The 69541-nt window shown below is 50.2% G+C and overlaps 3 protein-coding genes across 3 annotated transcripts; all 3 read left to right on the top strand.

Annotated features, from left to right (window-relative positions):
* Positions 1 to 11265: 11265 nt before the first annotated feature.
* Positions 11266 to 25402, top strand: LOC142595803 (E3 ubiquitin-protein ligase RBBP6-like). The gene is made up of 16 exons (XM_075724654.1): positions 11266 to 11431; positions 13754 to 13848; positions 14447 to 14460; positions 15517 to 15580; positions 16763 to 16807; positions 19192 to 19280; positions 19401 to 19497; positions 20342 to 20481; positions 21395 to 21567; positions 22320 to 22423; positions 22858 to 22923; positions 22969 to 23049; positions 23129 to 23207; positions 23305 to 23362; positions 24640 to 25162; positions 25298 to 25402. Exons 1-16 carry the CDS (start codon positions 11266 to 11268, stop codon positions 25400 to 25402), a joined length of 1899 nt encoding a protein of 632 aa, XP_075580769.1.
* A 5827-nt stretch (positions 25403 to 31229) lies between these two features.
* LOC142595885 (olfactory receptor 14C36-like) lies at positions 31230 to 32189 on the top strand. Its single transcript, XM_075724735.1, has one exon. The coding sequence runs from the start codon at positions 31230 to 31232 to the stop codon at positions 32187 to 32189; it is 960 nt and encodes a 319-aa protein (XP_075580850.1).
* Positions 32190 to 46043: 13854 nt separating this feature from the next.
* LOC142595802 (ubiquitin carboxyl-terminal hydrolase 42-like) lies at positions 46044 to 51178 on the top strand. Its single transcript, XM_075724653.1, has 10 exons — positions 46044 to 46185; positions 46626 to 46724; positions 46821 to 46914; positions 47061 to 47128; positions 47308 to 47378; positions 47839 to 47921; positions 48674 to 48785; positions 49174 to 49314; positions 49433 to 49533; positions 51091 to 51178. Exons 1-10 carry the CDS (start codon positions 46044 to 46046, stop codon positions 51176 to 51178), a joined length of 999 nt encoding a protein of 332 aa, XP_075580768.1.
* Positions 51179 to 69541: the final 18363 nt, after the last annotated feature.

Here is a 69541-nt window from a genome sequence, read left to right as displayed (position 1 = left end):
CTGTCACAAACTGCCCTCCCTCCATTTACTGCTTAGTAGCTACTTGGGGCAGTTGTTGCTTCTGCAGCTCTTCATCGGGGTGCAGCAGTCAACATCTAAACTCCTTTGATACTTTTAGGCCAGGGTTATTCATCAGACAAAAGACAAGACACCAAATCTTGGAGCCAAAGGACAAAAGAGGGAAAAAAGCCAGATACAGGAAAGCTATGTGGTTTCTTGGTCATGTTACTTTATGTCACCTCACATAACTGTTGCCATAGGAACATTAGGCAGGGGACACTTACCCTTTGGCCTTAGGGTGTTCTCCAGGTACCAAAATATTCCTTGCACTATTTAGTAAAACATTAACCTTGCTCCTTTTTGTCATGGTGTCACACACGGGAAAAAGCTACTGCTGAGCTTCCAACCTGCTGCTGGTTTTGGAAGCTTTTAACTTCAAAGGAGAAAGCCATCTGCGTTCTTGCCTAGGCAGCTGAAGTCCCCAGTTACTTATCTTCCCTGGGTCACACCGACAGCATCTTCTCACCCACCACTGAACGGAAGAGCTGATTTCAGGAGTATCAAACCCACTCTATACTATATAAATTTTACATGCTATATATATTTACAGTGGGGCAAGTGCTTTTTATCCTTAAAAACAAAACCCAAAACTTTAGACATCTCTGAACAACACAGCTTGTATCAACCAGGCAGATTATTCAGATGAACTGTATTTAATACAGGTTCCCCACTCACCTCCTGATGCAGGACCAGTGAAGAAGTCGTCCATCACTGTTTGATAGCATTTAATAATAAAAATAGAAATCACAGCATGAACTTGTCTGTAACTAGACACTTTAGAGAGGCAAAACAGACAACCCAGACTTAAGACAAATGGCGGTATATTAAGACAATGTAATAAAAACATATGGAAGAGTAGACAAATAAACTTGAGAGAGACATTCAGAACTGCATATCCCGTGTTTCACAAGTATTCCCTGACCTGATCCTCTTCCACCAAGGGTACCTCTTCCTTGCTCCCGCCTTTCCACCTGCTCTCTGGGACCTGGCACTCCTGAAGGCTGCTCTTGCTAGTAAAGGCTGAGCCAGACAAGGCATTCAGTACCTCCGCTTTTTGCACGTCTGTGGAACCAGGTCCCCTGTCTCGTTGAGCAAGGGGCCCACAGTTTCCCTCGGCTGCTTTTTGTCTCCTGCGTACTTAAGAAGCTCTCCTGGCTATCTTTGACATCCCTGCCCAGATTCAATTCCGTCTGGGCTTTGGCTTTCCTGACTTGGTCCCTGGACGCTCGGACAATGTTTCCATCTTTCTCCCAGGACTCCTGGCCTTGCTTCCACCCTCTGTAAGCTTCGTCTTGCATACAATCATGGAATCGGAATCATTTAGGTTGGCAAAGACCCTTAAGATCATTGAGTGCAACTGTTAACCTAGCACTGCCAAGGCACCACTAAAGCAGGTCCCTAAGCGCCACCTCTACATGGCTTTTAGATACCTCCAGCGATGGGAGGAGATGGATGAGGAGAAACTGGAGGAAAACATGAAGGAGGAGGAGGAGGAGAAGGAGGAACACAAGAAGGAAGATGAGGATAAGGAGGATGAAAAGATAGGACAAGGATGAAAAGGAACAATGAGGAGGAGAAAGATGAGAAATGAGCAAGAGGAGGAAGAAGAGGAGGTGGAGGAGGAACAGGAGGAGAAGAAATAGGAAAAGGAAGAGGCGTAAGAAGAGGAAGAGCAGGATGAGAAAAAGGAGAAGAAAGAAAGGAGGATGGCGACAGGAGGATAAGGGGGAAGAGGAAGAAGGAAAGGAAGAGGAGGAATAAGAGGAATAAAATTAAGAAGAGTAGGAGGAGAAGGAAGAAGAGGAAGAACAGGATGATGAAGAGGAGGAAGAAAAAGAGGAATATGAGGTAGGAGAAGAAGAGGAGGAGGAAGGAGGAAGGAGAAGGAAGAGGAGGAAGTAGAAGAAGAGGAGAAGCTGGAAAAAGAACAGAAGGAACAGCAGGAGGAGGGTAAGACCAGGAGAGTAAACAGAACAACAGAGAAAGAGGAAGCAGAGGAAGAAAAACAGAAGGGAATAGGAGGAGGATGAGTTGGAGGAGGAGGAGGAGAAGGAGGGGTATCAGGAGAAGGACTATGAAGAACAAGAAGACGAGGAAGACAATGAACATGCAGAGGATAAACATGCAGAGGCATATGAGGAGACAGAGGGGAAAGAGGAGAATGAGGAAGAGGAAGAAGAGGTGGAGGATGACAAGGAGGCTGAAGAACAGGAGTCAGAGGAAGAACAAGAGGAGAAGGAAGAACAGCAAGAAGAGGAAGAGGAGGAGGAGAAGGAAGAGAAGGAGGAGGAGGGAGGAGGAGGAAGAACGGGAGGAGGAACAGCAGTAGGAGGAACAACAGGAGGAGGAAGAAGAACAGCAGGAGGAGGACGACGACTATGACAAAAAACCAGACGAGGAGGAGCAGGAGGAGAAGGAAAAGGAGGAGGAAGAACAGGGAAGAGGAAGAGGAGGAGGAAACACCTCCAAATTCACTCTAGAGCGTCAGCACATCAAAGTTCTTGGATGGAGCACCTGCTGCATCCATTTGTCCATGGGGATCCACTAAATCCAAGCTTACTGGTGAAGCCACTACTCACAGGAGTTGCTCCACATCATGGCCATCACTCCTCTCGGGAACAGATGGGAAAGCTCTGCATGACAAAGGCTGTCAGGACGTGCTCCAGAAGCAGAAGACCACTGCAAGAAGATCCCCGTCACCTAATCGCACAGAAATAATTCCAGCTCAGTGAAACAATTATTGAAAATGAAACACACAGAACAGCATCCACCATCAAAACTCCTTCAGTGATAGTTTTAACTGCCGCAGAGCTGCAGGCTGGCGACCTTACCATCACCGTCACAGGACCCCAAAAGAAATGCTAACTGGCAAACAGTAACTCTGCCCACAGCCCGTATCTCTCCAGCCTTCAGAGGCAGAATAGCTCAGCCCACAGCTCTGCAGGTACAGACCAGCCCAGGCTTACAGCCTGTGTCTGCCTACTCCATCATCTGCCCAGAAAGTCAAATCAGCGGCTCCCGTCACGCAGCTCCCCCTGCCCAGGGCTGGGGCTGGCAGCACAGACAGGCCTGCATTTTGGGAAAGCCTTGGGGCCCAGAGCAATTCCCGGGCAGCTCCCTCCCCGGGCAGGCCCAGCCCCCAGCAGAGCCCTGAGGGAGGGCAGGGCTGTGCACAGCCCTTGCGCTGCTGAGAGAACAGCCCCAGGGCCATGGCCCTTCTCGCAGGCCGTCTCTCCGCAGGCCCAGTGTCCCGGCGGGCTGAGGAGCCGCTGCGGGCTGGGGGGCAGCGGGCGCAGGGCAGCCCTGGGAGGAGAGGCGCGGGCTGCCTGTGCCCGCCTGGCAACAGCCACGCCATTGGCCACAGCTGAGCCAATGAGCGGAGCCGGAGGCGGCCTGTCAGTCCCAGGCAGCCTGGGGCGGGGCCGGAGGGGGCAGAGGCCGAGCAGCCTGAGGAGAAATGGGGGGGGGGGAGTGGGAGGAGGAGGAGAAAGAGGAGGAGGAGAAGGAGGAGAAGGAGGAGAAGGAGAAGGAGAAGGAGAAGGAGAAGGAGAAGGAGAAGGAGAAGGAGAAGGAGAAGGAGAAGGAGAAGGAGAAGGAGAAGGAGGAGCAGGAGCAGGAATCTCCGCGTGCGGGTGGGCCTGGGGACAGGGATCTGGAGACCTCAGTGCCCTGGGCCCCAGCATGGCCCAGCTCCCCAGCCCAGCCCCGAGTGCTCAGCCCCAGGGCCAAGGCCACGGGCAGGGTCCGAGCGGCTCCTGCTGCTGCCCCGAGGGTCGCCAGCCCGCGCCCTGAGAGCTGGAGGTGGGTGTCTGATGTGCGCAGGGCAGGGGAAGGCGGAGTGGCCTCCTCTCCAAGAGAGGGCTGCAGGCTGTGGAGCGGGCGTGCTGTGGTGGGGACAGAGCAGGTGCCTTTGCTGTCCCCAGGCCTGCACGTGGGTCTCGTGCTCATGGTCGGCCCCACCTCTGCTGACAGCCTTTGATAAAGAAATGTGCTGCCTGCAAAAGGCCTGCCCTTGGGCCTAATCCTGCACCCTAATATTGGCATCACCTTGCAGGGTGGCCAGGAGTGGGGAGAAAAGCCCAGCTGGGAGGAAAACAACTGCCCAACTTAATTTTTTTTTCTTGGTTTGCTTGTTGGTTTTGCTTTCAAAATAATACTATTTAGGCTCTAAAGACAACCTGCAAGGAAGAAGGTAGCAGGCGTACCAGGCTGGCCACATTTCAAGCCTGAATGCATTCAACAGCCGCACAAACCACCGCTCGCTCCCGCTGTGCACACTCCACCGCCTGCCTGCAGGTACAGGCAGCTGCCCTGTTTCTTGAGCACTCTCCAGGAGCAGCAGCACCAGGCATCTCAAAAAACCCTCCTGCCTGCAAAACCTTGAGCAGGGGTTAATGGGGGACAATTTCTCCTCTCTTCAGGCCTGCTGGTTAAAGACTCGTCCATGGAGAGATGGCTCAGGACCACGGCAGGGCCAGCGGCGCTGCTTTCTGGATGCCATGGTGGCGATGGGCAGAGGGACCGGTTGTCAAATCCCAGGTCTGGGTACCCGTGTGGGGTGTGAGGGTCCCCCCTGCCTGGCTTTTCCCAGCAAAGTCGCAGCCGGTGCTGTCCCCGTGCTGCAGCCCCGGGGCCAAGGCTGAAGGAGCCGGGCAATTCTGTGGGCGCTGCACCCTGCCGGGCCCCAGCGCCGTCCGCCCTGGGCTTCCCCCGCTGTTCTCTCCAGCTCTGCTTTCTGCCAGGGCCGGGGCACCGCAGAATGTCTTGCCTGCTCCCCACAGCCATCCTGACCCATGCCTGCAGCTTGTATGCTGTGTCCACAGCACCCAGCGTGTGATTTGGGGGTGGCAGGTCTCTCTTATGGCACCCTGGGAATGGGGACAAAGCAAACGCCATCGCTCTCTTTTGCTCTTTGTCCCCAGGGTGAGCAAGCGGAGACGTCCCGTGTGCTGGAGAGCGTCCTGCAGGGAGGTGACAGCGGATTGCAGAGCAGCGCTGAGACCCGCCTGACAGCCAAGGCGCGCGGTGGCCGCAGAGCAGCCCAGGTGAGCTGGTTCTCTTGGAGGCCCCCAGAGCAGCCACGGCTGCCCCAAGGGGTCTTGCGGGGAGGACGGGGTCATCTGCCTGGTGGCTGTGGCACAGAAACGATGAGCTGAAGCCCCGTGGTCATGGCTGGCCAGGTCAAAGTCTCCGAGTGCCTCAGCCTTTCTCCCCAGGGGCGTTTAAGCTGGGCACTTTTCCAGGGTGTGAAGATGGATGGTGGTGATGTCCTGGTGGCTCTGTCTCACTCCCACTTCAAAGCTGTGATGTCCGAGATCCAGGGCCACGTGAAGGCCCTGGTGGAGATCTCCAGGGAGTTTGTGTTCCGTTTTCTGGTATTGTAGGGCTACAATGTGCTAGGGTTATGGGGTGACAGGGTTATGGTATGCCAGAGTTTAAGTGAGTTACAGATAAAGCATCTTACTGTTATGGAGAGAATCTGGGTTTGTTGGCCCTGGGCTCTTGGGGTTAGGTTGTTTTTGCCTTATCCTGTGTTCTGTGTGGTCTTTTTTTGTGGCGAGTCCTTTTTTTCAGCTTGTTTGCTTTTTTAGGGTTTGGAAAGGGGCGTTTGGTTTGTGTGCGATGTTTCTTCTGGTTGTTTTTTGCTGTTCTGGTGGATTGTGCTGTGTTTTCTGTCTTGAAAGCGTCATTTCTGGTGTAATATGTCTACTTCATGTCAGGCAGTGTCCCTTCTGGTGCGGTCTGCCTCATTTCTGGTGAGTCGGTAGCTGTGTTGGTAGGTAGGTGGGCAGGGAGGTCCATGTGGTCCATGGAGCATGACTGCCAGCGACTAACGGGCAGTTCTGGGGAGGGGTGAGAGGGCTTCTGGCCCATGGGTAATGACTGGCAGAGGACTAAGTGTGCTTCTGAGCTTGTGTGGACTTCCAAATGCATGGTCATTTCTCGTGCCTTGAGGAAGAGCCCTGGGAAGACACCAGCCGCACAGAAGGACAAGGGTTTCCCCAAGGGTACGTGGCTTTCTGGTTTTTGCTTTTGAGTGAGCAACCTGCAAAGAGGCTGCTGTCATTAATTTTAGTGACATTTTGTAAAGTCCTAGGCTGAGTTTCGTGTGACTTGAAGCATTGCTGACAAAATGGTGGAGGTTTGTGTGGGTGTTGTGGATGCTTCAGGTTTGAACGCCTGCTCGTGGTGGTGACTGCATGCAGTCCTTAGCTCCTGTCTCAAGGCACAGCGTGTGCTTAGGGCGAGGTTCATCATCCATGCTAGTGGATGTGAATCTGTATTTCAGATAGATTTCTTGATCGTTTTGGATAGTGGGGGGTGAATTTCTTGTCAGATCTGATTCTGATCTTCCTTGGTTTTGCATCTTCACGTGGCTGGCGAAGAGCTGGTAGGAGGAGTGGGAGAAGGGTCAGTGCTGCCATTTCCCATTTCCACATTGACCGCTTGTACGGGAGTTATCAGGGTTCTCTTCCATTGGCGGTTTCTTTGCAGGCATCTCTTGAAGCCACTTGTCTGTTTTGTGAGGGGTAGTGGACTTAACGGGAGACCTGCTTTAACTTTTTTTGGTTGTTCTTGCATTCTTTGGCAATATCTACTTAAAAGTCTACTTCAGGAAAAGAAGAAGAACTCACTTTGGGTTTCTGTGTCTGCCTGAAAGGACTAAGCTGATGACAGAGAGAACTGATGTGAAGAGCCATTTTTTGGCGATATTGGGTGCCCCATCTGACTTGTCTGTCTTTCCCTGTGGGTAGGGTGGTGGTTTGCGCATGGCACTGCTCTGTGCTGCTGGGTCCACGTCCCTGTTGGTTGCCAGATGCAAGGCAAAGGGCTTATTCTCGTTAAAAATGACTTGTCTAATTTCAGAAATTGTCTGCATAGAGTTAAAGATGAAAGTCTTCCTCATCTCTTTGTGCACTAGTAGAGAAGCGGTGGGGGGTTTCAGGGCAGTGCCTGTGAGTGAGCCTTTAGGAGATGCTGTCCCTTGACCCTCAGATGGGGCGATGAAGAGTTTGAGAAAGTCATGCGTGTTTTGGTGTTCACCAAAGCAGGTTATTTTTTCTTTTGTAGCTTCTGTAGCTTATATTTCTTATGTAGGAGAGCTGTGAGGCTGGGAGGACAGGCTGTGGGTAGGAGGGAATGTGCTTAGTTACCTATCAAAGGAAGATAAAAGAAATATCTGAGTCAGTGTAGCCATTCAGAGTTCTGGCTGTTTACATGTGGACCTGAACTTTTACCAGAATGGATTTGCTTGCACTTCTCTTTCAGTTCATGTGTGGGTACAGGAAAGAAGGCAGCAGACGTATAGACTACCTGAAATCCCTTTTTATTGCTGGCCATAAAGGTGCCTCTCGGCTGGGAGCCCAGGAAGGACGCCATGTTACAGTTCTTGATTCCTTATATGCAGTCTTAAGGCTACTCACGTATTTGTTTTTACAGTCTAAAAAAGCTCTTGGCTTTGGCCATGAGGTGGCCTGTTAGCATTCACTTTTGAGTATTTGTTCACATGAAGCCCTGTGCAAGAACACTTAATGCATATTTCTTAGCTGAGTTGGCACTCTTTTGGTGCAACTTTGCTGCTTTCAGCTGGTTTCCGTCTGGTTTCTTCTAACAGTAGAGCCACTTGTATAGGCGAGGTCACGGTCGGTCAAGTTCTCTTGCGCATGTCTTTGAAGCCATCTTTACATAGGAGCTTTTCTTATGTACCGCAATGTGCTGGTCAGCTTTTTCACCCAGGCTAGTTCAAAGCCTGCGCAGCACAACATAACCACTGCCTGATGAGCTTTCTTTATATCCCACGGGAGCTCGATGGTGCTAACACCATTTCTAGCTTTCCCTGGGAGACAGGGAGGAGCAGAGCTCCTGTATCACAGCTTGGCTTGGTCTGGGAAGGCAAACTGAAAAGCACGTGGCGGTCACAGACACTTCTGTCCTGGGCCGTGAGCTGTGCAGATGCCAGCAGAAAGCTCTGGGAACACTTTGCACACAGGCCAAGGCGTTCCTGCTGCTACCCCAAGTGTCGCCAGCCCGAGCCCTGACATCTGGAGACCGATGTTTGATGGCAGCAGGGCAGGGGAAGGCAGAGTTGCCTCCTCTGCGACAGGAGGCTGCCAGCTTTGGAGCAGGCATGCTGTGGTGGGGTCAGACCAGGTGCCTTTGCTGTCTTCTGTCCTTCCTGTGGGTCTCGTGCTCATGGACAGCCCCATCTCTGTTGACAGCCTTTGATAAATGGGGATTTGGAGGAGCGGAAGTTGTTTCTCCCTCCTGGGAGTGGGGAGCGTTCCTGCTTGGATGCAGCTCCCTTGGCAGATGCTTGTGCTCATCTCTCGTCCCCGAGGTCTGATTTGTGCCTTTCCCCCCACCCAGGCTGTGTTGCTGGCTCTTGTGAAATGGGGGTGCCGAGGGCGGATGGTTTTACCACAGCTGGGAAGTTCCAGTCAAGCTGTCAGGGAGGGTTTCTTCCTGGTTCTTGCGGTTACAGGTTTTCAAAGAACCCAGCAAAGAGGTTTTCCAAGGAAACGTGGCCAAGGCAAGTGCAGGGTTGAGCTCTGCTTGCTGTCAGTGTGGATTGTGTCTGTGCTCGGCCAGGCACGCAGGAGCTTTCAGATGAGGAATGGGACTATTCCAGGGTGAAGTGAGCAGTCAGGATCCAAAGTGTGTTCTGTGTAAGGCAATCGGGTGGCAATGTGCAGTTGGAGCCTTCTTGTTTGCTTACCCTTTGATTTCAGTGCTGTCCTCTAGTCCGAATCTTGCAGTGTTTTTGCTGAGGCGTAAAAATTAAAGGGATAAAGCAGATCATCCTCGCCCACGCACGCACCTTCCCCCCAGCTCCAGGTGAACAGCCAAAATCTCTGTGGGTACGTTGTTTTATGAAACGTGTATCAGATATCCAGCATCAGGGGAGTTGTGTACAGCGAATGGCTGCAGGTGCCTGGGGCTTGCTGGTGTCACCTGGAAGGGAAAAAGGGAGCAAAGGTGACCATGGGGACTTGTTACCAAGTACGTTTATTTGTAATCTCTCATTGTACGTTGCTGTATGTGTGCCTTGCAACATTCAGCTCGCAGTACTTCCTCCTCTCCTCCCCCTCTTCCTCCTCCCGATCGTCTTCCTCCACCTCCTGTTCCTACTCCTCTTCATTGTCATCCTTTTACCCTTCTTCTCCTCCTCCTCTCTGTCCTCCTGTTTGTCATTGCTGTAGTTGTCCTCATCCTCCTCCTCTTCCTCCCCCTTCCTCCCACTCCTCCTCCACAACTTCATCCTAATCCTCCTTCTCCTGTTAAATGTCCTTATTCTCTTTTTCATCCTCTTGCTCACCTTCTTCTTCTTGTTTCTCCTCCTTCTTCTTCTCTTTCTCCCCCACCTCCTCCACTGCCTCCTCTTTGTTCTGTTCGTCTGTTCATCCTGTATGTCATCCTCCTCTTCCTTCTCTTCATCTTCCTCCTCATCATCGTCCCATTCCTCTTCATTCTCCTTCTCCTTTTCCTTCCTCCTCCTCCTCTTCCTGCCCCTCTACCTCCTCCTTCTTGTCCTTCTCCTCTTCCTCCTCTTTTTTCCTCTTCTTTCTCATGTTTGTCCTCCTCCTCCTCCTGTTTTGTGTCTAGTTCCCCTATCTTCTGCTCCTCCTCCTGCTCCTCCTTCTTCTCTTCCTATTCTTCCTCCTGCTCCTGGTGCCACCTGTTCCTTTTCTGACTGTTCCTCGTGTTCCTCCTCCACCTCTTCTTTCTCCTCCTCTCGCTCCTCATGTTTGTCCTCCTCCTCCTGTTCAGTGTCTTGTTCCTCCTTGTTCTCATTCTCTTTCTGTGTTCCTCGTCCCCTTCATCCCCTTCCTCCTCCTCCTGCTGTCCATCAGTTCATCCTGTTTGTCTTCCTTCTTCTTCTCCTCCTCCTGTTTGTCCTCCTGTTAATTCTCTGTGATGGGGTCATCACAACGTGGTTGGTTGGGTGCCTGGGAGTCGGTGATAGATGAAGGGATTCCCCGTTTAGAAGCGGCTTTCCATATGCCCTTTTCTCCTGTCAACGTGAGAAAAACGACAGGCTGACAGTGGGGGTTTTAAAGGGTTTGTGGGTTGGAGAGAGCAGGGAAATGAGCTTATTCCACTGAGCACTCTGTCCTGTGCTGCTAAAAGGTGGTCTCGGGCTAATCGATTCTGTGTTACCATTTGTGGTGATAAGTTGATTTCTTCCTGTAGGGCTGTAATACTCTCTGCGGTTTCATTAATGGCTTTTTCTAATTCTCTTGACACATTTGCAATAGCTCGCTCTAGTTTTGCAACCCCTAAGCGTGGGATAAAAGCTGTTACAGACAGGGGGAACGTAGTGCCACGTGCCATCAGAGGGCTGTAACACTTTTTCCCATAGCTATCAGTAGCTGGGAGCTCCAGAGGCAGAAGAGATGCTGGTTCTAACCTGTGTGGGCGGTATTATTGCACTTAGAATCCACTTTTCAGCTCAGGTGGAGGGTAAATCCTGGAATGCCCTTTCTTCACCTATCCAATATTGCCCTGGTAGTTGTGCAAATAGGGCAGTCTGATCTTCAAAGGAGTCTGAATGATGCAAATGATTTCCTGTGCAAGGGTTAGCATGTGCCGGATTGGGCTGTTCAGGTAAACCAGTGAGGTTGGGACCCAGAGGAGATGGCTCAGAGCATCAGGATCCTCTAGGCCCGTAGTGGCAGCCAAGTACCATTACCTTTAGTTTGATTGTGGCTTCCTGCAGAACAGCAAGTGAATCTCTCTGCGAACATCCACGTTGTCTGGCAGCGTGCAGGGCCGGATGAACTCCCTCCAGGAAGAAATGGCCAGCGTGATGGCTTATTCGAATGGGTTTCACGTAAGGGCTTCTGGAGAATCTCCCTTGCCCGCTCAGTGGATGTGGTAGATGGGAAGGTTTGGAGGAATGTGTGGAGGAATGGCGATTGCCTTTAGGGAGAGCTCGGGGTTAGGAGGAAGAGGGCGGGGCCGCCGTGCCCCCATGACGCGCGCCTTTTGTCATAATGCGCTGGGTGAGGTGAGGCGCTGGCGGCAGCCCGTGCACTTGTCGTCCAGGAAAGCCCTGGGCGGAACGCTGAGGCCGGGTGCCCGAGTGGCCGTAGCGAGCGGTCGGGCCTGGGAGCGCTGCGTGCGAGAGAGGGAGCGGAGGAGGAGCCGGGGCCGCGGGGGCCTCTCCCCATCGTGTGGCCGCCCGGCCGGGCTGCGAGGAGGAGCATGTCGTGCGTCCACTACAAGTTCTCCTCCAAGCTGAGCTATGATACGGTCACCTTCAGCGGCCTCCACATCCCCCTCTGCGACCTCAAGCGCCAGATCATGGGCCGTGAGAAGCTGAAGGCGGCCAACTGCGACCTGCAGATCAGCAACGCCCAGACCAACGAAGGTGCGTGGGGGCGGCGGGCGCGGGGCCTTGGGCACCTAAAGCTGCCTGTTTATCTGCAGATGTGTCCTGGTTTTGTCTGGGCCAGAGTTGGTTTTGTCCCTAGTAGCTGGTGTGGTGCTGTGGTTTGGATTTAGCATGAGAATAATGTTGATAGCACACTGATGTTGTAGTTGTTGCTCAGGAGTGTTTGTGGCAGTCAAGGACTTTTCTGCTTCCCATGCTCTGCCGGGTGCAGAAGAAGCTGTGAGGGGGCAGAGCCGGGAGAGCTGACCCAAACTGGCCGGAGGGCTGTTCCATACCATAGGGCGTCATGCTCAGTATAGAAAGTGGGGGGAGTTGGCTGGGGGGCAGCGATCGCTGCTCGGGGACGGGCTGGGCATCGGTCATCGGGTGGTGAGCAACTGCGTTGTGCATCACTTTGTGCTTTGTATGTTCTTTTATCATTAGTAGAAGCGGTATTACTATTTCTCTTCCTCTGCTGTCCTATTAAACTGCCGTTATCTCAACCCATGGTTTTTACCTTTTTTCCCCCCCAATTCTCTCCCCCATCCCCACGGGGTGTGGGGGGAGGGTGAGCAAGTGGCTGTGTGGTGCTTAGTTGCCGACTGGGGTTAAACCACGACAAGATATTTAAACTGTGTTCAGGAGAATGTCTGTGAAGAGACTTAAGAGCACACTGTTAGGGGTCCTAGGAATGCCATTGGATTGCATGGCACGCGTAGGTAGAGATCCATTTCAGGAGTCTTGTATTTTTCTACTACTGTTGAATGAAATTGTCAAGAGCTTTTGAAAAATGGTTACTTTGCCTGAAGGGCTTTGCTGCAGAAGGGTCTGTGAATGTTGTCTTGGGTTGCTAAGGTACTGTCAGCTTCACACATGCCAGCAGGCTGAGTGGCCAACTGGCTGGCGTCACTACTGGAATGGTTGGGTCTGTGTCAAACAGAGCCTTAAAACCAGACTGATGGATGGTCCTAAATGTGATGGAGCCCAATTCTTATCCCCAGGAGAAAAAATGTTTTGAGATAGGCCGAACATGTGGCTTTTCTTATAGCAGGTAAGGAACAGAAAGCAAAGTTTTAGAAGAAAAAGTGATGCTCATAAAGATGTTCCCCCGTAAAGTGTTACTCTAATGTACATCATACCAGTTTTACAAAGTGTGTTGCTTTGTTTCCATACGTAATCAGAATCTGGTGAAGAAAAAGTGTCTGCTTCACTAGGTTCTGTTAAGCGTGGTGTTCCCTAAAGGTGAGGTTAAAGAAGGAGTATCTGTTATGCTTTAAAGAGCATCCCTCTTGTTCACCAGTGAGCAGATCCTCCTCTAGGTCGGTTGTGTTGCCCTTTGACAAGGAGTAAAAGGAGTCTAAAATTTTAAACTTGGTCTATTAGTGACACAGGTGCTTCCTGAAGCTTTCCTAAGGGTGTTTCCCATGTGAAAATGCAAAAATCCCCCCGTGGTTTTCAGAGCAAAGCTAGAGAATACATTTCAGTGTAATGTATACGAATGCCAAATTTTTGCTTGAAATGCATAACCATGAATTTCAGTTTTTATTCATCAGATGTAGATGCTTAAACTCACTAGAAGTAAAGAGGATTTTAAATATGACTGGAAAAAAATGATATGATGGACTGTTTTGAAGATCTGGGAAGGCAAACTGGATGGTTGAGACCTATTTTGAATGTCGGGGGGGCAGGGGTGTCCTCTTCCATGCTTCCTCTAGAGGCGTGTTCTATAAAGGCAGAATTCCCTTCAAAAAGCCTGCACTCAGGAACGATGCATTTCAGCTTGCCTCCCCCTCTTAATTTGATCTGAACTTCTTGACCTGTCTTTTAGAATGGATGTTCTCACAATGTTGTGGAAGAACTGTGAACTGCAGAGCTCAGGATTCCTGAGTGCTCTTTCCTGCCCTGTAACATTCTGACTCCAACCCCTTGGAGCATGTGCTATTCTGCTTCTCAGGCAAGAGACAACAAACCAACAACCAAACAACAAACCCCAGCTGGGACCTGACCTGGTCTTAGTGCAGATGGCAGGCTGTCTTCTGTGTTCTGTCAGTCCTGAGTGACCTTGGAGACCAGTGTGCTGCTGGCATTCAAACTGTTTTAAATGAATGGAAAAGATTTTGCTGCTTGTGTGTGATTATCAAACCTGAAGACTTCTAGGAATGTCCCATTAGTGTGTTGAGACGATAAAAGCGCAGTGTTACATAGAAAGCTTTGCTTTCATCCCTGTGAAGGGATTGCCTGAAGGGCTATGTCATTGCGTAGTAATAGACATTCTTACAAACTGAATACTGTTTTGTTCTGTATTTGTGTTGTTTTCAGAATACACAGATGCTAATGCGCTGATTCCAAAGAACTCATCAGTGATCGTTCGAAGAATCCCTGCTGGAGGAGTCAAAGGCACCAGCAAAACCTATGTTGTGTAAGTATCCATACAGCATTGTACCCTTTGTTAGGGCTTTCAGTGTGTTAGCTGGTTTTGTGGATATTAGTTTACAGAGGCATTCCGATTGCATCTTTGTTGTTAAAGGTGCTGTTAATTTTGGTTGTCATGGGGTAGATTGTAATGTATCTGTCCCAAAGTCGACTGGGACATGGGGTTTGAACTGGAGCAATGGTAACTTTTAAGATGATTCTCTTGGGCTTCTTCTTGGGCTTGATTTTGCTGAGACCCAAGTTGTAGGTGCTGTTTCCTCTACCTGAGTGGTCATTATTAAATCTTCTTGCTTCTATTGCTTTTATAGTGAAGAGAGATAGGCATTGTAGTGTCAACTCGGAATTTGTTCCCATGTCAGAAGAGTCTGATTGTTGGGGTTTGAGTCTTTCTTGCCTTTGGGGGAGGGAGGGTGGGATATGGCAGGTATTCTTATGCCCCAGGTCTGGGGTTTTGCATCCTAGCTGTAGAGGAAAGAGCAAGGGTTGCCAGCTGGCGAACCATGCAAACAAGAAGTTCCATTCATAAGGGATTTGTATCAGTTTCCTAAAGACAGCGTCCGTTTCAGGCAAGAGAAAAAGAACACTGTCCCAAAGTGTATTGCCTTTAGTGCGAGTAGAGTGAAAGAATAGTTAATCCTTTCCAAACCTGAAACGCAGGAAGCAGTTTAGCACATTGCCAACTGTTGCTAGTTCTCTTTCTACATCTGTTTTTACCCTAAGCTGACATCTGTGCTCCAGGTTTTAGTTCTGTATTCCCAAGATTTAAGGAGGGCAGATAACTGGGTGTATTGATTAAAATGACAGCCACTCAAATGCCATCCTGCCTACAGCATCATTGCTGTCATTTCTGTATTCACACAGTCCAGTTGTGTATCAGCTGCATTAGCACTGTTTGAATGGTCACGTTTTCCAGCCTTCTTAAAGATAGACCTCTCCACCACAGTTAGTAGGTGTTATTAGCTTGTGGTTTTGCCATGTCCTTCTGATGTGGGTTCCCCATAAATAAAGTATACTGATGAGTTACAGTGTGTCTCGAACAGACAGTACAGCAGCATCCTGGTGCCCGTGAAGCACTTGCAAGCAAAAAAACCCTGAATTTGTGTGGCTCTGCATGTAAACTTTGGGCACATTACTGCAGCAGTTGTTGCAGTGCTTTCAGGCACTACTGAGTAATTCTGGACGCCACAGCGTTGTGCTTATAAACGTGGCCTTGTTTTGGGGGTTAATTGAAGGATGGATGCTCAGTGCTGCCTTGTGAATGCATCCTCCGTTTCTGGTTGGGTGGCACCCTCTCCTGGTATTGTAATGCTGCCCTAAAGTGAGAGGACAGATGCTGCTGGCATCAAAGCTCAACTAAATCCCTGTGTGTGGGGACAAGGAAAGAATGGCACTGCTGTTGTAACGTTGAAAATTAGCCGTGCAGATTAGCTTTTGATTCCTCCAGCTGGAAACATTGCAGAAACTGCTGGTAGAGTGGTTAATGTTTGGGAATGATGAATGCATGCTGTAATGGTGGAGAGGCCTTGAAAATGCATTACTCGCCTTGCAGTTTGTTCTTGAAGGAGAATGTGCGAAGAAACCCCTGTGTGGTGATCTCAAGCATTTCCTTGTACTTCCTCATCTTCAGGAGGTACGGGCTCTATTTTAAGTTCTGATCACCTCCATTTCTCTTCCAGAAGTCGAACGGAGCCAGTGAGTGGACCATCAAAACCAGTACGTAAAAACACAATCTCACACTTTATTCTACACACTGCACTTAATTCTAAACAATGTAGCTTTGTATTAATTTTCCAGTAAGTCACTGAATACTTTACAAAGTACACTGAAAATAAGTTTCCTGTAGTGATGGTTCCTTCTCAAACAAAATTAAGTATTTTTTTAAATTTTGGCACAAGGCTAGAGCCTGGTGCATTTGTGGGTGAAATCCCTGTCATTTGTCCTAACCTCTGCCTGCAGTATGCTTTTGGAGCTGGGTGACTTCAGGGTTGGATGCTGCTTCAATTTCGCAGAGGTTAAGCCTGTCTTTAGTGTACCACCATATGATGCTAAACATATGGAGAAGGAATGATGAACTGGAGTGAGGAATCTTTTTCTGCATGTAGAGATCTTTTTTCCCAGAGTCTGCTAAAAACTGCTGCCTTGAATTCTTCCACTGCGTTAGGCACTAAAGGACAAGAGCGTTTTCCACGGAAGGCTTTTAATCTCTCTTCTGATCCAGTTAGTGACCCCTTGAGGAGAGCCGTTCAGTTTACATTGTGAAAGGTTACTCTATGCTTTTGAACAACTTCAGGCATAATAAGCAGTGATTCGAGTGTCTTTCTGCTAAGGTTTTACTGGTGTGAGCTTCACTGCTGCTTGTGGCGTAATAGAATTGAGTATACTGGAAAAGGAGCAAGCGAAGAGTTCCCCTTTTTCCTTGTGGAAAAAGTGCCCTCCAGTCTTAGTTCTCAACAAACACAGCAGTCCATTACGAACCAGTGGCCTGAGGACTTCATTCCTGAAAGTTGTTCCGTAGGGAGCTGGGAGGGAGGAGTGTGGCTGCAATTTATTCTCAGAAATCCCTTTTTAGCTGCAAATTGGCAGCTTCCTTACCCCTGTGACTCTTAAGCAGTTGTGAGCATTTGACAAGGGTCCCTCTCTGAGATAGTCTGGAGCAGTAAGTTGATCTCAGGCGGGTTTGGTGAGTTTGGTTTCTTCTCATTAACCACAGAGGCACTCTGGAGCTGTCACAGGTTTGGACGCTTTTTTGAACAAATGCCGATTACACTGGGTTGGAAATGCCTCTTTCAGTGACACTCAGAGGATATGGTGCAGCCTTTCAGACTGCAGTAGAGGTGAACTATTGCTGTGTTTTGATTGTAGAACTTGAATATGTGTTTAATGTTTTGTGCACAGATCAATGACTCTTCTGGATCTATTTCTCTGGCCCAGCTCATTAAGGTATATCTAGATATATTCTTGTCAAATGCTTAAAACCAAAAGTGTTTGCTTTGTATTTTTAAATCTTATACGGTGATCTATAGCTGGATAACTCTTGTAATGTGAACAGAACTTTAATTTAGATTTTACTAATTTAAAAGTATTTATTTTAACTGTAAAATATGTGCGTATTTTGATACTGTCCTGTAAAGAGTAGTTGCCAGTCTGGGAAGATAGAAGGGGAGTACCTTATCAGCCTCAACGTAATGTTGCCATATTACTCACCTTCAAGACACAAAGAAGCAGCACTGCAGAAGCTGTTTACCGTTTTTCATACGTTTCATTCATGTTGTGTTGGAAACTAACACAACTTTCAGAGAAGAATTATATGGTCTGTAAGTTATGGACATTTCAGGGCGGGTTGCAACAGCCAAACGAGAAGCGTTTCTGGAACATGGACGATTGCGTGGCTATTTTTGAGTTTCTAGTCACGATAGTTACAGTTCCGTTCTGTGAATGCTGCAGAGTTTCATACATCGTAGTACATCTACAGTGGACAGCACAATCTAATTTGTTTGAGTGCAGGCTGCGTCAATTGTGTAAATGTACCTGACTGTTTATAGGAATATGCCAATGTGTACGTGTGGCATATTAGCAGATGTGACCTTCTGAAACTGTTGCAGTGCCGTGTTTTGCTGTGGAACTGCTTGCGTTCTGTGCTCAACAATGTGTAGCTTTGCCTGGTGGTTGCACTAGTGATTGCACGTTGTGCAAAGGCGTAGTGCTAGCCAATGGAATGAGTGGTCTTTCGAGTGACAAAGATGAGAGAAGGCCGGGCCTAGTGCAGAGGATCTGCTTCTTTCTTCTGAAAATAAAGGCTGGAGTTCATTTCCAAGAAAGAGAAATCTCTTCCCACTCGTAACTTCTTCCCTCACTCACTGCAGAAATTACACTGTGTACCTTTGGCCAAAAAAAAAAAAAAAAAAAAATTAGTTTGGAAGGTATCCACCAGAAGAAATTGGACTCCATTAGTGCTGTGCCTAAATGTGTCCTTGATTCTGTAAACTCATGTGAAGTTTTCCCCTGAAATGTGAAAAATTGTCCAAGTGGTGTAGACATTTCAGCTTTTGAGAACATTTAAAGAAAAATACAGGAAAATAACATAAAGCAGCTCAGAACTGTTACTTGCGCTGACCTCCTGAGTGCAGACTGGCTTAGCATGGAGGCAATGTGTTGTAAAAAGTTTTCCGGTTTGTTATTCCTATGTATTAAATGCCATATTTGAGTTTTGGTCTATTCCTAGGATGCGTTATTTTGTGTTTTGGAAGTGTTCTGTAAACCGTTTGGGTTCAAACAAACTAGTCAAGTATCTGTAAAGTTGTCTGTAAATGTTAATGGCAGTGACTTCATAGGTGTTGATCTGGATGATGTTACAGTTGAGAAAAAACTGTCTATATGAATGACTTGACAGATGTTGATGTGAATGATGTTACAGTTGAGAAAAAAACTGTCTATATGAAACAACCATTTAATAAAATACTGAAACTAGATGGTTGCTTTTGTGAATGAATGCATCTAAAAGCAAAAACATGCGCTGTTGATCTGAAAGATAGGTGCTTGAAGGTCCAAGTCATTTACAGTCCCTCCCTTTGTCCCTGCTTATGTCTGGACTAGCGTGCAATAAAAAAATCTGACCAAATACTGGTTAAACAAAAGCAGCTGGCTTCAAGAATTTGAAGACGTAGTTGTGCGTAAGGTTTATGAAGAAGTTAGTAGGGGGGAACATGCAGTTTGGACTGCCTACAGCACATGATGGTGACATTTCTACTGAAAAGAATCCTTTGTCTTGCTGAGGGATTCTAAAAAGCTTGATTCCTTTTCATGCTTCTGTGTCCGAAGCTCAGTTTCAGCAAGCAGAAACCAACTTCCCTGACTCCTAAGTTGAGTGTCCTTTTAATGCTGCAAAACGTAAATCATGATAGTGGCATACATCTTTCTCAATTAAATGTACAGCGGAGATCTTCTCCTTCACATAGTCTGGAGCTTAATATCAGTTCAAAAATACTGGACAGTGTAATTGTTTCTACGCGGAGCTTGAGTCCACGTGGAAGAAAATGGGGCTGGTTCCACAAGCCTTTATGTAAGGTGCAGACAGAGCCCAAGGTTTTGGGTGCCCAGGAATGCTCTTGTCAAGCAGGTTACCAGGCACCCAACCCCCACGTAAGGGCGTAAGGAGTCCCCAGAACATCTTCAGCACAACTCTGTTTTATATGAGTAGCTGTTTTGGTGCAGCCTCAGCTGGCACTGTGCTGCTCTTGACGGGACTGGGTGAGTGCTGTGGTCTTTGGCCGTGGGGGCTTCACTGTGTTTCTCATGCGTGTGTCAAATCCTGACCTGTTAAACAGACTGCCAATCTGGCTGAAGCCGATGCTTCCGAGGAAGATAAAATAACAGCGATGATGATACAGTCTTGCCAGGAATATGATCCATCCAAGTGAGTGTTGCTGATGTCGGATCTGTTCTTTGAAGATGATGGAAAAGCTGAAAGGATGCTTGTTGGAACAAGAGAGACACCTTTGCATACCTTTTTCTTTCTTTCCCCAAAATCTTTCAGTTACCTGAAGAAAGCCTTGGGTCCACCTCCACCATCTTACACTTGCTTCCGTTGTGGAAAACCTGGCCACTATAGGAAGAACTGCCCAACACATGGGGTAAGATTGTGGGGGACTGCTGGTGTTTGGTAGTTTGTCATTGTTTTTACCTTGGCAGTCACGTAACAATACAGAAACGCTCCTATTAAGAATTGTTTGTCTTGGGGTGAAACGCAGAGGTTACCTGGCAGTGTTGCAAAGCCCTTCAGACTTCCAGGGAAACCTGCAATTACAAATGTAAAATTGGCTTTTCTCAAGGTCATAGACATTAAATATGTCCATAGACCCTTCTCTGTGGACTTTCACGCACATTTTTGTATATTTCAATATCACTGGAAATGTTTCTGGTTTTAGCTCTTTTTAATGACTGGTTGTAGACAGCTTTCAGGATTCCGTCTAAACCCAAGATGTTTCTGTTGACCCCATCTTGTGACTAAGTGCGTGTTTTAGGTACACAAGCCTCTGGTTGAGTATTCATGCCATTGAACGTTCGTCACTGAATGCATATGCATGAGGTCTGAATTCAGCCTTCATCTAGAGATGGTGAACACAAGTTTCCCCAGCGAGTGATTCAGAGCAGCGAACTGAGCTCTCGCGCTGAATTGCACTGGGGAGGAGGAGCGGGTTTGTGTCTCTTCTCCGAGTGGATGGCGAGCGCAGGGGTATTTCCCCCTTCAGGAACCTGAAGTTAAGCCAAAGAATGTCAAATGAGTTCAAAACACTGCTCAAGCCTTTTGAACGTCCTGGCTCTGTTCTTTTAGGAAAAGAAGTATTTTAGTTGAGCAACCCTTACGCTGGGTACAAGGAGAGCACTAAAGGCTTTTGCTGCTTCAAATAGTCCTTGAAATGTCATTTGAAGTGTGGGTCCTGAGATGAGATATGTCTGCATTTCTTTCCTTAACAGGACAAACAATTTCAGTCTGTTCCCAGAATTAAAAAGAGCACAGGAATTCCCAGGAGTTTCATGGTGGAGGTGGAAGATCCCAACGCCAAGGGTGCTATGCTGACGAAAAGTGGAAAATACGCAATACCAGCTATTAATGCGTAAGTAGGGAATTAATTGGACTGACCACAAAGGTAATAAGAGAAACCATGGGTAAATGTTTGCATGGCAATGCAACCAAGTTGGCCAGCATCTGGAATTACGGGGGAGGAAGCATTGTCATTGTAGTTTACCCTTAAAATCTGTGATACTTTCTACCATTAAAATAGGGCGGTCCTTCTGTTCCAGCCCCTGCAAGTTGGTGAAACTTGCGGTATGCTAAGAATCTGTATTTCTGCAAAACGTTTCAGTAGTGTTTACAGCGGAGTCGGTCTCTGTGAACGCTCATTTTGCTTCTGGGTTATGCTTCAAAGGCTTCCTGCAAAATGTAACAAAGAGCTGTTGGACTGAGCTTTCCTGCCCCCCTGACTTTTATCCAATCCCATGTGTGAAACAGACTGAAGTTTTCCTGTGGCTATAAACTAAGAAAAGACTACTGTGTGCTGACAAGAGTGGCTGCTTTCAAATGCACTTGGTAGCACTTGTGTTTTTCTGTTGTGGATCTCCTTTTGTAGAAGCTGTAACACAGGCTTCCTCCATGAATCAAACGTAATTACTCAGAGACTAACTTTACCCTGAGCCTGCAATTTACACTTACCCTCTGGCAAAGGAGAGGTGGGATTCATTTCACCTTATTTCTGGGTGTCAAGGAATTATTTTTCCAGTCTGAGCTGGTTTCTGAGTTGATCCAATGAATGGGAGAGTTCTGCAGAAGGAAAATTCTTCCGCCCCTCCCTCTTTTAGTGCTGTGGCTACAGAAAAGTAGTTCAAACGAAATGCCTACATGTTAGAAGGCTAATGGGGAGTGAGAAGGATTCCATCTATTCTCTTCCTTTGGTAAAATGCAAAGCTTGGAAAAGTTTCCCTTTACCCATCTTTAACTCTTTCCTTTTTCCTTCCCCACCCCGCCTCCAGGGAAGCTTATGCTAGAGGCAAGAAGGAAAAGCCTCCCTTCCTACCAGCGGAGCCGTCCTCCTCCTCCTCCTCAGCTGATCCTGTTCCAGAGGAGTTGTTGTGTCTCATCTGTAAAGATCTAATGACAGATGCAGCTGTTATTCCCTGCTGTGGGAACAGTTACTGTGACGAATGTAAGTGTTACTGCCCTGTCTCTTCATGCAAAACATCACATCTGATCTTCTGAAAGCAGAAATAGGAGATAACAAAATTACTTTCTTACATGCTCTATTTAACACTTAAGTAGATGCTGAACAGGAAAGAATGCTTCTCGTATAATGGGGAAAAAAAAGGCAGAAAGCTTTTTTCCCTTTTTACCTATCTAGTTAAGTCCTCTTTACATGGGAAAGGACGAGTATGAGAAGAGTGCATCACTGTGCAGGTGATTACAGTATTGGATATGGAATGCATTTGGTTTGTCCACAGCCCTTTCCCTCATACAAAATTATACAGCCAGCTCTGGTGCCTGACTGTGCTCTGCAACAAAGGGAGAGTTAGGCATTTAATCCACATTCTTCTCCATGGGAGAGCTGGTTAAAACCTTCAGAACTCAGACCTACTAATGGTTTTTTGAGACGTGTTTTATTCATTAACCTGGAGGTTGGTGACTTCTCGCTGTACTAGAGAGTGGAAAAAAGACTCGTGGGAACATCAGGACACAGCCTACTCTACATCTTCAGGTGTGACAGTAGTGAAATATCAAAGCTGTACGGTTGTGTGCTGCATACGAGACATTTGTGACACTATTGAACTTTTATAGCTTCATGCTCTCAATTCCAGACCACATTCACCCATTAATCATAGACGTGTTTTGAGAATTGATTAGAAGCCAACAAATGTCCTCACTTTGGCTAAAACCTGTTTTGATGGTTCTAATTATTCACAGGCATTAGAACAGCGTTGCTGGAATCTGAGGAGCATACCTGCCCAACGTGCCACCAGACAGACGTTTCGCCTGATTCTTTAATTGCCAACAAGTTCCTACGCCAGGTGCCATGATGCCTTTTACGTAAACTGTTTGTAAGACAAGTCTGTTTGTGAAAAGGTGAAAGGGAAGCAAATACTAATTTACATCTCCTTTAAGCAAGGCTAAATGGAACAAGGCCAAATTTACTTCTGAAATCCATGATCTGTTGTTACAGAAGCTTACAGCCTGGCACATTCAGGTCACACTTTTGTTTAAGATGATTGCCTCGCTTTCAGATTTGGTGTTAACACTGAAGTACTTTAAATACAGATACTCTGAGTCACCAGTCAGTAATATCAGTGTCTAATGGGATGTGTTCATCTATCTGTATGGCGATTTATTTTACGGTTGATAGCATTTATAAGAACACAAAAGCAATTTTACTCTGTGGAGGCTTTTGTTTGTGTATCTCCTGAAGTTTCATATTACCTTTTTGTCAATGTTTTTCTGCCTCTAGGCTGTGAACAACTTCAAAAATGGAACTGGCTACACAAAAAGGCTCCATACACAAATTCAGCAGCAACAGCAGCAGCAGCCACCACCACCACCACCACCACTCCTGCCTGTCACACCTCCTGCTGCTCTGGTGAGTGCTGCTCAACTGTCTAAACCTTCCCCTCTGTCAATCAGCAATCTGTTGGAAGAGAAGGTAAGTTTTATTTCAGCATATGTGCTGATTCTTACTTTTCATAGAGCTTATTTTCCAACTGTTTGCATTTATGCACAAGGGCTACCAGGTTCCTGTTCAAAGGCAGCCAGCAGTAGCAAGTGTTGTGGGCCCCCAAGGACAACCAATACCCACAGCTGGTAAGTAACTAGAACTTCAGGATTTCCTGAAAACAATTATCTTCAGACCAGCTGAATGGGATTTTTTTTTTTCTTTTTTGCCTCCCCACTCCAGTAGGTCATCCAGTGAGAGCCAGAACAATTCGCTCAGCAGGTGGCAGAGCGGGCTGGGAACTGTGAGTATTCTACAGAAATTCAATAGATGCCTACTTGTAACCTGCTAAACGAGGCCATAACACATAACTTATACAACAGCTGATTTCTAATGAAGTGAATATGCATAGATAGCAGTGGAGGGAGAATACACATGGTAATTAATTTTGAAATTTGAGTTGGGGCTTTAACAAAGGGGATCTGGGCTTGCAGTAAGGTTATTGAAAACAAAACTCCAGTAGAGGATGGAAAAGAGGACTCTGAAAAATGAATGCTTTTTTGAGGAAACCATAATTACCTATAAAACTTAAATATAATTAAAGGATCAAATAGAAAGCCACCCTTTTGATCACTGCCTGAATACGGCTGAAGAAATTGATTTCCCAATAGTAAACAGCCTCCAACATTCTTTTTTAAATAACTTAGATGATACTGATGGAGCAAATTGTTGGAAAAGTCAACGCTGTTATTTTATGACAACGTTGAATTTCTTTCAATTCAGCCATCTCAAATAGCCAGGATGCTTTCTCTCAGTTGGAGAGGGAGGAGTCTGTTTTATCTATTATTGCAGTGCCAAGTGAGTCCTTCCTTTTGGTACATATTTGTAATGGCATTGAGTGACATTGCTAGCGGCTGAGTTCAGAAGCTTTTAGATTTGACTTGTCTTGAAATGTAGTCACTGTCCTTGGTTAGAGCTAGAGGTAGGTGCCAAATGTTGCTAGGACATCCGGCTAGAAGTGCTGATGAAATAGTCCTGTAGGTAGGATTGCAGTACAAGTATTTTGCATCCTGTACAACTTGCCAAATAAGGAGTGAAGTTAAGTAGACTCAGCTGGCATTTTAAAATTGAGCTCTCTTGAGGCTAAATCATGTTTTCTTGATGTTTGGTACTGCATGGGAGCTGTTAAGATTTGCTCTTTTTGCATCTTACTGCAAAAAAAAGATTGCACTGCATGTAGTCGTGGAGGAGTGAAAAATGTGCCGCTTCCCGTGCCAGTATGCACCACCTGAAATCAATCAACAGCTGTGGTGGTTCATGAGATAGGAGTGAGTGGAAATAGAGTTACCCTTCCTGGATGTTTTCACACGAGCAAAGCAGCAGCTGTTCTGCCTTGTAAGCAGAAACTCTTATCAAGCTCTTGACTTTGCAGTAGCATCATGTCAGCAGCTGAAAGCAGCTTTGCCATAAGCATATGGAAAAAAAAAAAAACCAAACACAAAATTGGGACAAAAAAAATTGGTGAGAGTGACTGTTTTGAATTACCTTCAGTATTTTTTTTTTGTGTGGTGCTTTTTTAAGGTCCAAGTCTCCCCGTAATGCTTCATCTTACTCTAGAAGGTCATATACCTATTCCAAGTCAAGAGCTGGTTCTTCCCATTCCTACTCTCGAAGATTTGGTCGTTCCCATTCTCACTCCTACTCGCGGTCGCCGCCGAATCGAAGAAGAGGCAAAGGGAAGAGCCGTAACTCTCGGTCTAGGTCAAGGGCACATGGTTATCACCAGTCAAGGTCAAGGTCACCCCCATACAGAAGATCCAAATCACGGCCAAGATCACCAGTATTTAGAGGCCAGTGTCCCATGAAACAGACTATACCTCAAGGGGAGGAAGAAAGGCAGCCTTTTAACAGACACACACAAGTTCCACCCTATGATATGAAGGTTCACTATGGCAGATCTGCTGACGTCAGAGATCCTTTTGAGCAGGAAAGATACAGCGCATGGGAAAGGAACTATCGAGAATGGTATGAAAAGTTTTATAAGGGCTGTTCTGTTACAAGGGGCTCTCTGTTCATGCTCCCAAGCAGAGATGATGCCACCCCTGTAAGAGATGAGCCTAGACCAGCAGATTATAGCACTTTCAAACTGGGGTCTGAAAAGGAGAAAAGAGAGAAGGATAAGCCAAAAGCAAAAATTGAAAAGGCAAAGCAGAAAGTAGAAGTGGCTTTTCCTCCAAAGAACAACAATATAACAAAAGCATCTAAAGCTTCCCAGAAGATGGACACCAGTCTTGAAAAATCTGCTCAATTGGAACCTCCTGTAAAAAAAGCAAAGAAGGAGTAGCCAAAGGCCAAGAGTGTTGAAATGTTTTCATCTTAAAAGGCTGAGAATATTTTGATATTTTCCTGTAAAGAGTAGTTTCCACTTTGGGAAGATAGAAGGGGAGTACCTTTTGGAGGCAGGGGGTGGGGGGGAACAGGGGCGTTGCAGAAGCCATTCTGGAACATGGACAATCGCATGGCTATTTTTCTCTTTGTTTACTAGCATGTGTATAAACACAAATCTCATGTTCATAAATAAAGTTAAGATTCTTTTAGCCTCGTCTATTCCCTGGCATGTCTGTATTACATTTCTAAGTAGCATCTTACCATAAGGGAACAGAGAAGTCTCAAAAAAAAAAAAATCAAACCAAAGGAAAAATCCTGGAGTGGGAGGGAAGACTTAGAGTTGGTTAGAAGTAATTCAAGTAAATGAAAGAGAAAGCAAACCCATTCCCTTCTTGTTTGCTCTGACTGTCCCTGAGTTGGGCTGTGGGTGGCTGTCGGCAGGGTGGAAGCCTTGCATCTCTCTTCACAAGTCCTCTCTCCCTCCCCCTGTAAAAGCTCTGCAGCCTCAGGTGCTTCTGGGCTTGGAGGCACAATGAGCTGCATTCTTAAAGCTACCTCAGGCCTTGGTCTACAGAGAGGGGGTTTGGTCTTGGTTTTGGTTTGGCTTCTTTTTTTTTTCATACGCATATCCCTGTATGAATTTCAAAGCAGAACCTGGATCTGTGTGTGGCAGGAATAAATCACTGGAAAGCTTGCCAATTCTTGTTGCACAGTAAAGCAGCAAAACTAAAATGAGTGAGACTTTTTTGAAAAGAAGACGCACAAAATCTTATGCTTTGTGTATTTCTTCATTGTCTTGTTCTTATGTTCGCTGTCATTCTACACTTGCAAATTTGTGCTGCTGTCCTGCTGTTCCTGCAGCCAAAGCAAGCAAGTGGATCCTTTTTGGTTTAGTATGACTATTTCAGTAAGTGCAGGGATCTCTGGTTGGTGTTTGTCCTTAGAGGCTGCAGAAATGCAGAGTCATGCCCATTGTTTTAGTGCAGTCAAGCACAGCTGTGATCCTTCCTGGCTGAACTTTGAGTTTAGCCAAGCCATTGGGTTTTAGGAAACCACTGGAATTTATATGCAGCACTGCAGCAGTGAGATTAGCCTTTTCCTGCTATTTTCTGTCCCCTTTCCCACTTGCTCTGTGTTCGTTTCTGTTTAGTCTTCTGTTGGAAGTGGGAGTTAATACATTGACTGTCAGTTCTGGGTTTTGGGGTTTGTCTTTTCTTCTTCTGTTTTTTTTTTTTCCCAATTCTTCTGCATTATTATCTTTGGGTTGTATCCAAGTTGCATACATCGCCTGAGGATGGAAACATTTACCCTGCTCCTGGGAGCAGGGAGGGCTCAGGAGCATATCTGAAATGCTTGTACCCCAGGGCAGGCAGTGTGAGAAACAACCAAGCTGAACTGGAAGCCTGGGTCCGTTCCCAGCGCTAGGATATCATTGGTATCAGTGAGACTTGGTGGGGCAGCTGGGTGTCAGCTACAGCTGCTCACATGCTGGAGTGCAGGGCAGTCCCGGGAGAAAAGCGGGAGCCAGGCACGTGCGTTGCATTTGCTGAGCAGGGCTGGGTCCCTGGAGGGCAGAGAGCAGTGGCTTGAAGAATGGCAGCCTCAAAGGGCGTGCAAGGTGCGGGAGCTTCCTGCTGCCACCCTGGCTTGTGGGGATAGAGCTGAGGCACCCAGCCGAGTGCAGCCTGGTCCCTAGGATGGCAGGGCAGGCTCTGCCTGAAAGTGGAAGAGCTGCTCTCAGGGCCCTTGAGGCGTAGCATGGCTTCATGGGCACCAGAGCTGGGCCCCAAACCAACTGGCTCAAGGCTGCTTTGGATTTTGGAATGGACCTGAAGGTGGTGCCCAGTATCTGCTCAGAGCAGACAGAAGGTGGCCTTAGAGCAGACAGCTTGTCTCCTGTGGATACTCTGCTGTTGCAGCCCCAGATTTTGCAGGTGGTTAAGGGGGATGGATGTGAGAGGTGGCCACGCTGGACAGCAAATTGAAGGAGGAGTTGGGGTCTTTTTGGGGAGAGGAATCTGGCAGGGACAGCAGTACCCAGGAAACCCCATCAGTAATGGCATGGAAGTCCAAGAAGACCTAGCTAACAGCACCTGAAACACCACATCTGTTCCCAGGTGTGGCAAACGTGGGAGGAAGGGGGAAAAATAAGCAGGGGTAGGTGCGTTGTTTGGGAGGGGACACGGGCGCAGAAAGGCAGGAGCCAAGGAAGCTGAGGGGATGTACAAGCATGGAAAAAGGAGAGAAGTGGGGATCAAGGATCCAGCTGCTGCTTGGTTTGCTGGTTTGACTGAGCCCTGCACCTAATCCCCACAGCCCGTCCGACCTTCTTTTGGAGGGCGATTCCAAATCCTTTTGTGCGTGGCCCCACTCTGTGTACCCGGTGCGGGGGTGGGTGCAGAGGCCTGGCTGCTAGCAGTGGCAGAAGGGAGCACAGGGCATGGGGACCCAGCAGCTGGAAACACCGAGTGTCCAGGGCCAGGTACTGCTGGAGCGCTGTGTGTGTGCAATTCGCGAGTGAACTTGAAGCTGGACGAGCTGGCGAGCAAAGAGGAGAGACCCTTTCAGTCATGTGGATGGCATGTGGCTGCAGCACGGGTACACAGGGTTATATGTTGTTATTATTATTAATACCGCTACGACTATTTTACTTAATTTATTTCAATTATTAAATTGTTCTTATCTCAACGCACGAGTCTTCTCACTTTTAACCTTCCAAATCTCTCCCCATCCCACCGGGCATGGGGAGTGAGCGAGCATCTGTGTGGTGCTTAGTTGCTGCCCAGGGTTAAACCACCACACTCTGTGAGCTGCTCCCTTAGAGCCTGCAGTCACCTGCAAGTGTCTGGGGCCACCTCCTGAAGCCCAAATGTCGCCAGGTGTTTGTGCCTGAACAGCTCCCTCCTGGCCTCCATCTCCATTATCGCCATGGGAGCTGAGACAAGGAGCTCCCACGCAGGTACCCATGTTGTGCCCACCTGAAGTGAGGCAGGAGGAATCCCCCCTCCTGTGGGTTTGTGGCAGGCATGGGAGGGAGCTGAGAGCCCTTGCAGCCCCAGGACTAAACACTCACAACAGGGCGTGAATTCCTTCCCTCGGGAGGGCTAAAGGAGATCTCTGCCTGTCACTGCCTGGGTAGTGCTCCCTAAAGATGCACTGAGAAAAGGTGATTCTTGGACCTAAATCTTTCTCTTGTAAGAGAAATTACACTGCTGGAAGTAAGAGTCTCTCCCCAGCTGCAGGAGGGAGCATCAGTGATGGCTTCAGGCTGTGTCACAGCAGGTTCCCCTGCAGCCCCAGGGACAACACAAGGCAGCCCAGAGGGGCAGAGCAAGGGCTGCCTTGGGCTGGTGCTGTGCTGCTGAGCTGGGCCGGGCTCCTGGGACGCAGGCAGCTCCTGGCAAGCGGGCAGCGCTGCAGAGAGACAGCTCTGCCCAGGAGCAGCTCCTGTGCCAAGCGCAGCAGGGCTGAGGGCAGTGCCTGCAGGCAGGGAGGGGAGAGGAGGGAGGCAGACAGGGGTTAAAGGCAGTGTGGGGTGGGAGGGTGCTGAGAGCTCACTGCGGGAGAGATCTTCACTGCCCTCTGCATGGTAAGACTCTGGGTGTAGGGAAACACAGGTGGTGTTCCTGGAGGGATATCCAAACGCTGGTACATGCCACAGCAAATACGACCTTTCAGGAGGACTCTCAGGGTTTCTCTAGTGCAGAGGAGGAGGAGGTGCTGCAGAGCAGGGCTTCCCTGCTGTACCATCAGGACAGGGCATGACGGCTGCCTTCTGCAAGGGATGGCTCCAGGGTTTTGAAGAGAGGTGTGCAGCCAGGGGTGCCCAGGGCTGTCCTTGCGAGCAGGGTCCCTGCACCCCAGGGTGCTGTGTGCCGGGGCAGGGACTCTGCCGCCTGCCAGGGTCAGCTCTCAGCCTGCCCAAGCAGCTCTCCACAGTGCTGCAGGGAGAAGCTGAGGGTGGTAGGAGGGACCCCCAGCAAGGCTGGGTCCTTCTGCTGTCCAGAGTGTTCAGCATGGGTCAGGGCTGCTCAGACTCCTACATCACCTGCAGGATATTTGCAGAAGGTCAGTTTAAAGATGGATGTCAAGGTAGGGGATTACCTGAAAGGGTAGAAATTTGTCCTTTTTCTCTTCTCAGTTGGCTGTGTGGGCAGTGGGAGATGGGAATGTATTTCTGTGCTCTGGAGTAGGCAGTGAGAGCCCAGTTCTCATCAGGACTTGTCTGAGCTGCTCCTTGGTCCCTGCACACCCCCAGAGATGTCCCTGGGCAGTGCCCTGCTGCCAGGAGGGGTGTGCAGGGCAGAGCTGAGCACACAGCGCGTGGGACGGGCTCTGTGAGCATGAAGAGGGAGGAGACGTGGGGAGAGAGAAAGAGGTCCTGGCCAAGAAGAGCTGCAGGCAGCAGAGAGGTGGGCAGGGAGGCAGAGAGACCTGCTGGCAGAAATGCCGTGGCAGGAGGCATTCACGCATCTCCCTGCCATCCCCTGCAGTGCAGGCGCTTTCCCGGGAGCAAGCCCCTGCTCTCCTCACTCACACAGCACAGCCCCTGCCCTTCCTATCATGGGGACATGCTCAGGAGTTGCCCTTGCAGCAGCCTGACCACCAAAGAGGAGAAACACTCAAGTGTGTGACTGTGCCTCCCTCCCCTGCCTCCCTTGCAAGGCCTCATTTGGCATCTCCTCCTCTTCTCCCTGCTGCCCTTACAGTTCTGACTGTCACACTCACTGGGGTGTGGGGGTGAGGATTCAAGTGCAGCTCAGACACCAGCGCTGTCATGCACCTGTGTCCATGGAGGAAAAGCACCCAACTCGCCCCCTGTGAACCTTCGGGGCTCTGGGTGCTGCAGTGTGTGCGGCTGGCAGGGATCTCACCCTCTCTTCAGGACGTAAGGAATTGAGGAGAGGTGAGTCTTTCCTTGGGAGGTGCTGCTGGGCTGCAGGCTGCCCTCCCGCAGGGCACAGCTCTCCCATGGCCTCTCTCTGTTGCGCAGGAGCCCCATGGAGAAGCCAGCGGGGTGCTAAGGCCCTTGAAATGCTGCTGGGCGGCTGCATGCCGGCAGCTGTAATGAGCCCTCTGCGTCCCTGCTCGGCAGGGCAGAGCTGAGATCCTCCGCAGGTACCAGGAGATGGGCTGAGGGCCTTGGCCATCTGCCCTTGGAAACGGGATTCCTCTGCTCCCAGCAGTGTCCTGGTTCTTTTGGGGGAAGAGCCGAGGGCGATAGTCGTGCCGCTGAAAGAGCTGCCAGCACAGGGAGCTGAGATCAGGGCTGATGCACAGAGCGGCTGTCCTCACTCGGCACTAAGGGACCCTCCCCTGGCCTCTCAGGACCCACACGGTTTCCCTTGCAGGGCAGCAGGAATGCCAGGGGTTTCTGCAGTAGAAACACTCCTCAGCTGTGGTGGGGCAACCAGAGCAGAAGAGACAAAACAAAATCCCCACAGCTCCGCTCTGCACCCGGGTGAATCTGGAACAATAATGCTGAAAATCTCTTTGATATCACAAGTGGTTTTAATCAGACATGACCCCGTGTTCCTCTTTACCTACTGCTGTAGGGCAGGACTGAGTCCTGCAGAGCCCACAGCAGAGCCCCTGCTCCCTGGGGCACCCTCAGCCAGCACCAACCAGGGCTCGTGAACAGGACCTGCCAAAGGACCTCCTGAACAGAGAGAGGCAGTTTTGGGGGGGAGGTTCTATCAGAAATGGCTTTGATTCTGCTCAGAGAATTCTCTCCTGTCACCGTCTTTTCCCTCTTGGACAGTCCCCATGCCCAGAGGCAGCAGATGTCCAACAGCAGCTCCATCACTGAGTTCCTCCTCCTGGCATTCACAGACACACGGGAGCTGCAGCTCCTGCACTTCTGGCTCTTCCTGGGCATCTACCTGGCTGCCCTCCTGGCCAACGGCCTCATCATCACCGCCATAGCCTGCGACCACCGCCTCCACACCCCCATGTACTTCTTCCTCCTCAACCTCTCCCTCCTCAACCTGGGATCCATCTCCACCGCTGTCCCTAAAGCCATGGCCAATTCCCTGTGGGGTACCAGGGCCATCTCCTACTTGGGATATGCTGCCCAACTCTTTCTGGTTGTCTTTTTCATCTCAGCAGAGTATTGTCTTCTCACCATCATGGCCTACGACCACTACGTTGCCATCTGCGAACCCCTGCACTACGGGACCCTGCTGGGTAGCAGAGCTTGTGTCCACATGGCAGCAGCTGCCTGGGGCACTGGGTTACTCTATGCTGTGCTGCACACAATCAATACATTTTCCATACCCTTCTGCCATGGCAATGCCTTGGACCAGTTCTTCTGTGAAATCCCCCACATCCTCAAGCTCTCCTGCTCATATGACTACCTCAGGGAAGTTGGACTTGTTGTGGTTGGTTGTTTTCTTTTTTTGGGATGTTTTGTTTTCATTGTGGTGTCCTATGTGCAGATCTTCAGGGCCGTGCTGCAGATCCCCTCTGAGCAGGGACGCCACAAAGCCTTCTCCACGTGCCTCCCTCACCTGGCCGTGGTCTCCCTGTTTGTCAGCACTGCCATGGTTACCTACCTGAAGCCCCCCTCCATCTCCTCCCCACCCCTGGACCTGGTGCTGGCAGTTCTGTACTCGGTGGTGCCTCCAGCAGTGAACCCCCTCATCTACAGCATGAGGAACCAGGAGCTCACGGAGGCCATTAAGAAAGTGATTTCATGGATGATTTTCAACACTGATATATTTTCCGGTACTGTTCACAAATGATTCTCAGGGTGTCCCATTGCAGGCCTCTCTGTTGGTTTTTGTTTTAGCCATTTTGTTACCATTATCTGTATGGTTATTAGTGTTTATTATGTCTCTACAGAAATGTTTGGATTCATCTGATGCTGACTGAGTAATAAACCTGCTCTCTCTCACATAGATCTGATAGAAAAGTGAGTGTTTCTGGGATAGAGCTAACGCTCTCCTAGCATCTCTGTAATAAAATGGGATCTCCCTAGTGAACTAAATGAAGGGTGGGGTCTTCTCCCAGAGCTCATGTTAACAACAGGCTCCAGGAATTTCACCCCAAATGGGGCTTTTTCTCCTTGGAATTGGGAGAGGAAAGCTCATTGTCACACTGGTAGCAGTTAGAGACCAAGGGTTGAAATGTGCACTCACCCATTGGTATGTGCTGACAGTGGAGATGGTGAATGGTCGCTGAGGTACATACCCAGGGCTGTCCCCATGTGACAGGGAAGAAGACATCCTCCAGGAGGGGAATCTGGAGCTGCCTGGAGAGACTGGGGCTTCTCCAGGGAGAGTGTGTGCCTGGGGTGGGCAGTGACTGCAGCCCCACAAAGGGAGAGATCGCCCAAGCTGGAGTCACCCAAAGGGAAGGGGCAAAATCCAGGCGTCTGCAAGGAAACAAAGATGGAAATAACCCAACCCTACACAGAGCAGCTCCAACAGGCAACAGCACCGTTACAGCCCCCACACCACCAGCAGCACTCACACAGCCATGAGCAACACAAGTGGCCCCATCCCGGTGCCCCTCCAGGCTGATCTGCTGGGAAGGTTGCACGAGTGCTCTGTACGTTCCCGGCAGAACTCACCCGCGGGCTCACACAGCCCCACGGTGCCTCCACTGTGGGCCTGGCCGTTGGGTCTGCCCATACTCAGAGGTGTTGCCCACTTGGCAGTTCCAACCCTAACGCTAACCCTTAACCTGACCCCAACACCTAACACTAATCCTAACCCTAACCCTAACCCTAACCCTGCCCCAGCTCTCGCCGTGCCACGGAAGCAGGGCCGTGCTGTGCAGTGCCCCGGTGCCCCCGGGTCCTGTTGTGGGCCTCACCCGACAGCTGCTGGAAAAAAAAGTATGGACAAAAGGAAACCAAACAGGTCCCATCCCTGCACAATGACAGGGACACCCCTGACCCCCCACTGCCCCCCAGCCCAGCACGGGGGGGCCAGGGCTGCCCCCACACCCTGTGCTGGGGTGTCACAAATGCATCGGGGCTCTGCACGCCAGGGCAGGCCCCTGGTGTAGGGGGACACAACCGCAGCGTCGGGGCTGGGAGGGGCAGAGCTTTGGGGGTGCTGGGGGGAACCCCAAAGGGTTCTGCCCCAGCCCAGCCTTTGGGGATGGCCAGAGCCTGGGAGGGCAGATGGGGGAGTCCTGGGGTGCCCCCCTGCAGCAAAGACCCCCCCCAGGACTTGGGGTGTTACAGCCCCACCGCACCCCCCTCCCCAAGAACCCCCCACCCCGGTGCCCCCCGCAGCAAGAATGAGCTGGGCACTACAAGAAATAAACTTTATTCTGGAGCCAGCCCCCCCGCCCCATCCCCCCGTCCTCCCTGTGCGGGCAGGGCCAGGCCCCGCTCCATGCAAGCCTGGGGCTGGCACCGCCACGTGCCCCCGCAGCCCCCACCCAGCCTGGGGCCTGGCCCACCTGGCGACCCCCGGACTCTAAAACTCTACCCATACCCCTCACCCTAAGCCCAAGCCCAAACCCTGACCCTAACCCTAACCCTAAAAACTAATACTATCCCTATCAGTAACACTAAGACTAACACTGACCCTAAACCTGACCCTAACCCTAATACTACCCCTATCCGTAACACTAAGACTAAGGCTGACCCTAAACCTGACCCTAACCCTAACCCTAACGCTGACCCTAAACCCTAAAGCTGATCCTAACAGTAATCCTAACCCTAAGCACTAAACCAAACAGTAAGCCCAACCACTAACTATAACCCTAACCCCCTAAACCTAAAACCCTAACCCTAACTCTAGCCCTAACCCTAACCCGCTAATGCTAACACTAACCCTGACCCCAACGCCAAACACTAATCCTAACCCTAATCATAACCCTACCCCTCCAACCCCCTAACCCTAAATACCTAAAACTAACATGTAACCCTAACTCTAAACGTTAAGCCTAAGCCTAACCCTACCACTAAGCTTAAAACCCTAACCCCCTAACACTAACCTGGATCCTTTACCCTATCCCTATCCCTAACACCTAATTCTTAACCCTAACCCTAAACGTAACCCTAACCCTAACCCTAACCTGGATTCTTACCCTATCCCTAACACCTAATTCTTAACCCTAACCCTAAACGTAACCCTAACCCTAACCCTAACCTGGATTCTTACCCTATCCCTAACACCTAATTCTTAACCCTAACACTAACCGTAACCCTAAAACCCTAACCCCCTAACCCTAATGTTAAACCTAACCCTAACTCTAAACATAAGCCTAAAACCCTAACCCCCTAACCCTAACGTTAATCTTAACCCTAACCCTAAACATAACCCTAAAACCCTAACTCCCAAACCTAAACCTAGCCCTAAACCTAGTCCAAAACATACCCCTAAACTTGACCCCTAGCCCTAACCCTCTAACCCTAACACTAACCTAACCCTAACCCATAACCTTAACCCTACCCCTAACACCTTACCCCTAACCCTAACCCCTAACCCTAAGCCCAAACCTAACCCCTAACCCTATCCCTAAACCAAACCCTAACCCCTAACCCTAACCCTAAGCCTAATGCCCTAAACCTAGTGCCTAACCCTAAACCTAGCCCTAAATCTAACCCTAAACTTATCCCTAACCCTGACACCTAACCCTAACACTAAACACAAACCCTAACCCCAACCCTAATCTTGACCTTAACCCTAACCCTAACCCTAACCCTAGCCCTAAATCTAACCCTAAACTTATCCCTAACCCTGACGCCTAACCCTAACACTAAACACTAACCCTAACCCCAACCCTAATCTTGACCTTAACCCTAACCCTAACCCTCACACTAACCCTAATCCTAACCCTAACCCCCTCACACTAACCCTAACACCATAATGCCCAAATCCTCATGCTAACCATAACCCTAACCCCAAACCCTAAACCTAACACTAACTGTAATCCCAACCCTAACTTCTAACCCTAACAATAAACCCTAACCCTAACTCTACACCTAACGAAACCCCTAACCCCTAATCGTAACACTAAGACCCAATGCTAACATTAACCCCAAACCATAACCCTATCCCTAACCGCTAACACTAACACTGACCCTAACCCAAACACTAATCCTAACCCTAACCCTAACCCTAACACTAACCCTAACCCTATCCCCAAACCAAACCCTAATGCTAAACCTAACCAAACCCCTAACACTAACCACTAACAGTAGCCTAACCCCTGACCCTAAGCCTAACCCTAACCCCCTAACCCTAACCCCTAACCCTAACACTAAACACGAGCCCTAACCCTAATCCCTAATCCTAACCCTAACCCTAACACCCTAACCCTAAAGCCCAAACCTTAATACTAACCCTAACCCTAAACCCTAAACCTAACCCTAACCCCTAACCCTAAGTCCTAACCCTAACCCTAAGACCCCAACCCCAAACCCTAAACCTAACCCAAAACCCTAAACCTAACCCTAACTGTAATCCTAAACCTAACTTCTAACCCTAACAATAACCCCTAACACTAATGACCCTAACCCTAACCCCTAACCCTAAGTCCTTACCTGAACAAAGTAATAAAATAATAAAATAGTAAGAAAATGAAAATAAAATAAATAATAAAAGTAATAATAATATACGAAGCAAGTGAGGCACAATGCAATTGCTCACAACCCACTGACCGATATCCAGACAGTTCCTGAGCAGCAATCGCTGCTCCCCGGCCAACCCCCCCCCAGTTTCTATACTGAGCATGACGCCCTATGGTATGGAACAGCCCTCTGGCCAGTTTGGGTCAGCTCTCCTGGCTCTGCCCCCTCACAGCTTCTTCTGCACCCGGCAGAGCATGGGAAGCGGAAAAGTCCTTGACTACCACAAACACTCCTGAGCAACAACTACAACATCAGTGTGCTATCAACACTATTCTCATGCTAAATCCAAACCACAGCACCACACCAGCTACTAGGGAGAAAACCAACTCTGGCCCAGCCAAAACCAAGACACCTAGTCAGGAGAAATGAGAGGTGCCGGGGCAGGAGGGACTGTGGGGCATGCAAAGGCTGGGGCAAACCCCAGCTGGGCATGGGCAAAAATAACTGCTCCAAGTGGGGCAGGGACGGGTAGAACGGCATGCCCCATGGGGGGCCAGGGGCACAAAGAGATGCCCTGAGCCAGACAGGGACAAAACCAAATGCCCCATACAGGACAGGGGCAAAACTAGCCACCCCAATTTGGGCAGGAGCACAAAAGGCCACCTGAGCAGGGCCAGAGTACATCCAGGCACCCTGTGTGGGGAAGGGGCAAAATGAGCCTCCACAAGCAAAAGAGGGGAAAAACCCAGCCGTCCTGAGAGGGACCTGATGAAAGCAAGCCCTGCGAGCAAGGCTGTAGGCAAACGGGATGCCTCAAGCAAAATATAGAAAGAGAAAAGCCTCCCTGAGTGGAGCAAGGGCAAAGCTAACTGCCCTGAGCTGAGCAGGAGCACAGCTAACTGCCCCAAGCAGGGCTGGCGAAAACCAGATGACGCCAGTGGGGCGAGGGCCAAAGCAGCCAGGTCAAGTGGGGCAGGAATAACAACCAGCTGCCGTGTTGGGACAGGAGCAATGCTCACTGCCCTCCCAGCGAGTCAAGGAGTTAAACCTGATGCTAAAGAGCTGTCCACGAATATTTTTCAGAGCTGCAGGGTGAGAGAGCAGCCGGCTGGGGGCCTGGAGCAAGCCAAAGTCAACCCAGGGCAGCTGCTGAAGGGGTTTCTTCGGTAGCGCTACTTCAGAGTCAGCCTGTGGCTGCATCTTGGGGGGCAGATACAATTCATTGCAAAGGAACCTGTAAGAGCCCAGGTGCTTTGCTACACGAGTCCCATGGACAAAGTCCTGTACCTAGGAAGAGTGGAAAAGAAACCCTCAGCAACCGGAACATGCCGGCCAAAGCTGTTCCAAAGCCGGCCAAAGCTGGCCAAAACAACCTTACAGCCCTGGCCAGGTTTGCATTCATCCGGCTGGTGCGGCTCGGGGAAGAGGTGGGAGCTCTGCCGATGGACGAACAGCCCTTCGCCAGCAGCGCATGGGGAAGGCCAGCGGCTGCCGGCTGCGGGAGGCGCCCGGGCCGTGGCAGACGCCCTGGTGCAGCCCCATGTCACAAAGGGTCGGTGATGCGGCACCCGCCTGGCGCTTGTGACCTCACCTGGCCAGGGCTTGGCATCCTGAGCAGCTGGCCAGCGAAAGCTAGTTGGGCTGAGCTGGCCTTCGGGATAACTTGGCTCATTCCTTCGCTACTTGCGTGCCTACTTTTTTCCAACCATTTCTTGTTTCCTGCCCACTTCTCCTCAACCTCCATCCTCTTTCAAAGGTAATTATGATTTGCCTTTCAGGACAGATCATAGAGGAGGTAGATACGGGATAAACGTATAGGCTGGTCTATACCTTCTGAGCTCTAGGCTGAGCTATTACACCTTTCTAGGCTGGCCAGGGCTATGGGTAGAGATCGTATTTGCTAATTCTTATTCCTTTACCGTATGCTAGGATAGGTAAGTAGGGGGGTGGCAGTGTAGTCGGAGGCATTGGGCTCAGCCTAGAAAGACAAGAAGCCCACCCTGACTGATGCGGTAGGAAGGGAGATGGAAAAGGAGCACGGCAAAGACAGCCGTTAAAGTAGCGGCCGAAAGCCGGTCACTCCTGCATACAGGGTGGGCAAGCGTGGGCTGGAGAGCCAGACAGCTCTGGTGCTAACGCTAGCAATGGGTAAGCAGCAGGTCCTCTTCAGAGAAGGTGACACGCAATGCAGTCTTTCCAGAGGGCCTGGGTAATTGCTGTCAGTTGGAGTCCGGTGACAGGGACAGGAGGGCCATCAGCCTGCAGCTCTGCAGCACTTACAAGTACCACTGAAACACTGCTGATGGCAGATGCTCTTCCGTGGGTTTAGTCTGGTGGTTTTCTAATCATTTTGTTGAGCTAAAATTATTTCTTTGCAATCAGGTGACAGGACTGGCATCGACCTTCTCTTTCTGGAGCACGTCCTGACATCCTTTGTCATCCCAAGCTTTCCCCTCTGTTCCTGAGAGGACCGATGGCTGCAATGGGGAATGACTCCTGTGAGTAACGGCTTCACCAGCAGCCTTGGACTTTGTGAATCCCCAAAGGCAACGGATGTGGCTGGTGCTCCTTCCCTCGGTGTTGATGGGCTGACAACCTAGCATGAATTCTGGGGCGTTTCCTGGTAGCAGCCAGACTTACCCAGGTGTTTTCGATCAGTGTCCTGGTTTCGGCTGGGATAGAGTTAATTTTCTTCCTAACAGCAGGCATAGTGCTGTGTTTTGGATTTAGTAGGAGAAGAATGTTGATAACAGGCTGATGTTTTTAGTTGTTGCTGAGTACTGCTTATGCTAGTCAAGGACTTTTTCAGCTTCCCATGCTCTGCCAGGCGCACAAGAAACTGGGAGGGGGCACAGCCAGAATAGTTGATCCAAACTGACCAAAGGGCTATTCCATACCATATGACGTCATGCTCAGTATATAAACTGGGGGGGGTTGGCCGGGGAGGGGCGATCGCTGCTCGGGAACTGTCTGGGTATCGGTCGGCGGGTGGTGAGCAATTGCATTGTGCATCACTTGCTTCGTGTATCATTATTATTATTATCATTATTATACTGTTACTATTAGCATTACTATTTTACTTTATTTCAATTATTAAACTGTTCTTATCTCAGCCCAGGAGTGTTTCTCACTCTTACTCCTCCGATTCTCTCTCCCATCCCATCGGGGTAGGGGGAGTGAGCGAGCGGCTGCGTGGTGCTTAGTTGCTGGCTGGGGCTAAACCACGACAGTCCTTTTTGGCGCCCAACGTGGGGCTTGAGATAACAACAGATTAATCAGAGTGTATTAAGGAGTCTGTTAACAGTTGCCGGTCACGATATTAGTTCTTCTGATCTGCACCATGTTCTTTTTTTTGCAGCACGCGTTAAAGCTTGCTGTCAGTTTGTGTAGTGTGCTATGCTCTGCAGTGATTCATGATCTTTTGCTTGGGAGGCTCCTTATCAAAACCCTGACCTTGAGCATTCTTTGGTATTTGGGTTTCATACAGAAGTCACTACTGTACTTCGGGTACTACCTCATAGAGAGAGTTAGCAATTATACTTCTTACTCTGAGAGGCTTGTTGTGGAGGAAATACAGAATGGCACCTTTGCTGCTTTCTTCTATGATGTTTCCTCCTTCATTACAACAACTTTCCTGTATCTTGAACACCCCTGGGCAGTTAAGATACTTCTATTGATAATTCTTGGGAATGTTGTTTCCATTTTGATAAAGGTCAGTAAGCAGTTTAAAAATACCATCCAGAGATCTACCCCAAGGCTGGATAGTTATGAGTGGCAGGGTGTGTGGGAACGTATGCGCAAGTACCTAGGGCAGTGGGGACCTCCAGTGTTTTGGAACTTCACCCCTGAACAAGTGCAGAATCCTGAAGAATTAGTAAAGTATTTGGAAGAAGTATGTTGTCACCCTGGTAGCTCCAGAGAGACACAAATCATTGCAACATGCTGGGGACTGGCCCATGCCTATCGAGCCGTGGTCAACGCTAATCAGTACCCTCAAAAGAAAGAGAAGGTCTCTGGATCTGATGACAAAACAACAAGCACTGTGGCTACTCAAACCCCCACTACAGGCCCTGCGGCTACTCCAACCCCCACTACAGGCCTTGCAGCTACTCAAACCCCTGCCCCAGGCACTGTGGCTACTCCAGCCACAGCCATGAGCACTGCGGCTACTCAAACCCCAGTGACAGACACTGTGGCTAAACCAGAGAACCAACCTGCGCCGGTATCAGTTGCCCCTATACAGAAGAAAAAATACACGAGGAAATCAGTTCGTTTAGTAAGGGATGAAGATGAACCAGGGCCATCACGAGAACCAGAGGAGGAAGAACCCATAAATGAGATGGTGACCACCTGATCACTATCCCTGAGTGAGCTGCGAGATATGCGAAAAGATTTCGGTCGTCATCCAGGCGAGCACATCATCACCTGGCTGCTCCGATGCTGGGATAACGGGGCCAGTAGCCTGGATTTAGAGGGTAGGGAAGCCAAGCAGCTGGGATCCCTTTCCAGGGAAGGGGGCATTGACAAAGCAATTGGAAAAGGGGCAAAACCGCTCAGCCTCTGGAGGCGACTTCTGTCAAGCGTGAAGGAAAGGTATCCCTTCAAGGAGGATGTTTTATACCGCCCAAGCAAATGGACCACCGTAGAGAAAGGTATCCAGTACCTGAGGGAATTAGGCGTGCTGGAGGTGATTTACAGTGACCTGAATGATGAGCGGTTAACCAAAGACCCAGATGAAGTCAGGTGCACACAATCCATGTGGCGGAAGGTGGTACGGAGCGCACCAGCATCGTATTCCAACTCGTTGGCAATACTAGCCTGGAAAGACGACGAGGCACCAACGGTGGATGAAGTGGCTAGACAACTCCGGGACTACGAAGAAAAGCTCTCTTCCTCCCTACGGGCCTGTGTCTCGGCTGTGGAAAAACTGTCTGAAAAAATATGCCAAGAGTTCCAACAACTCAGAGAGGATCTGTCCTACTCCCCACCTGCACGGAGCAGTGTCTCAGCCATTAGGAGTCAACGTCCCTATGCTCAAGAGAGAGGATATAGAGGATACACACCACGGGGCACCCTGTGGTTTTACCTGCGTGATTATGGAGAGGACATGAGAAAGTGGGATGGAAAACCCACCTCAACCTTAGAGGCACGGGTGCGTGAATTGCAAGGAAAAACTATTAGAAAAGGCGGTTCTCCCAGGAAAATTGCAGCTCCAGTTTCCAGTGAGCAGTTCCCGAGACAGAGTAAGAGGGCTAATTTTACTTCCGACCTTGATCAGGGAACTTTTGATTCACATTTACAGGAAGTGAACAACGAATACTGTGACCAGTGTTAGAGGGGCCCTGCCTCCAGCCAGGTGGAGGAAAGGGACAACCGGGTTTACTGGACTGTGTGGATTCGATGGCCTGGAACGTCAGACCCACAGGAGTATAAGGCTCTAGTGGACACTGGTGCACAGTGCACGCTAATGCCATCAAACTATAGAGGGGCAGAACCCATTTGTATTTCTGGAGTGACAGGGGGATCCCAACAGCTAACTGTACTGGAAGCTGAAGTGAGCCTAACTGGGAATGAGTGGCAAAAGCACCCCATTGTGACTGGCCCAGATGCTCCGTGCATCCTTGGCATAGACTACCTCAGGAGAGGGTATTTCAAGGACCCAAAAGGGTACCGGTGGGCTTTTGGTATAGCTGCTTTGGAGACAGAGGAAATTAAACAGTTGTCCACCTTGCCCGGTCTCTCAGAGGACCCTTCGATTGTAGGGTTGCTGAAGGTTGAGGAACAACAGGTGCCGATTGCTACCACAACTGTGCACAGGCGGCAATATCGCACCAACCGAGACTCCCTGATTCCCATCCATAACCTGATTCGTCGACTGGAGAGCCAGGGAGTGATCAGCAAGACTCGCTCACCCTTTAACAGTCCCATATGGCCAGTGCGAAAGTCTAATGGGGAGTGGAGACTAACAGTGGACTATCGTGGCCTGAACGAAGTTACACCGCCGCTGAGTGCTGCCGTGCCAGACATGCTAGAACTTCAATATGAACTGGAGTCAAAGGCAGCTAAGTGGTATGCCACAATTGATATTGCTAATGCATTTTTCTCCATCCCTTTGGCAGCAGAGTGCAGACCCCAGTTTGCTTTTACCTGGAGGGGTGTTCAGTACACCTGGAACCGACTGCCCCAGGGGTGGAAGCACAGCCCCACCATTTGCCATGGACTGATCCAGACAGCACTGGAACAGGGTGAAGCTCCAGAACATCTGCAGTACATTGATGACATCATTGTGTGGGGCAATACAGCAGAAGAAGTTTTTGAGAAGGGAAAGAAAATAGTCCAAATCCTTCTGAAGGCTGGTTTTGCCATAAAACAGAGTAAGGTCAAGGGGCCTGCACAGGAGATCCAGTTTTTAGGAATAAAATGGCAAGATGGACGTCGTCAGATCCCAATGGATGTGATCAACAAAATAACAGCTATGTCCCCACCAACTAGCAAAAAGGAAACACAAGCTTTCTTAGGCGTTGTGGGGTTTTGGAGAATGCATATTCCAAATTACAGCCAGATCGTAAGCCCTCTCTATCAAGTGACCCGGAAGAAGAACGAATTCAAATGGGGCCCTGAGCAACAACAAGCCTTTGAACAAATTAAACGTGAGATAGTTCATGCAGTAGCCCTTGGGCCAGTCCGGGCAGGGCAGGATATTAAAAATGTGCTCTACACCGCAGCCGGGGAGAATGGCCCTACCTGGAGCCTCTGGCAGAAAGCACCAGGGGAGACTCGAGGTCGACCCCTAGGGTTTTGGAGTCGGGGATACAGAGGATCCGAAGCCCGCTACACTCCAACTGAGAAAGAGATACTGGCAGCATATGAAGGGGTTCGAGCTGCTTCAGAAGTGGTTGGTACTGAAGCACAGCTCCTGCTGGCACCCCGACTGCCGGTGTTGGGCTGGATGTTCAAAGGGAGGGTCCCCTCTACACATCATGCAACTGATGCTACATGGAGTAAGTGGGTTGCATTGATCACACAACGGGCTCGAATAGGAAACCCCAGTCGCCCAGGAATCCTGGAAGTGATCATGGACTGGCCAGAAGGAAAAAACATTAGAATATCACCAGAGGAGGAGGTGACACGTGCTGAAGAGGCCCCACTGTATAATAAATTGCCAGAAAATGAAAAGCAATATGCCCTGTTCACTGATGGGTCCTGTCGTCTCGTGGGAAAGCATCGGAGGTGGAAAGCTGCTGTATGGAGTCCTATACGACAAGTCGCAGAAACTGCTGAAGGAGAAGGGGAGTCGAGTCAGTTTGCAGAGGTGAAAGCCATCCAGCTGGCTTTAGATATTGCTGAAAGAGAAAAGTGGCCAGTCCTTTATCTCTATACTGACTCATGGATGGTGGCAAATGCCCTGTGGGGGTGGCTGCAGCAATGGAAGCAGAGCAACTGGCAGCGCAGAGGCAAACCAATCTGGGCTGCCGCATTGTGGCAAGATATTGCTGCCCGGGTAGAGAACCTGGTTGTAAAAGTTCGTCATGTAGATGCTCATGTACCTAAGAGTCGGGCCACTGAAGAACATCAAAACAACCAGCAAGTAGATCAGGCTGCTAAGATTGAAGTGGCTCAGGTGGATTTGGACTGGCAACATAAGGGTGAATTATTTATAGCTCGGTGGGCCCATGACGCCTCAGGCCATCAAGGAAGGGATGCAACGTATAAATGGGCTCGTGATCGAGGGGTGGACTTAACTATGGACAGTATTGCACAGGTTATTCATGAGTGTGAAACATGCGCTGCAATCAAGCAAGCCAAGCAGTTCAAGCCCCTTGGGTATAGTGAACGATGGCTAAAATATAAATATGGGGAGGCCTGGCAGATTGATTACATCACGCTCCCACAGACCCGCCAGGGCAAGCGCTATGTGCTCACCATGGTGGAAGCAACCACTGGATGGCTGGAAACATATCCCGTGCCCCATGCCACCGCCCGGAACACCATCCTGGGCCTTGAAAAGCAAGTCCTGTGGCGACATGGCACCCCAGAAAGAATTGAGTCAGACAACGGGACTCATTTCCGAAACAACCTCATAGACACCTGGGCCAAAGAGCACGGCATTGAGTGGGTGTATCACATCCCTTACCATGCACCAGCCTCCGGGAAAATTGAGCGATACAATGGATTGTTAAAGACTACCCTGAGAGCAATGGGTGGTGGGACGTTTAAACATTGGGATACGCATTTAGCAAAAGCCACCTGGTTAGTCAACACCAGGGGATCTGCCAATCGAGCTGGCCCTGCCCAATCAAAACTTTTACGTACTGTAGAAGGAGATAAAGTTCCTGTAGTGCACATGAAAAATATGCTGGGGAAGACAGTCTGGGTTACTTCCCCCTCTGGCAAAGGCAAACCCATTCGTGGGATTGCTTTTGCTCAAGGACCTGGGTGCACTTGGTGGGTGATGCGAAAGGATGGGGAAGCCCAATGTGTACCTCAAGGGAATTTGATTTTGGGTGAAAATAGCCAATGAACTGAATTGTATGATATTAATTGCTTTATAATACTGTATGTTATCTCTTAACTGTATGTTAGCTCTTAACTGCATGTTAATATAATAATATAGTAGGTTAATATTAAGTATATAATACTATATATTATGATTGCTATATGCCGCATCAATGGTATTGCAGTAAGAATTGCCCAGCCTAAGGAAAATGAACTTTGATGAAACCATGTTGGAATGAGAACTGACTTCAGCATGCAACAGTCCAACACTGCACACCACCTCTCCTGCTCTGAAAGACTGTGATGACAGATGGAACCCAAAGTCATGGGCTAAATGAACTCAATGGACATTTTAGAGGGATGGGCCATAGACGAAGGGAATGATATCTGTGTGTATATCAAGATAGGGAAAGGGGTGGTGATTAATTGGAACACATTGGAAAGGGGAGGGCCTGTGCATGACGTAGATGGTATAGAATAAGGGGTGGATACTGTCCTGGTTTCGGCTGGGATAGAGTTAATTTTCTTCCTAACAGCAGGCATAGTGCTGTGTTTTGGATTTAGTAGGAGAAGAATGTTGATAACAGGCTGATGTTTTTAGTTGTTGCTGAGTACTGCTTATGCTAGTCAAGGACTTTTTCAGCTTCCCATGCTCTGCCAGGCGCACAAGAAACTGGGAGGGGGCACAGCCAGAATAGTTGATCCAAACTGACCAAAGGGCTATTCCATACCATATGACGTCATGCTCAGTATATAAACTGGGGGGGGTTGGCCGGGGAGGGGCGATCGCTGCTCGGGAACTGTCTGGGTATCGGTCGGCGGGTGGTGAGCAATTGCATTGTGCATCACTTGCTTCGTGTATCATTATTATTATTATCATTATTATACTGTTACTATTAGCATTACTATTTTACTTTATTTCAATTATTAAACTGTTCTTATCTCAGCCCAGGAGTGTTTCTCACTCTTACTCCTCCGATTCTCTCTCCCATCCCATCGGGGTAGGGGGAGTGAGCGAGCGGCTGCGTGGTGCTTAGTTGCTGGCTGGGGCTAAACCACGACAATCAGACACAGGAAAATGCATTTTATCACTCCTCTGCCACTACGTACAAGACTTGGAAAGATGACATTGCTCGTAGAAAGATCTGACATCAGTAGGGTTACCTTCTCTGCTAGGTACTTGCTTGTTTTCATCAACTTACAATCAGGAAAAGGGAAGACTTGACCTGATAATCCAATGCAAGGCTCTAGAGGGAAAGGAAGATAGCCCGAGGCACAGAAAGCAGAGCGGGGGTTTGTTGGACTTTCAGTAAGCAGAGGAACAGACTATTTTCCAAAACGGTTTCTTGACCAGTAATTGTCAGTGGCAGTGTTAGGCTTCCCCCAATGTTTCTGTGTTGGAGGTTAGAGCTGCTTTTCCTGGGAGCTTCTGTACAAACTCGACTTTTTAAATATGCTATTGTGCAACAGCATCAACTCATCTCTTTTCAAATACCATTTCCCTGCAGTCCTTGCCGAGGGAACGGCTCCCACACAAAGGGTCCTCTTTCCCCTGGAGAAGATTTGCATGGCCTGGCCGCAACGACAGAGAGCTGGAGCAGGACTCTACAACCTGGGCAATACGTGCTTCCTCAACTCCGTCCTGCAGTGCCTGACGTACACGCCCCCTCTCACCAACTACCTGCTCTCTCGTGAGCACAGCCAGTCATGTGAGGACTTTTAGGAACAGCTCCTTGTAAATCTGTTGGGCACTTCCCAAGGATTCTCACAATCTGGAATTTCATTTAGGAGAAAAGCAGCCCTTCTTTGTCAGCCCCCCAACTTGGTGTTCTTTGGACACTCAACCCTAGAAGCCTCTTGTCCTATCTAGGTGTGTTCACCTTCAGAAAGGCACCACTTTCTAGCCCCGGGTCTCGGACCCTAGTCCTGCAAGTTAAACCCTCTGTGCTTATTGCACAGAAAACTTCTGTCCGTTAAGCACCCCTCTGAAGAAAGCTTTCTATGCGCTAAAATGTCCTGGGCTTGTTGGGACATTGGCACTTTGGGAGGAGTGGAGACTGTCCTTATAACGTCATTAGGTTTCCCAGTGCTATGGCTATTTTGCTAACCTGAGAAGCTTGCTTCCCTCCCTCCGGCCCACCCTCTTCAGGTTGTCAGCAAGGCTTCTGCATGATGTGCGTAATGGAAGCGCATGTTCACAAGGTCCTGCATTCCTCAGCCAGTGCCATCCAGCCGAGGGCTGTCGCCAGTGTCCTCACACGTAAGTCATTTCAGGTGCTTTGACATGGTTCCTTCCCTTCTTGTAGGACAGAACTAGTAACTTCTTCTTTCTTAGGAATAGGAGAACACTTTGAGCTTGGCGTGCAGGAAGATGCCCACGAGTTTTTATGCTATACTGTTGATGCCATGCAGAGAGCTTGCCTGAGTGGAAGCAACCAGTAAGCACAAGCAAATTACCTTTTCAATGTTCCTGAGCCCTTTGGACTCCTTGATGTACTCCCACCAAGGAAACCCTGCGCCCAGGGTTTTCCAACCAAGAAAACTCTTGGAAGAGATAACTCTCTGCCTTACCATTTGTTTCCAGCTTGGACAGCTCTTCTCAAGGAACTACCATCGTCCAGCAAATATTTGGGGGCTTTCTGAGATCAAGAGGTACTTTTTAAAAATATTACTGTTCTTAGAATGTTCTGTGGCTCTCTCTCTGTTTGTGGTAAACAGCTTCTAGTACGCCGCAGTATGTCCCGTGTGTCTAAAGTGGTATGTGTTGGTCGGTGAAATGGGCAGAGTCAGTCTCCTTCCCAGCCTGATAAGCATTTCTCTTTGCCTTCCAGTAACGTGCTTGAGTTGCAAAGCCGTTTCCGACACCTACGAGGCATTCCTTGATATTCCTTTGGATATCAAGGTAAAGAAGTTTGGAAATTGTGGTGCAAAATGTTTCCAGGTCCCTGCAGGAGGCTAGTTTATCTCCAGTGAACTCTGCTGACTTCAACCTGTGGGCTGTGACCTCACAAGAGCTTGGTGGTGGATGGGGAGGGAACTGGACTTGTGTGCTCCTTCTGGGGAAGCCCTGTAAATGGTCTCCCTGTGCTGGGTGCTGGGTGTCAGCTGAGCAAAGAGTAAGGATGGTACCTACAGCCATGATGACACTGTCATACCACCCTGCTTCGCACTCCCTCAATACGTGTCAGATTGCTGGATGGATGGGGTCGATTGCTTGTGTTATTTTTGACCTGTACCATGGACAACTCTGGTACCACCCAGGGGTAGCTGCTTCTTGGGACAACGCTGGTACTACACGGGTAGCTATGTCTTGGGATTTTGAATTTCCAGGAGCTTAGTGCTCTCCTTTCTTTCTCATCCAGGCAGCCTCCTCTGTCACTGGAGCTCTGGAAGACTTTGTCAAACCTGAGCAGCTGGATGGTGAAAATGGCTACAAATGCAGCAAGTAAGATTATTACTAATGACATCTTCCCAGCAGATACTGGGTTACGGGATAGCATGTCTCGAAGCACTAGTTCTGTTTTGACTTAATTGAGAAACCCAGTCATGAGGCAGCTGGGGTTTTTTTCTTTTCTTTTTCTTCCCCATACAACTAATCCACCTGAACAACCTGGAACTTGGAAAATAATGCATTTGTTTCTAAGACAGGTAATTTCTTTCCCTTCTGCCTGAATATTTGGAAAGCTCTGATGAGAATTTGATTCCTGGCATTGTCTGCCCTGGAAGTGGTCAACCTCCCTAGCTATGAAGCTGCCCACTGAACTACCCCTATGCCCAGAAGGACAAAGACACGTCCCGTGGGCAGTGGTGAGCTGAAGCAAGGAGGAGCTCTGGACAGGCATTTGGCAACAGCAGCGTCTTCAAGAAAGCAATCAACAGTTTCATTTCCAAGGCTTTTTGGATGCTTGCGTCTCTGTCCAGGAGACCTCAGTCCTCGGAGCAGTAGCAGCCCCCACTGGCTCTCTGAATGCTGTCAAGCCTAGTTCTTGTCTTGTAGACTGCGGGCTGCTGCTCTCCAAAGGGAGCCAGCCTAGACCAAAGCTACCTTCACTGAGAGCGTGCGGACTGAAGGGGTGTGGAATGCAAACACGTGCATACGATAGTTGAGCAAAACAAGCCTTAACTCAACCATCCATGGATGGGGGGCGGAGTGGGGAGAAGACAGGCTGCAACAGTTGGGTCTGTGCTTGTTTCAAGGTGTGAACAGCTGGCCACTGCGTCCAAGAGCCTTACAATACATCGTTCCTCCAATGTCCTGACAGTGTGCCTGAAGAGATTTGATGCTTTCTCTGGCAGAAAGATTAGCAAGGTATGTTTACAAGTGCACTGCAACTTTGTCTGCTTGGAAGGAGACCTTTCCTGAGGGACAATCCTTTTTTGGAAGTTGTTCGTGTTTGCACGACAGCTATTGAGTGCAGCCATCTAAGGAAAATCAGTGCAATAGCTATGCCTCGCTCTTTCCCTTGTGGTAAGAGGGAAGTTCCAATGTGAAGATAAGCACCTACTGCGCTCGTGAAGAGCTGGTTTGGCTGAGAATGGTTTTCTGCCACCTCAATGATGAAATGGCAACACCTGGTTTTGATGAACCCAGAAGATCTATTTCTATACCTCTAGCCTGTGGTTGGTGACAAAGTTTTCTCAGGCTGCTTCCTAAAGACTCTCAGGATAATTTGTGAGTCTTCTTGGTGTCCCTTTAGGTTGTGAAGTATCCAGAATATTTGGACCTTGGCGCATACATGTCTCAGGCGGGTGGAGAACCGCTCCTCTATTCCTTGTATGCCGTCCTGGTACACGAAGGTTCTGGCTGTCAGGCAGGACACTATTACTGCTTCGTGAAGGTAAAAGTCAGCTCTGTGATTTGCGTTGGTGTATTGTGTCCTGCAGTGGTGTTCTGTCTGTGGTTTTGTTTTAAAACCCCTGCAGTTCATCTGAAGAGAGCGTTGCCTTTCTTTGCAGGCCAGCAATGGACGGTGGTACAAGATGAATGATGACTCTGTAGGTCTTTGTGACATCAAGACGGTTCTCCGCCAGCGTGCATATTTACTCTTCTATGCCAGGTAATAACAAGCGTGAAGGGGTGCTCAGAATACACTCCCGCTCCTGTTACTGCTCTTGTTGTTGTTGTTGTTCTCCTCCAGTGGGTTTTGCTTTCTGTCCTGGGAAAGAATGACTGTTTGTCTCGTTCAGTTCTCTCTGTTCTGCTCCTTTCTTCTCCCTCCTTGTCTGGCACTAAACTGTTGTGCTTGTGCAACTTGCTGGCTGTGTGCTCTCTGAGACTGACTAGCTGTGACAAGAGGTGAAAGGGAGGCCTGAGAGGGCACAAAGATGAGTTAGTGCTTGGAAAGGGACAGACATGGCTGGAAGACCATGATCTAATTTCCAGCTTCTAGTTCTCGTTCAGTCTTCTGCGTGCCTTATCAAGTGCTGCCGGAAAATGATAGGATGAGACTGAAGCCACGAGGAGGCTGCAACAACAGCCCTAGGCTAAGATCACCGTTGTTTCTCCAGGCACCATGATTTGACCCCTGGAGCAGGCACTGAATGCCAGGAGACAAAGAGCATTTCCGTGGCAAAGCTGGGTCAGGTGCTGAAGAGTCCATTTTCTGGAGGCACCGTAGCACTGAGGAATCACGAACGCAGACAAAACAGGCAGAGGATCCAAGGGAAGAGAAAAATGCAGGACTCTGCAGGGACTCCCCCTCAGCACTGCAGCGGGAAGAGAGCGCGCTCTGACACCAAGCAGGGGAAGAAGCTGAACAGAAGCCAACCAGACTGTCTGCCTCCCAGGTGGAGGCACGCTTGCCGCGCAGAAATACAGAAGCACACTCGCCATCAGCTGGTGCGCGGCACTGGGAACCTGTGCAGCTCTTCCCACGGGGAGAACAGCAGCCCTGAGAATGGCAGAAGCTCAGGAGGGGAAGCTGTGCACGGCTCAAGTGACCACAGAGCAGACTCGCATTCTGCTTCGGTAGGTGAGCAGCAGCCACGGAAATCCTCACTTGAACAGCGTGTGCTCCCACCGGTGCCAGTTCACCCAGAGTCTGCAGGCTCTTGCCAGGCAAATGAAAAACAAAGATGCAGAAAGAGGAAACTGTCCTGTGCAGAGCGGGGTGAACGTGTGCCCGAAAGTAAGCGGCAAAAGTCAGAAGCGAGCATTCTGGTGATCCGGAATCGCGAAAGAAATGCAAGAAATGCAAGAAGAAAGAGAAATCCAAAGAGAACTCTGGAGAGGAGCACGCAGAAGTAAGCAATGTTTGCAGCATCACCAGCAAATGTTGCCTCACTCTTGCCAGGTGTTTCAGGCGATCAAAACAATAAAATTGCCATCATAACCAGACCCAGTCCTGAGTGGTGCTTCTGATTTCTGTAGAGTGTTTGACCATGCAAGAAAGAACAGAGGGGTTCAGGGTGTTTTTGAAATTGTGTAACTCGAGACTTCCTTTATGAAAGCACCCTTGTGATCCAGAAGGGTGGAAGCTTTCTACACCTGCTGAGCATATTAAATTAGCATGTAGAGATCTCAGGGAAAAAAATGCCCAGGAACAAAGCATCTCCAGTGCTGCTCGATTAGAGGCTCAGGTCACCTGCGTGTGATTCACGTTGTCTTCTCCCAGGTGTGACATCTGGTGCAAGAGACACAAGGAAACCAAGGCATTACAAGCATTGCCACTGACGGTCCCTCCAACAGGGTCATCTTGTTAAGACGATGGGTTTCCACTCTTTTTACTCCTTGTTTTGGTGAAGAAGCTGGTTTCCTGGCAAACCTGGGCAGTGGAGTCTGAGTAAAAAAGACAACGCTTCACCCTGAAGATGCTTCTGCAGTGTCCCACAAGAGCTGCAGTTCATACGCCTTCTGGCCTCTTTCCAAGCCTGTCGCAAGGCGTTCTACATATGAAATCAGTTTCTGAGGCATAACCAAGGCAGAAATGTGTAGGCATTTCTCCTCGCACAAAGTATAAACCACCTAGCTCCCAAGCCTGCCATGACTCACTGCAAAAGGCGCGAAAGTGCTTCTCCATCAGCATCGGTTTTCATCTCCAAATGCCACCGCTTGGGACTACCATGACCTCTAGAAATCGAATCCAGCGAGAGAGGCGTTGGGAATGGGGATGTGAGCAGGAACAGGGTCCAGGTGAGCCGCCAAGAACAGGAAAGATCTTTCCTGGCAGCAGTCATCCTCGGGTGACCTGTGTAAAAGTCAGTTCTTTGCTGGCCTAGGAGAGAGGCAAGGACACCTTAGCACAGAATTACCAAGGGAATTTGTTCTCTTTATTTAGCTATGCATATTGCACCTGCATAAAGCTGTTCTCTGTGCCTGCCCTATCATCTTCTCAGGCACATACGACATCAAAAACCACCTTCACGAATCACACAGAAACTCCTGCCCTATCAGCTCCTCAGCCACCAGTAACATCACAAGCACCTGAAACAGCAACAGGCTGGTTCTGGCCACGAGCGACATCACAGACACTTAAGTGGGCGATGCATCTTTTCCTAGCTGTCTGCTGCTCAGTCACAAGTGATATCGCCAGCATCTGCACAAGTCATTTAAAAACTCCTGCCCTAGCGGTTTCTCGGCAGCAGGTGACATCACAAGTACCTGCAGCAGAAGCCAGGTTCCTGCTCCTTCCGCAGCAGCTGCTCTGCCACCAGTGTCTTCCCAAGGACCTGCACAGGATGAGCATCCTCACTTTCCACACGCCCTCTTCTTCCCCTCCATCTCTATCTTGTCTCCTGTCTCTCTGGGCTCTTCTCTGCCAGGCCCTTTTCTCACTCACTCCATGACCTCCCAATGCCTTTCACTGTCACTGTGCTTCTGGGGCAGATGTTACCTTGAAAGCACTGTCCCAGCCATGTCCCCTGCACCTATTTCTCTTCTCCCTCTGCTTTGCGCTCTGGCTGTTTGATGCACTTTTTGACCTCAGAGGCCCTTTTGCCCTGGCTCCCTCCTGCTCTTCAACCCTGTTCCTGCAAGAGAACTGCCAAGCGGTCGCTGTCTCCTCCAGGGCATCTTACCTGCATCTCTCTGACCTGGACAGCTGCTGGGAACTGTCACCATCAGCCCCAGCTGTGCTTCTCCTGGAGAAGGCTTCTCCTTGCACAGGCTCAGCTCTGGGTGTGCTTGGTGTGGAACAGCGTTCCTGAAGGACAAGAGTAAGACTCAAAGTAACTCCTGGGCAACGTCCTGCTGGGAGAGCTGATTTGCAGGCAGCTCTCCCAGCTTGGCAGCAAGCCCCAAGGCTGCTCCAGGGGTGCTCCCTGTTCCCCAGCTCAGCCACAGGTCCCACATCTGCCGCTCTTGTTACCAAAAGGGATTTGCTTGCCTTTTTCTTTTCTTCTAGTTCATGCACAGGCACTGGGAAAAAAGGCAGCAGAAGCACGCGCTAGCTAAAACCCCTTTCTATTGTTAGCAGTAAAGGTGCTCTCAGCTGGGAGCATGAGGAGGTCACCGTGTTACATTTCTTGATTCCTTGTGTGAAATCTTAAGACTATTCATATACTCATTTTTACAATTTACATAACCTATTGGCTTTGGCCACGATATTGTCTGTTACCATTCACTTTTGAGTATTTGTACACGTGAACCCTCTGTGCAAGGGCGCTTAATGCATATTTCTTAGCTGAGTTTACACGATTTTCTTGCAACTTTGCTGCTTTCAGCCAGTTTGGTCTCATTTCTTGCAGCAGCAAACCCGCCTGGGTAGGAGAGGTCACGGTCGGTCAAGTTCTTGTGTGCGTGTCTTCAAGCCATCTTCACATTGTAGCTTTTTCTTATGTAGCACTTTCTAGCAGGATTTTGGAAAGCCTGTTCCCAGCTGTGAGCGCCAGGTCAAGGGCACCAGGCAGAAACAGCCCCCACCCCTGAGGGCTGGTGTTTACAACACAAAAACTGTGTTGTAAAAAATCTAGCGGCTTTTAAAAAGTATCCTCTCCTCCCCCCAAACCTTTGTTTCCCTCCTACCCTCAGACTACTGCAGTCATTATCATGCTAGGATTCGGTAATTACCACCAATCTGAAAACCCTCCAAAGCACGGATAAGAACCATCATGAACCACGCACCCACCTCTTAGTCCTCTTGCAGCAAGGCCTCTGTAACTGAGCACTTCTGCATGGATATCTCTGCCTGACAGGAGATGGTAGGCCTGGGGGAAAAAAAAATCTGACGTTGTCTTGGCTCTAGTGAAAGCAAAGAATGTATGATACTGATACAAACAACTTCAAAAGAAAGAAGGATAGTGGAAGAGTCAGAAAATGTGATGTGTCTCACCCACCTCTAATTTCAGAGGAAGTTTCAAGGGTTTGTCTTTTTTTTTAATCATTGCCAAGCACAAGTGAAAAAACCCACATACCTGCTCTTTCAGTAGAACTGAAAACTACAAGAGCTAGACTACTGAGTCTGTGTAATTACTCTTCTTTCCAGGGCACATGGGTCTTTTCTTTCCCACATCTTAGTGGGGAGCTTTAACTTCAAATCACTATGTTCTGATATGGAGATAGCAAAATGTCCTTTGTAAGTTTTTGAAAAGAACAGTAGACTGTTCATATAAAGTGTAAATGACATGTTTCCACTGTCAAAGGTTATAACACTTTTGAGTATCTTTGCCATCTTCATCTTGGATTGGATCAAATGGGGCTGGTTTTCATGTACGATTATAATGGGCCATATGTTGAGATAATATTCATGGAAGCTCCCAATTCCCTTGACATTGTACAAATTAGGAAATTAATTGTATCCCCTGAAGAATGTATCCCCAGAAACATCTGGGCTGACCCTGATGATAATGAAACAGGGAAAGATGATTCTTTATCTCCTCCAAATGCCCCTACATATGTCGCTAGGCCCATTATAAAAAAAAGAAAAAATACTGGGCCTCGGGGTGGAGCAGGAAATCGTACCAAAAAATAACCCCATGTGATCCAATCCAAATGGCTGACCTACAAGAATGCTATGGCTGTAAGCCAGGCAAAACTGAGACTGAGTATTTCTGGAGAGTGTGTTTAACAGGCGGAGACAGAATTTTACTAAACGGCGAGGAAACCAATGGATTCTGGGGCCCTGGTGTCTTTTTAAATGCTGGCCTCGTGCTTCCAGATGATCCCCACTCGATAACCAGTAGAGTGGCATACTGGGCCAATGGAATTGATATAGGGGAGAGAGGAGAACCTCTAGTAATGCCTATCAAATCCCTAAATGAACTTTCCACAGCTGTTACAAAAGCTGCCTGTATTCAGGTCATGCATGATCGCAGCCCTCTTGACGTTCCCACATCAGCAATCGTGGATCATGAGATGCTAAAGCCCTTAATTAATGGAGCCCCTGCTATGCTCAAACCCTACCTCATTGCAAAAGGAGAGAAAATAAGGGGGAACACAGACTTCAATGCCCTGTTAGACATAAGGGAGGGTGCCAACAAACAGGAAGGGGCCCTAGTGTGCAGAGATCTCCCCACATGGGCAACACTGATGCATGACATCATCAATCATGGGTGAGAAATCCGACCCATCTTTTGAAACCGAAAATCCTAGTGGTAACATCAGACAAATTAAACAAACACCCCAAAAGTGTTCCCAGGAACCAAAATCCATTAATCGTCAACCTAGGGGTCAGAGGTGGAGAGAACTATAGAATCAAGCACTGACATTAGGCATTCCGAGAGCTGTAATTCAGAAACAACCTGCCAGCATTACCCAAGATCTAATTCATGCAGTTCAAAGACACCATCGGAGAGAAAACATTTCCAACACCCAGATACCATCACCAGCTCCGAGAGGGGGTGATGACCCTTTCCTTCCCCAAAATCCAAGATCAAAAAACAAGTAGTGCCTGGATGACAATTGGGTCTCTCCATCTGGCAAAAGGTCTCCTATCAATGGATAGATAATAATGGCCTATGTATTTTAATACCAGTTTGCCCTCAAAAACAATTAATCAAATTCCTAATAGACACTGGTGCACAAATTTCAATATTGACACAATAAGATACTGAGAAGCTGAGTATATGACCCAGATGGCAAAGAGTTAAAATTACTGGAGTGAACGGAGCAAGTGCTGTTTGTCAGACTGCAAAGGTTCATTTATGGCTCCCGGGAGAAAAACGCATGCTGTCTACCCATTTGCAGTAAAAAAGCATAATGGAAGTATTTTGGGCTTTGATGTTTTGAATGGCCAAACGTGGCACCTCCCAGACGGTGGGATGTGGTCCTTTGGTTCAAATATTAATCCTAACCTGATAAAGAACAGGAGCCTACAGTGCGTTTACTCCGTGCAGCCCCTGCACTCCCTAATTCAGTAGTTACTAACGTACCACAATAGCCAATTTCTGCTGCAGCACAAAATGGAATTTCTAAAGGCATACCTGATTTAGAAAAACAACAAATTATCTCCAGAACCCACTCCCCACACAATTCACCGGTCTGGCCAGTCCGAAAGCTGGATGGGAGATGGCGTCTGACAATTGATTACAGGCGTCCAAATGCCAACACAGCTCCGCTAACGGCTGCAGTCCCCAATATTGCAACCTTTACAGCCACACTAGAGGCAGCTGCACACCCATGCATGGCAGTGCTAGATGTGAAAGGGATGTTCTTTATGGGCCCCTTGCAGGAGGAGGAGAAAGACAGATTTGCTTTTACCTGGGAAGCTATACAATATACCTTTAACAGACTCCCACAGGGATACAAACACTCACCTACACTTGCTCATGCTGCGCTTGCTGAACTGTTGCAAACAGTCACACTTCCCCACAACGTGAAACTATACCAATATATAGACGATATTCTGATCGGAGGACATTCCCCTGAGGAGGTAGGGGAAGCAGCAGCAGCAGCAGGGCAAGCGCTACATAAAGCAGAAGTTGCAATCCCACCTGAGAAGTGTCAGAAACCAAGCAGAGAGGTCAAGTTTTGGGGTTCTTGGTGGATTGCAGGTAGTGTGACAATCCCACCAGACACCCTAAATATCATAGAACAGTCACAGATGCCCCAATCTGGGAAAGAATTACAACAGCTTACGGGTACTTTAGGATACTGGAGAAAACACGTACCTGGATTTTCCATCATTGCTCACCCACTTTACTCACTCTTAGGAAAGGGAACACCAACAGAAAACGTTTGGTTTACTGATGCCTCAGCAAAAAGAGTAAATGGGAAACGGCAAGATAAGGCTGCTGCATTAGAAATTACCACTGGCAAACAAGCAATAGAAGAAGGTGAAGGCAGTGCACAAGTAGGAGAATGAAGGGCAGTTGTTCCAGCAGCACAAATGGTGGATACAATCGGCTGTAACAACAATTATAAGAGAAGGCGATGAGGGTACCGTGCCCACTGAAATTTGAAAGGTTATCTGGGATAATGCAACTCAATTCGAAAGAGACTTCCAATCCTGGTGGTGTCTAATCAATTTTACCTATAACCCTACTGACAGTAAAGCCACAGCTTTTGTATTAACAATGCGCAATGCTTCAGTACACACCATATAGCTACCCAATCATTGCGCTGGGGTTAAACCAGAATGGAACTGGACTCCATCTATTAAAACATAGAGTATGGGCCCAACAAAATGGGAATAAATGGCAAACTATTGATGTTGATACATGTGTTGGATGGAACAACAGGGATTTATTTGTGAAAGTAACACCATGAAGGCCCAAGACATGTCTCTTGACACTGAACAAAGTGTTTGTCATTTTGAAATACATCCTGATAATACCCCTGAAACAATACTCATATATGTTCGACATGGATGCCTTTGTACGAGAACCCTTTGCCACTCTGTATCTGTAGATAACACCACTGTAGACATATACATCATCGTTACGTTGTTCCACAAGTATTCCCTGACCTGATCCTCTTCCACCAAGGGTCCCTCTTCCTTGCTCCCGCCTTTCCACCCGCTCTCTGGGACCTGGCACTCCTGAAGGCTGCTCTTGCTAGTAAAGGCTGAGCCAGAGAAGGCATTCAGTACCTCCGCTTTTTGCACGTCTGTGGAACCAGGTCCCCTGTCTTGCTGAGCAAGGGACCCACAATTTCCCTCGGCTGCTTTTTGTCCCCTGCATACTTAAGAAGCTCTTCTGCCTATCTTTGACATCCCTGCCCAGATTAAGTTCTGTCTGAGCTTTGGCTTTCCTGGCTTGGTCCCTAGACGCTCAGATAATCTTTCCACGTTTCTCCCAGGATACCTGTCCTTGTTTCCACCCTCTGTAAGCTTTGTTTTGCATAGAGTCATGGAATCAGAATCATTTAGGTGGGCAAAGATCTTTAAGATCATTGACTCCAACTGTTAACCTAAAACTACCAAGTCCACCACAAAACCAGGTCCCTAAGTGCCTCCTCTACATTCCTTTTAAATACCTCCAGGGATGGTGACTCAGCCACTTCCCTGGGCAGCGTCTTCCAATGCTTGATAACCCTTTCGGTGAAGAAATCTTTCTTAATAGCCAATCTAAACCTCCCCTGGCGCAACTTGAGGCCATTTCCTCTTCTCCTATCACTTGTTACTTGGGAAGAGAGACCCACCTCATTACAACCTCCTTTTGGGGAGTTGTAGAGAGCAACCAGGTCTCCCCTCAGCCTCCTTTTCTCCACACTAAACAACCCCAGTTCCCTCAGCTGCTCCTCGTTAAGTCTTGTTCTCTAGGCCCTTCCCCAGCTTTGTTGCCCTTCTTTGGGCACACTCCAGCACCTCAGTGTCTTTCTTCTAGGGAGGGGCCCAAACTGGGCACAGGATTCCAGGTGCGGCCTCACCAGCGCCGAGTACAGGGGCACAATCACCTCCCTGCTCCTGCTGGCCACACTATTCCTGATACAAGCCAGGATGCTGTTGGCCTTCTTGGCCACCTGGACACACTGCTGGCTCATGTTCAGCTGGCTGTCGACCAACACCCCCAGGTCCTTTTCTGCCAGGCACCTTTCCAGCCACTCTTCCCCAAGCCTGTAGCATTGCATGGGGCTGTTGTGACCCAAGTGCAGAACCCGGCACTTGGCCTTGTTGAATCTGATGCAATTGTCAAGGAGAAAGTGCAAGAAAAGCATGAGGAGAAACAAAAGGAAATGGATGAGGAAAAGGAGAAGGACAAAAAGGTGAAGGAGGAGGAAAACATAGGATGAGGAGGAAAAGGAACAGGATGAGGAGGAGAAAGATTAGAAATGAGCAAGAGGAGGAAGAAGAAGGAGGAGGGGAGACAGGAGGATGAGGTGGAAGAGAAAGAAGAAGAGGAGGAGGAGGAATAAGAGGAAGAAAATTCTTAAGAAGAGTGGGAGAAGAAGGAAGAAGAGGAGGAAGAAAAGGATGATGAGGGGGAGAAAGAAAATGAGGAATATGAGGCAGGAGAAGATGAAGAGGAGGAGGAGGGTGAAGAATAGGAGGAGGAAGAGGAGGAAAGAGAAGGAGAAATAATAGGAGGAAGTAGAAGAAGAGGAGAAGGTGGAAAAGAACAAAAGGAACAGGAGGAGGAGGGTCAAGAACAGGAGGGTAAACAGGATAACAATAACAGGAAGCAAAGGAAGAAAAACAGAAGGAAATAGGAGGAAGAGGAGTTGGAGAAAGAGGAGGAGAAGGAGGGGTATAAGGAGAAGGACGATGAAGAACAAGAACAGGAGGAGGGTGAACACGCAGAGGATAAAAATGCAGAGGTGTATGAGGAGAAGGGGAGAAAGAGAAGGAGAACGAGGAAGAGGAAGAAGAGTTGGAGGAAGAGCTGGATGAAGACAAAAAGGAGGAGAAAGAAAAAGAAGAGGAGGAGGAAGAACTGTAGGAAGAACAGGATAAAGAACATGAGAAACAAGAAGAAGAAGAGGAAAACAAGAGCAGGAAGAGGAGGAGTAGGAGGAGGAACATAAAAAGGAAAAGAAGGGAACACAAGAGGAGGAGGACAAAGAACAGAAGGTAGAGGAGGAAGAAATGGAGGAAGAGAATGAACATGAGGAGGAGAAAGAGGAGGAGGAAGAAGAGCAGGAGATGGAAGAGAGGAAAGAAGAGAAGGTGGAGAAGAGGAGGAAGAGCACGATAAGGAGGAGGAGAATAAAAAAAGGATGATGAGGAAGAAATAAAGGAGGAGAAAGGAATAGAGGAGGAGAGGGACGAGGAGAAACGAGAACAGGAGGAGGAATAGGAAGAAAAGGAGGCAAAAGAACAGGAGGAGGAGGAATGGGAGGAGGAGGAGGAAGCACAAGATGAAGAGGACAAGGAGAAGGAGAAGGACAACGATGACGAAGAACCAGAGGAGGAGGAGAGGAGAACGAGGAAGAACAGGGAAGAGGAAAAGGAGGAGGAGGAGGAGGAGGAGGAAACCCCTCCAAATTCAGTCCAGAGCTTCAGCACATCAAAGTTCTTGGCTGGAGCACCTGCTGCATATGTTTGTCCATGGGGATTCACTAAATCCAAGCTTACTGGTGAAGCCACTACTCACAGGACTCATTCCACATCGTGACCATCACTCCTCTTGGGAACAAATGGGAAAGCTCTGCATGACAAAGGCTGTCAGGACGTGCTCCAGAAGTCCAGTAAAAGAAGATCCCCATCACCTAATTGCACAGAAATAATTCCAGCTCAATGAAAAGATTAATGACAATGAAACACACAGAACAGCATCTACCATCAAAACTCTTTCAGTCGTAGTTTTAACTGCCGCAGAGCTGCAGGCTGGCGACCTTACCATCACCGTCACAGGACCCCAAAAGAAATGCTAACTGGCAAACAGTAACTCTGCCCACAGCCCGTATCTCTCCAGCCTTCAGAGGCAGAATAGCTCAGCCCACAGCTCTGCAGGTACAGACCAGCCCAGGCTTACAGCCTGTGTCTGCCTACTCCATCATCTGCCCAGAAAGTCAAATCAGCGGCTCCCGTCACGCAGCTCCCCCTGCCCAGGGCTGGGGCTGGCAGCACAGACAGGCCTGCATTTTGGGAAAGCCTTGGGGCCCAGAGCAATTCCCGGGCAGCTCCCTCCCCGGGCAGGCCCAGCCCCCAGCAGAGCCCTGAGGGAGGGCAGGGCTGTGCACAGCCCTTGCGCTGCTGAGAGAACAGCCCCAGGGCCATGGCCCTTCTCGCAGGCCGTCTCTCCGCAGGCCCAGTGTCCCGGCGGGCTGAGGAGCCGCTGCGGGCTGGGGGGCAGCGGGCGCAGGGCAGCCCTGGGAGGAGAGGCGCGGGCTGCCTGTGCCCGCCTGGCAACAGCCACGCCATTGGCCACAGCTGAGCCAATGAGCGGAGCCGGAGGCGGCCTGTCAGTCCCAGGCAGCCTGGGGCGGGGCCGGAGGGGGCAGAGGCCGAGCAGCCTGAGGAGAAATGGGGGGGGGGAGTGGGAGGAGGAGGAGAAAGAGGAGGAGGAGGAGGAGAAGGAGGAGAAGGAGGAGAAGGAGAAGGAGAAGGAGAAGGAGAAGGAGAAGGAGAAGGAGAAGGAGAAGGAGAAGGAGAAGGAGAAGGAGGAGCAGGAGCAGGAATCTCCGCGTGCGGGTGGGCCTGGGGACAGGGACCTGGAGCCCTCAGTGCCCTGGGCCCCAGCATGGCCCAGCTCCCCAGCCCAGCCCCGAGTGCTCAGCCCCAGGGCCAAGGCCACAGGCAGGGTCCGAGCGGCTCCTGCTGCTGCCCCGAGGGTCGCCAGCCCGCGCCCTGAGAGCTGGAGGTGGGTGTCTGATGTGCGCAGGGCAGGGGAAGGCGGAGTGGCCTCCTCTCCAAGAGAGGGCTGCAGGCTGTGGAGCGGGCGTGCTGTGGTGGGGACAGAGCAGGTGCCTTTGCTGTCCCCAGGCCTTCACGTGGCTCTCCTGCTCATAGAATCATAGAATCATAGAATCGTCTAGGTTGGAAAAGACCTTTAAGATCATCCAGTCCAACCATTAACCTACACTACCAAGCTCACCTAAACCAATCAAGGGCATGGTCGGCTCCACCTCTGTTGACAGCCTTTGATAACTGGGGATTTGCAGACATGGAAGTTGTTTCTCCCTCCAGGTGCCTGGCAGCAGCCAGCAGCCGTCGGAGGCCTCCAAGAAGGACGGGGCGGCCATTGAGGACAGTGTCCCTGCTGCCAGCCCCCACCAGCATGCCCTGGCTCCACCAACCTGTGGAACTGCAATAAAACCCGAAGGTGAGGTTTGGGGGGTGGCAGAACCTGCAGGTGGGTGGCCAAGCTGAGGAAAGCCTGCATCGCCCCAGGGTTGGGTTGCCTTTGTTTGCTTTTTCAGCAGCGGTGACCACCCCAGCAGTCCCAGGGAAGCCCACGGATCTGTCCGAGCAGGGGCCAGATGCCTTTGGCAAGGCCCTCCCTGAGCAGGTAGAGGACACCACCACCAACTGTATGCTCACCTGGCTCAACACCACAGACAGCGAGGACACTGTCCCCGATGTCCCTGACAGCCCCAGCTTGACTGCCTTCCCCCACCAGCTCCCCAAGCTCTCCAAATGTGTTGCAGAGGGCGGCTGTCCCAAGGAGCAGGCGGTGGTGGCAGGGCTGGGGGACAGCAAGGACACCGTCCCCGATGACCCCGACTTGTCTGACTTCCTCCATGAGTTCCCCGAGCTCTCCCAGTACGTGGCAGAGGGCGGCTGCCCCAAGGAGCGAGCGGTGGCGGCGGGGCTGGGGGATGGCCAAGCGCCCTGCACCAGGCAGCAGGAGAGCGGGGTGAGAGAAATGGGAGAGGGATCAGGACAGGGGCAGAGAGGGGAAAGGGTGCGAGGGGAAAGGAAGGGGGGAGAGAAAGGGAGAGACAGGGGGAGAGAGCGGGACGCAGAGCAGGGGAAAGGATGGTATAGGAGGAGCGAGAGCTTCCCGTGCTGGCACCTTTGCGGTGGGAGAAATCGCTGGCTGCTTGCAGTGTCAGAACAGGGCTCTGCCCATCGTGAGAGTGACATGGGTGTTGGCAGTGTAAGGGGCTAAGCAAGCGCGGAACGCCACTGTTTGCAATCGGCAGAGCCCTGCTCCCACACTGCAAACGTCCAGCGATTTTTCCCACAGCAAACTGCCAGCACTCAAAGCTCTTGCTGCTCATCAGCTTTCGCTGTGTGTTGTTTCACAGCCAAACACACAGTGGCAGAGCGACAATGCTGTCAAGGCTCTACAAGAAACTTGGAGGACAAGATCAGAATTCAGAAAGGTGTTGGATAATCAGAGCCCTAGAGATTAGTCTGCTCTCCATGTGCGCTATGAGTAAGAGAGGAATCATTTTCCCCGGAAGCAGCAAGGGGGTTTGTGGGAGGACGGCCATTCTCACGGGAAGGATGGAAAAACACTGGCACAGGCTTACGGGGCCTCGCCTGCCCCTCCAGGCACTGGCATTCCTACTATGGTCCTCCAGGATGGGCTGCCTTGGGAAACAATGCAATGTCCTTTGTTCAGCCTGGTGCCTTCTTCCTCTTTCCAGGTACAAGCTTGAGACTGTGCCTAAAATGCCAACAGTGAAAGCAGACCTGACAGGACATGTGAAGGCCGCCCCAGAGCAGGGCTGGGGAAAAGGTGGTGGCAGTGGAAAGAAAGGTAAGGGACCAGCGGGTTGCTGGCACAGGGCTGTAGGTTTTCCTTCCTCCACGAGTGGAGGGGATTAGAGCTGAGGTTATCCCAGGATGCCTGGAAGAGGGAGAAGCACCTCCTGTGACTGTACCCGTCATGGTAAAGCTCCAGTGACCCACTGTGCAACAAGGTCTCAGAGCAGCCCTGCACCACAAATGGCCGCTGGGACTGCTGAAGGACACCTTCCCAGTGGCCTCCGCTCCCCAGCCTGGGCTGCAAACTGTGCAAAGCACTAACCCTGCTTCTACCCAGCATGTTCTCAGATGTCTCAGAAGCAATTCCTTTGGTGCAAACCTGCCCCAGCAGCAAATCTGTGTGCACGGGACCAATCCAGAAATGCAAGAGCCGCCTCCTCTTTTGCTAAATGATTCCCCTCCCCAGAATGAGTCCTGCAGACCACGAGTATCTCCCAGGGAACCCCCCATTTCAGCACAGGGAATCCTGGTGCACTGTAGGCATGAGGAGCTGGAGAAAAAAAACTGTCGAAAAGGCCTGAGACCTCCCAGGAAGCATGGCTTTCATCCAAAGGGATGAGAAGGACCACCTTCATCAGTGTTACCACAGGCTTGAGCACACCTGCACGTCACTCTTGCTGGAACTGGGACACAATAGGTACCTCGTTCCCAGAACACCACCAAGATGCTCTTCTGAAGACTTGTCTCATTTCCTGTTTCTAGAGGCTCTTGCCGAGAAGTGTCTCCTTCGTCAAGCAAGGCTTTCTCCGAAGCAGTTACCTGCAATGACTGTAAGGCCAGAGCAGGGCCAGAAAGCTGAGAGGAGTGAGCCTCGTGCCAGGTGAGACGCTTGCATAAACGGATGAGGGTGACCCTGTGATCTTGCCTCTGTCTTTCGGACCACTGGGCAGACTCCAGTGCACTGACCTGCAGGGCGTAGCAGTATGTCCGGGCATCAGACCCTGTTCCTCTTGTTGCTCCAGCAAGAGAGGGCCTAGACCTGGGCATCCAGAGTTTTAGTGGAGCTGTTGGGCACATCTGGGTCTGACGGCTTGGGGTCTTCTCCGTCTCTGTGGACTTGATCACAAGGAGGCCAGCAGAGCGCATTCTGCTGCAGAAGCAGGTGCGCCACTTGGAAGCACAAGATGCGGAATGAGCCCCTCGCGCACTCCTGCCAACGCACGCTGTTGTGTCTTTGCAGGCGGCTACCGCCCATCCAGGGGAGCTCCTTGAAGGAAAAGGAAGAGAAAAAGAAACTAACTCCTCTGGTCAAGCCCAGAACAATAGACTTCATTGCCAGAGCTCTTGAGAGGAGAGGAAAGGTACCTGACATGGGCTGCTGCAGTGAGCGTGTCATACTGGACGGTAGAGAAGCGCTGCTCCATGCATGCTGCTTCTCACAAGATTCTTCACCGTGTGTTCACGGGACCACTGAGCAGTTGCTTTGGTGCTTACTTGAAGCGAGGCGGGTTACTCTGCCATTTGAGAATATACTTTTCACTTCCATTGCTCTCCTGGAACACACCCAAAGACCTTGCTTGTGGATGTTTCTGTCAGCAGCGTAACTGCAAGGCTTGTCTGGCATAGCCAGATGCCAGGTGGTTTTTAGCCTGGTGGTTGCTCGCTTAGCTCCCTGGTCATTACAGACAGGCTCTTTGGTGGAGCCTGCAGGAACCTGGGAGCAAACCAGTGTGGACAGAAAGGCAGAAGAGAAGGGGCAGAAGGGAGGGTAGGAATGAAAAGAGCTCCGGCCTCTGCAGGCCAGACTAATGCTGCCTGCTGTTGCATTTTGGTCACCCTCCAGACAAAACGCTCAAAGAAGAAGGAGACGCTTCCAGAACACATCCAGAAATACTTGGACAAAGAGGAAAAGAAGAAAACAGACAAAAGAAGTAAAGGGCGAACCCTGCCAGGGACCAAAGCAAAGGCTAAGAGAGAGGAGGAGACGCCCAAAGCGAACACTGAGACACAAGAGGAGACGCAGGGGACCCAGGTACTTTGAATTCCTGCAGAAAAAGAGCCCCCTCTGGGTATGAGAGTCTCTTCCTATGCAGGAGTGCAAGTCCTCTGAGCAATTATTAGTCAGCCCTCCGACTAGCACAGAGTCGGGGGAGTGCAGCCCCGACCTCCTGGAGATGATGATGGAGGAGTGGCAAGAGGCCAGAGAAGAGCCACCCACGGTTGACAGGGACGATGCTGTCCCACCTAAGCGGTAAGAGTGCAGCGGCTGCAGCCAAGGCCTGGAAGAGTGGGGTGGTGCTGAGCCACCGGTGGTGGGTCAAGGAAGCCAACCCCTGAGGCATGGGGCCGCATAGAGCAGCCGGGGATTTCTCCAGCCATGGGAATGAGCAGGGTTAGAGCCCGATGGCAGGGGCCAGAGCAGGTGCTTGAAAATCCTCCTGCCTTGAAGGGGCTGTGGGGCCGAATGGGGCCATGCACGTGTGGGGCTGGGTGCGGGAAGAGGCAGGAGGGTGAGAGCTGAAGGGTCAGAGAGACGTTGTCCTTGCTGTTGCAGGAGCCTTTCCCCACGGACACACCAGGCCCTGCGGGAGGTGGTGACGTGCGTCCTGGGGCAGGTCGCCCGCAAGCGCAGGGGGCAGAGGGATGACCAGATGGATCTGCAGGACAAGCTCAAGTGGTAAATCTCTGCAGACACGGGCAGTTCTTCCTCTCGCACAGTGCCCTTCCTCCCGCTCCCCGCAGCTCTGGGAAAGAGAGGCGCTTTGCCTGGCACTGGCCTCTCAGCAGAGCCGCCTTCTGCAGCCACAGCAGCCCCGGCTACAGAGCGGTCTCCCTGTGCTCACACCGCTCCCTCCCGCTGTGTGTCTGCAGCGAGCTGGCAGTGCTGCAGCGGTGGCAGTCGGGGAAAGAGGCACGCAGCAGGCAACGACTGCGGGAAGCTGGACCCCAAGCTGCACCCCCTGCTGGTCCGGGGAAGAGGAGAGCAGGAGCGGTACGTGGCATGGGCTCCTGGAGGGACTGTGCCGTATCTGCCTGTAGAAAACACAGTTATACGGATGACATGCCTTACAAGACCCCTTACCATGTGCTTAGCTGAAGGCTGAAGCACTTCTCCTGGGCTTTCTCGAGAGGCAGCAGGTTGTTCTGTCCGTTTGGCAGACAGCCTTTGCTTCTGCCATCTCCAGAAACAGCCAAGGACTTGATTTGGTGGTGTTTGTAATGGTGACGGCACTGCCAGGCTTGTCTGGGATAGCAAGCAGCGGGGTTGCTTTCAGCCCCATGGCCGCTTGGCTCAGGGGTCATTGCAGAAAGGCTGTGCAGTGGGGCCTGTGAGGACTGTGAGCAAAGCAGGGCTGATGGAGGGGCTGAAAAGAAGGGGCAGGAGGGAGGGGGAGAGCTAAAATGCCCCAGCCCTGCGCCGGGGAGACTGACGCTGCCTGCTGCTGCATTGCCTGGCCCCATTAGTGGTTGAGAATTTCACCCTTCTCTTAGGCTTTTCCCCAAAAGAAGCCATGTTTGTTCACCTCCTCTGGAAGTCTTTTCTCTCGGGAGGCAGAGGGCAAAAGCAGGCCCCGGAAGGAACCAGGATTGCCCCGAGAGCTGCCTGACGCCCAGGCTTTGCAGCAGCCCGTGGCAGCACAGCACACACTGACCCAGGCTGTCCTTGCAACAAAGCCCCAGCTGCCCTGCTGGACTGCAAAAGCGGGAGGTTTCCTCCTGCTCTTCAGACGTGGCCACCTCTGGCATGCCCTGGCCTTGCACGTCCTTGCCCGGGAGCCAGGGCAGAAGTTTCCCTGGGGACAGGGAGGAGCTGTGCCCCCAGGAGCGCCCTGCCCCACCTCCTCTGTGCCCCCAGGCGTCCCCGGCTGCTTTTTAGCTGCACCTGCTAGTCCCTCTTGCCCCCTTTCACGCTGATGCTCTACTTTCTGATCTTTTGTCTGGTAGCTTTTCCCTTTATGGTCTCACCAGTTTCACCCCAGGCCAACTAGTTTTCTCCTTTCATGGTCTGCCGTCTCCAAGAGTTTCTCACTTTCTCAAGTGGTGAGTTGCACCTTGAGCCATGGTTGACGGAACCAAAAGTGAATGAGCGCTTCTGTAAGCAATGAGACGGCAGACACCATCAAAAAATGTCGATCCTCTCCACTGCACACCTTAGGAATCTTGAGAAACCTCTAAAGGCACAAATAAGGAGCAGCTTAGAAGCTGCTTGAATCAGTTTGGCTTGGTTTGGATCCCAGTGAGATCCATGTGTTTAGAGAAGACTTTTCTGAACGACTCCTCAGGTCCTCTGTCGCTTCAGCTGTAGGTGAATGCATTACTTAAAGATGTTAAGGCAGTGTAGAAAAGAGAGAATATTTCTTTTGAGTTTCCTATTCTGAGAGCATCTGGTAGACCATACCCACTGTCAGAGTCCCACCAACAATTGTATCTCCAAACAGCGATCGGAGGAGCGGAGCAGGCGTAAACATCTTTTGCTTCCTGGTGCTGAGAGAGATTTTCAGAGTGGGGGAAAGGATGTAACTGTGACATGCCGGAAACCGTAGAGATGCGAAGAGAGCGTTACACAGAGCGGGAGAAGCAGGGGACTCCAGGGAGGTCCCGGGGCCGTGCCGGCACGTGTGAACACAGGGCTCTGGGATGAGCCGGACGGTACAGGAGGGTCCTGAGGGGACATAAGGGCAGATGGGGGCCTGGGGGCACCCCGAGAGGACCCATAGACCAATGGTGAGCTGGCTCCCTACCCCCCGCCGTGGACGCCCTGCCCCTCCCGGCCCGGGCGGCGGGTCACAGTGGGGCCCTTTGTGACGCCCCTCTGTGACACCCCACGGCACCATATATAGCCAGCATGGCCACGGCCCTGCAGTGTCTGACAAGACAGCAACGGGACAGCGCAGGAGCGTGGAGCTGGCGAGGGGACCCGGAGCGCAGCCCACGTCTTTTCCTGCCGCCCCCCGGCAGCCCCGCAGCACTGAGGCGTTTTCCTTAAGCTGTCCCCGCTCCTCCTCCACTTTCCTCCATTTTGCAGGATGGCGGAGAGACCCCCCAGCCGCCCCAGGGTGGCCTGGGAGCAGAAGGGGGCTCCCCAGGAGAGCAGCTCTCCACCGCAGCCCTACGAGGTGTCCATGGTCCAGCCGCTGCAGATCAGTGAGTGAGGGGCCCCCGGGACTGGCAGGGTCAGGGCCAGCGAGAGCAACTGGCTTCATGCTGGGATCCTCTTTCCACAGCACACCGGCAGCAGGGGTCCTGTGGGCCATGGGCCACGGCGGCACCTGAATGGCAGGGCTGCTCGGGGATGGGAGCCGGCCCCAGCACCGCCTCCCTCCTCAGCCGTGCCGAGCTTAAAGCTCTTTTCCCTGTTTGGGAAGCTTGTTGGCAAAGACGCTGTGTCCTACCGACTCTTCTGTGCTTCCCCTCCATGTAGGCAAGACGTTGCCAGAGGATAATCCGGAGCAGCCAGAGCCCCAAGCAGGATGGGATTCTGAGAGCACCTGGTTGCTTTCTTTGCTTGGCAGCAGCAACGTGACCATGGTAATGAGCTCCCCCCTTGCTGGGCCTCTTGTCCGTGGCATCGGCAGGAGGCTTGTGTGAGCAAAGGGACCCAGAATCAGTGGGGTTGGCATGGCCTCACTGTCCCTGGTGAGAGGGTTCCTGCCGTCCCCGAGCGGGGACTATCCGAGGGCAGCAATCCATCGTCCCAGCAGCAGTTCAGCCCTCCTGGCCACCAGCAAGCCCTGGTTCTCTGTAGGGCCATCACACGGTGCCCAGGACCCCCACCCTCTTCCCTCACCCTGGGGATCTTCTGCCCTGCAGAGACTGCAACCCCTGCTTCTGGCTTTCCTGCGGGCACTGCTGACAGCGCTGCCGGGCATCTCTCGCCAGAGCTGTTCACGCTGCTCAGCCAAGCAGCACCGTCAGGGTGCTCAGCGGGACATGTCTTCCCTCCCTCCCTTCCTCCTGTAGGTGTTTAGCGAATACCTCCAGCCTTCTCAGATGACAGACATTCTCCTTGTGGCCACTGAGGCCTTGACAGCAGATGACATCTGTGATAGGCAGATGGGCAGCAACATCCTGGACATGGCTGTGAGAGACCCTGCCTCCTGGCTGACAGATGTAAGTGCTCTGTAGCTGGACTGCCCTGCCCGTGAGGCCTGCCAGGCCTTGTTCTTCCTTTCTTCCTTAACCCAGCTCTCTCGGGCACCTGAAGCCGTTTCAAGGCAGCAGAGAGGGATGGGAAGGGCAGCAACCGTTTCAGTGGCAGCTTGGGAAATGGCTGCACTCCAGTGGCAGCACCATCCTCGCCTGCGTCCCCTCCAGGTGCCAAAGATCATGAGGTGCATCCACAAAAACGTGGAGTGCATCCACACGGTGCCAGCCCGTCGCAGCCTGGACTTACTCCTTCTCCTACTGATCGACCGGTGCCCCAGGGAGGTGGTCAGGAGCCTGTTGAAGATCTCTCCAACATGTGACAGGTACTGGCCCCGACAACCTTGAGGCCTTGTTCCCTGTGGGGAAAGGGGCCCAGACACTCTCTGGCTGCCAGACCCACGGAAAACTGCAGGACATCCTCGAGGAGCAGGGCCCTCCATCCCACCGTGCTTCCCGGCCCCAGTGGGTCAGCCGTGCCCGCAGCAGCCAAAGCTGGCCAAGCCAG

Source organism: Pelecanus crispus, chromosome 23 (genome assembly GCF_030463565.1).
Source record: "Pelecanus crispus isolate bPelCri1 chromosome 23, bPelCri1.pri, whole genome shotgun sequence".
Taxonomy (NCBI): domain Eukaryota; kingdom Metazoa; phylum Chordata; class Aves; order Pelecaniformes; family Pelecanidae; genus Pelecanus; species Pelecanus crispus.
This window is presented reverse-complemented; position numbering and strand designations above follow the sequence as displayed.

What these genes read in the sequence shown, in the direction of transcription:
- LOC142595803 (XM_075724654.1), top strand. Translation starts at nt 11,266, where the DNA reads ATGTCGTGCGTCCACTACAAGTTCTCCTCCAAGCTGAGCTATGATACG. An exon ending in TGAGTGGACCATCAAAACCA is followed by an intron (nt 15,581 to 16,762) that starts GTACGTAAAAAC and finishes TTTTGTGCACAG; the next exon opens with ATCAATGACTCTTCTGGATC. An exon ending in GCAGAGATGATGCCACCCCT is followed by an intron (nt 25,163 to 25,297) that starts GTAAGAGATGAG and finishes TTTCCTCCAAAG; the next exon opens with AACAACAATATAACAAAAGC.
- LOC142595802 (XM_075724653.1), top strand. Translation starts at nt 46,044, where the DNA reads ATGGCCTGGCCGCAACGACAGAGAGCTGGAGCAGGACTCTACAACCTG. An exon ending in GGGCTTTCTGAGATCAAGAG is followed by an intron (nt 47,129 to 47,307) that starts GTACTTTTTAAA and finishes TTTGCCTTCCAG; the next exon opens with TAACGTGCTTGAGTTGCAAA. An exon ending in ACTATTACTGCTTCGTGAAG is followed by an intron (nt 49,315 to 49,432) that starts GTAAAAGTCAGC and finishes CTTTCTTTGCAG; the next exon opens with GCCAGCAATGGACGGTGGTA.
- LOC142595885 (XM_075724735.1), top strand. Translation starts at nt 31,230, where the DNA reads ATGTCCAACAGCAGCTCCATCACTGAGTTCCTCCTCCTGGCATTCACA.